Genomic DNA, 72,089 nt, shown 5'->3' with positions numbered 1-72,089 from the left:
ACTCAGCGTGCATCTCCAAGTGTATTTCTTTCCGTAAAAGGGTATATTACACAAAGTGTTAAATTACAATTGCTGAAAGCATAATCCTTTAAATTTGCACGCACTATTGTGCATCTCAGAGTGTATTTCTGTCCGTAAAAGGGTATATTACACTCAAGGTGTAAATACAAGTGCTGATAGGGTCACCCTCAATAACTTCACACGCTACCGTGCATCTCCAAGTGTATTTCTTTCCGTTAAAGGGTATATTACACTAAGTGTTAGAATGCAAGTGCTCAAAGCATAATCCTATATATTTTTTCACACGCTACTGTGCATCTCCAAGTGTAATTCTGTCCCTTTCATACAGGGCCTAAATACTAGGCCTACAATTGATATTCCCCTTAATCTGTGGTTACTGCTGTGCCTGTATTAGTGTAATACGGTACATAAATAGATAGCCAAATAGTGTTACGTGCCTGTAAAAAAAAGCCTGAATTTGAATTCAATACATTGGGCCAAATCATTTTTTTCTTATTGTGGTGAACGGTAACAATGAGGAAAACATCTAGTAAGAAACGCGGACATGGACATGGTCGTGGTGGTGTTAGTGGACCCTCTGGTGCTGGGAGAGGACGTGGCCGTTCTGCCACAACCACACGTCCTAGTGAACCAACTACCTCAGGTCCCAGTACTCGCCAGAATTTACAGCAATATTTGGTGGGGCCCAATGCCGTTCTAAGGATGGTAAGGCCTGAGCAGGTACAGGCATTAGTCAATTGGGTGGCCGACAGTGGATTCAGCACATTCACATTATCTCCCACCCAGTCTTCTGCAGAAAGCACACAGAAGGCGCCTGAAAACCAAGCTTAACAGTCTGTCACATCACCCCCATGCATATCAGGAAAACTGTCTGAGCCTCAAGTTATGCAGCAGTCTCTTATGCTGTTTGAAGACTCTGCTGGCAGGGTTTCCCAAGGGCATCCACCTAGCTCTTCCCCAGCGGTGGAAGAAATAGAATGCACTGACGCACAACCACTTATGTTTCCTGATGATGAGGACATGGGAATACCACCTCAGCACGTCTATGATGATGACGAAACACAGGTGCCAACTGCTGTGTCTTTCTGCAGTGTGCAGACTGAACAGGAGGTCAGGGAGGAAGACTGGGTGGAAGACGATGCAGGGGACGATGAGGTCATAGACTCCACATGGAATGAAGGTCGTGCCACTGACTTTCAGAGTTCAGAGGAAGAGGCAGTGGTGAGACCGAGCCAACAGTGTAGCAAAAGAGGGAGCAGGGGGCAAAAGCAGAACACCCGCCGCCAAGAGAGTTTGCCTGCTACTGGCCACCGCCACCTGGGACCGAGCACCCCAAAGGCAGCTTCAAGGAGTTCCCTGGCGTGGCAGTTCTTCAAACAATGTGCTGACGACAAGACCCGAGTGGTTTGCACGCTGTGCCATCAGAGCCTGAAGCGAGGCATTAACGTTCTGAACTTTAGCACAACCTGCATGACCAGGCATCTGCATGCAAAGCATGAACTGCAGTGGAGTAAACACCTTAAAAACAAGGAACTCACTCAGGCTCCCCCTGCTACCTCTTCTGCTGCTGCCTCGGCCTCTTCCTCCACCTCGGGAGGAACGTTGGCACCTGCCGCCCAGCAAACAGAGGATCCATCACCAACACTACCACCTCCATCACCAAGCATCTCCACCATGTCACACGGCAGCGTTCAGCTCTCCATCTCACAAACATTTCAGAGAAAGCGTAAATTCCCACCTAGCCACCCTCGATCCCAGGCCCTGAATGCCAGCATTTCTAAACTACTGGCCTATGAAATGCTGTCATTCAGGCTGGTGGACACAGATAGCTTCAAACAGCTCATGTCGCTTGCTGTCCCACAGTATGTTGTTCCCAGCCGCCACTACTTCTCCAAGAGAGACTTGCCTTCCCTGCACAACCAAGTATCCGATAAAATCAAGTATGCACTGCGCAACGCCATCTGTGACAAGGTCCACCTAACCACAGATACGTGGACCAGTAAGCACGGCCAGGGATGCTATATCTCCCTAACTGCACACTGGGTAAATGTAGTGGCGGCTGGGCCCCAGGCGGAGAGTTCTTTGGCGCACGTACTTCCGCCGCCAAGGATCGCAGGGCAACATTCTTTGCCTCCTGTAGCCTCCTCCTCCTACTCGGCTTCCTCCTCCTCTTCTTCCACCTGCTCATCCAGTCAGCCACACAATGTCACGGATGGTGTTACAGAAAACTAGAAGACACAAATGAAGATCCAACTGACTTGATCCAAAACTAAGGAACCAACGGGTAAGCCCTGTAACAACGCTAGCTCTCTCCCTTACTGATCAGCCTATGCAAAAATCTCAATGGTAGAAATTTGCATACCCTCGTTCCTCGACTGTATGACACCTGAACACCCTATAATAGTGAGGGGACACGACCACCGTCTCCCTACACTTAATACGGAGGGAGTCAGGGTCACCTCGGATCAAGCAAACAGGAAAACAAAGATAAATGAACAGACTTATCTGTAGAAGCATCAGTTGTAGCATCCAGCATGCACACACTCCAGGAAGTTGTATAAACCGCAAAGTGATGCAGTATGGGTGGGGATTTAAAGGGATGCAATCAGTGCAACTAGATGACAGCTGAGAGAGGGAAACAAGATGACAAAAGGAAAGCAAAACAAAAGAACCTCAAGCAGGAGGTTCTGAAGAACGTCTGTCAGAGCTTCTCAGATGTCTGGCGGTGACACACACATTCACCACCAACTTCAGCACAGCCCGGGGTAAACGTCAGCAGGCCATTCTGAAACTCATATGTTTGGGGGACAGGCCCCACACCGCGCAGGAGTTGTGGCGGGGTATCGAACAACAGACCGACGAGTGGTTGCTGCCGGTGAGCCTCAAGCCCGGCCTGGTGGTGTGCGATAATGGTCGAAATCTCGTTGCAGCTCTGGGACTAACCGGTTTGACGCACATCCCTTACCTGGCGCATGTGCTGAATTTGGTGGTGCAGAAGTTTATTCACAACTTGTCAGAGCTGCTGCATAAAGTGTGGGCCGTCTGTGCGCACTTCCGGCGTTCACATCCTGCCGCTGCTTGCCTGTCTGCGCTACAGCGTAACTTCGGCCTTCCCGCTTACCGCCTCATATGCGACGTGCCCACCAGGTGGAACTCCACCTTGCACATGCTGGACAGCCTGTGCGAGCAGCAGCAGGCCATAATGGAGTTTCAGCTGCAGCACGCACGGGTCAGTCGCACTGCGGAACAGCACCACTTCACCACCAATGACTGGGCCTCCATGCGAGACCTGTGTGCCCTGTTGTGCTGATTTGAGTACTCCACCAACATGGCCAGTGGCGATGATGCTGTTATCAGCGTTACAATACCACTTCTATGTCTCCTTGAGAAAACACTTAGGGCGATGATGGAAGAGGAGGTGGCCCAGGAGGAGGAGGAGGAGGAGGAAGAGGGGTCATTTTTAGCACTTTCAGGCCAGTCTCTTCGAAGTGACTCAGAGGGAGTTTTTTTGCAACAGCAGAGGCCAGGTACAAATGTGGCCAGCCAGGGCCCACTACTGGAGGATGAGGAGGACGAGGATGATGAGGAGGTGGAGGAGGATGAGCATGAAGCATGTTCACAGTGGGGTGGCACCCAACGCAGCTTGGGCCCATCACTGGTGCGTGGCTGGGGGAAACGGAGGACGATGACGATACGCCTCCCACAGAGGACAGCTTGTCCTTACCTCTGGGCAGCCTGGCACACATGAGCGACTATATGCTGCAGTGCCTGCGCAATGACAGCAGAGTTGCCCACATTTAACGTGTGCGGACTACTGGGTTGCCACCCTGCTGGATCCCCGGTACAAAGACAATGTGCCCACCTTACTTCCTGCACTGGAGCGTGATAGGAAGATGCGCGAGTACAAGCGCACGTTGGTAGACGCGCTACTGAGAGCATTCCCAAATGTCACAGGGGAACAAGTGGAAGCCCAAGGCGAAGGCAGAGGAGGAGAAAGAGGTCGTCAACGCAGCTGTGTAACGGCCAGTTCCTCTGAGGGCAGGGTTATCATGGCAGAGATGTAGAAAAGTTTTGTCACCACGCCACAGCTAACTGCACCACCACCTGATATGGACGTGTTAGCAGTAGGCAACATTTCACTAACATGGTGGAACAGTACATGTGCACACCCCTCCACGTACTGACTGATGGTTCGGCCCCATTCAACTTCTGGGTCTCCAAATTGTCCACGTGGCCAGAGCTAGCCTTTTATGCCTTGGAGGTGCTGGCCTGCCCGGCGGCCAGTGTTTGGCCAGTGTTTTGTCTGAACGTGTATTCAGCATGGCAGGGGGCGTCATTACAGACAAACGCAGCCGCCTGTCCACAGCCAATGTGGACAAGCTGACGTTCATAAAAATTAACCAGGCATGGATCCCACAGGACCTGTCCATGCCCTTGTGCAGATTAGACATTTATAACTACCTTCCCTTAACCATATATTCTTGTACTCCAGGGCACTTCTTCATTCAATCCTCTTTTTTTAATTTTACCATTATATTGCGGGGCAACCCAAAGTTGAATGAACCTTTCCTCCGTCTGGCTGCCAGGGGCCTAAATATCTGAAAGTGGCCTGTTCCAGTGGTGGGTGACATGAAGCCTGATTCTCTGCTATGGGACCTATCTCCTCTATCTGGGAGTCAGGGGCCTAAATAAGTAAAAGTGGCCTTCTCCATCGGTGTGTGACATGAGACCTATCTCCTCTGTATGGGACTAATCTCCTCTGTCTGGGTGTCAGGGGCCTAAATAAGTAAAAGTGGCCTTCTCCATCGGTGGGGGACATGAAGCCAGATTCTCTGGCTCCTCCTGCTTCCTCTTCTGCTGCAGTCTCGGCCTCTTCATCCACCTCTGAAGTGACAGTGCCACCTGCCACCCCGCAAACAGAGGATCTTCCAGCAACACCAACACCTGGGTCACCAAGCATCTCCACAATGTCCCACAGAAGCGTTCAGCTCTCCATCTCCCAAACGCTGGAGAGGAAGAGGAAGTACCTTCCTACCCACCCGCAATGACTAGCCCTGAATGCCAGCATTTCTAAATTACTGGCCTTTGAAATGCTGTCACTCCGTCTGGTGGAGACGGATAGTTTTAAAGTCCTTACGTCGTGCCCAGTCGCCACTACTTTTCCAGGTGAGCCATCCCTTCCCTGCACAACCAAGTAGAGGACAAAATCAGGTGTGCACTGCGCAACGCCATCTGTGGCAAGGTGCACCTCACTAAGGATACATGGACCAGTAAGCACGGTCAGGGACATTATATCTCCATAACAGCACACTGGGTAAATGCAGTGGTGGCTGGGCCTGAGGCGGATAGCAGTTTGGCGCATGTCCTTCCACCACCGAGGATTGCAGGGCGCTTCAGTTTGCCTCCTGTTGCTTCCTCCTCCTACTCTGCTTCCTCATCCTGTACCAGTACCTCATCCGGTCAGTGTAACACCGTCACCACCAACTTCAGCACAGCAGGGTAAATGACAGCAGGCAGTTTTAAAACTTATCTGTTTAGGGGACAAACCCCACACCGTGCAGGAGCTGTGGACGGGCCTTGAACAACAGACCGATGAGTGGTTGGTGCCAGTGAGCCTCAAGCCCCGCCTGGTGGTGTGCAATAATGGGCGAAATCTCATAGCAGCTCTGGGACTAGCCGGTTTGACGCACATGCCTTGTCTGGCGCATGTGCTGAATTTGGTGGTGCAGAGGCTCCTTAGAAATTACCCCGATATGTCAGAGCTGCTGCAAAAAGTGCGGGCCGTCTGTGCGCGCTTTCGGAGTTTTCACCCTGCTGCTGCTCGCCTGTCAGCACTACAGCATAACTTCGGCCTTACCGCTCATCGCCTCATATGCGACTTGCCCACAAGGTGGAACTCCACCTTGCACATGCTGGCCAGGCTGTTGCGAGCAGCAGCAGGCGATAGTGGAGTTTCAGCTGCAGCACGCACTGGTGAGTCGCTCGACGGAACAGCACCACTTCACCACCAATGACTGGGCCTCTATGCTAGACCTGTGTTCCTTGTTGCGCTGTTTCAAGTACTCCACCAACATGGCCACTGCCGATAACGCCGTTCTCAGAATAACTATCCCACTTCTATGCCTCCTTGAAAAAACGCTGCTGGCGATGATGGAAGAGGATGTGGCACAGGAGGAGGAGGAGGAGGAGGAAGAGGGATCATTTCGTAGGGTTTCCGGCCAGTCATTCACAAGTGGCACCCACAAACCCAAGGTACACAATTGTCCAGCCAGGGCATAGTTCCGGAGGATGACGAGGTGGAGGATGAGGAGGAGGAGATGGAGGAGGAGGAACCATTTTCACAGCAGGGTGGAACCCAGACCAGCTCATGGCCATCACTGGTGCATGGCTGGGGGGATACAGAGGACACAGACGATACACCTCCCACAGAGGACAGCTTTTTGTTGCCTCTGGGCAGCCTGGCACACATGAGCGATTACATGCTGCAGTGTCTCCGCAACGTCCGCCGAGTTGCCCACATTCTAACTTGTGCTGATTACTGGGTGGCCACGCTACTGGATCCCCGTAACAAGGACAACGTACTGTCCTTAATTCCATCACTGGAGCGTGATCGTAAGATGCGCAAGTACAAGCGCACGCTGGTAGACGCGCTGCTGGTGGCACTCACTTTTTGATTATACTACACAGGCGCTTGCACTAATACTTTCTGGTGCTGCTGTACCGCAGCGGCATTGCCACCGCTGCTAGTCAAAAATAATGTGTATAATCTCTCTTAAGGTACTGCGCGATACGCTTCCTGCATGCCTCCACTAACTGTCAGTGCTCAAGAACCCGCATTATACAGTGACTCAAATGCCCTCAGATTGGTAATTTACCTGATTCTGAGTGTTCGTCTGTTTGACTGTCTGTCCTGTGTTTTCTTTGTCTTCTTTATGTTGTCACATCCAGAGTGAAGGGAATACAGGAGGCTGGACCCTACTGATTAAGCTGATATTGAGCTTGCCCCGGCCGGTGGCACAGCTCAGTTTGAAAGGGCTGCTTACTCGCGCTCACACGGAGCGCTGTGTGACGTCACAGCAAGAGCTACGGGTGACTAGGAGGACCAGAATTACTCCAACATGTTTCGAATAGTACGCTATTCTTCGTCAGGGATGCTTGTTCAGGCTCCTAGTGTTACTTTTAAAGGTCCGTATCTCCTCCCTTGTTTAACCTCTTCATACCTTGTGCATTAAGTTATTGATTATTCAAAAGCAAATAGTTCAATTTCTGAGTTTAACCCTGAAGGTACCAATGTGTTTAGGTTGAAAATCCAGCGGCTCTCTGCTCTGGACATTTTTTTTTATAAAATCTCCTCCTCTTTTGTCTTTTTTAACCATCTCTATCCCACTGAATATGGTACCATTGCTGTTTCCCCCATGTTTGTCTTTATAGTTTCCTAGAGAGAGGATGACCTTCATATTTTCTTCCAATATTATAAATTTGCTCCCCTATCCTTTTACTTAGGGTTCTTTTTGTACGCCCTACGTATGTTTTTTTGCATGGACATATTATGGCATATATTACCCCCTGACTTCTGCAGGTAATGTGGTCATGTATATTATATGCAGCTGCGTCACCTGTCCATACATTTTTTATTTGCATATTTATGTGCTGTTTCCTGCTCATTTTCAGTTTTTTACAAATTAAAACCCAAAACTTTTGTTGGCTACCTCGTCCTCCTCCACCACTGCTTCCACCTACACTGCTATGTCCAATGCCTCCTCAAACTCCTACTCCATATGGAACTCCACCTCATAAAACACATTTTTTTATTTTATTTGTATGTAACATAGAAACATAGAATGTGTCGGCAGATAAGAACCATTTGGCCCATCTAGTCTGCCCAATATATCTGAATCCTATTAATAGTCCCTGGCCCTATCTTATATGAAGGATAGCCTTATGCCTATCCCATGCATGCTTAAACTTCTTCACTGTATTTGCAGCTACCACTTCTGCAGGAAGGCTATTCCATGCATCCACTACTCTCTCAGTAAAGTAATACTTCCTTATATTACTTTTAAACCTATGCCCCTCTAATTTAAAACTGTGTCCTCTTGTGGTAGTTTTTCTTCTTTTAAATATTCTCTCCTCCTTTACCGAGTTGATTCCCTTTATGTATTTAAAAGTTTCTATCATATCCCCTCTGTCTCTTCTTTCTTCCAAGCTATACATATTAAGGTCCTTTAACCTTTCCTGGTAAGTTTTATCCTGCAGGTAATGTATTTTATTTTATGTAATTTCACTACTTTGTCAGTGACATTTTCGGGTGAAATTCACCAATTTTTGGGTATGCAGTACCACTGCTATACCTATTAGACAGATTTTTAAAAAAGATTGTCAGTTACATTTTCCAGTGAAATTCACCAATTTTTGGGTGTGATATACCACTGATATACCTGGTAAAACGGTAAAAAAAAAAAAAAAAAAATTGCCACTTACATTATCTGGTGAAATTTTCTGCTATACCTAGTAGACAGGTTTTAAAAAAAAAAATTGTCAGTTACATTTCTTAGTTGAAATTCAACAATTTTTGGGTGTGATGTACCACTGCTATACATAGTAGACCGTTAAAAAAAAAAAAAATTGTAAGTTACATTTTCTGGTGAAATTCACAAATTTTTGTGTGTGATGTACCACTGCTATACCTAGTAGACAGGTTTAAAAAAAAAATTGTCAGTTACATTTCTTACTTAAAATTCACCAATTTTTGGGTGTGATGTACCACTGTTATACCTAGCAGACAGGTTTAAAAAAAAAAATTGTCAGTTACATTTTCTGGTGAAATTCACAAATTTTTGGGTGTGAAGTACCACTGCTATACCTAGTAGACCGGTAAAAAAAAAAAATTGTAAGTTACATTTTCTGGTGAAATTCACAAATTTTTGTGTGTGATGTACCACTGCTATACCTAGTAGACAGGTTTAAAAAAAAAATTGTCAGTTACATTTCTTACTTAAAATTCACCAATTTTTGGGTGTGATGTACCACTGTTATACCTAGCAGACAGGTTTAAAAAAAAAAATTGTCAGTTACATTTTCTGGTGAAATTCACAAATTTTTGGGTGTGAAGTACCACTGCTATACCTAGTAGACCGGTAAAAAAAAATAATTGTAAGTTACATTTTCTGGTGAAATTCACAAATTTTTGTGTGTGATGTACCACTGCTATACCTAGTAGACAGGTTTAAAAAAAAAAATTGTCAGTTACATTTCTTACTTAAAATTCACCAATTTTTGGGTGTGATGTACCACTGTTATACCTAGCAGACAGGTTTAAAAAAAAAATTGTCAGTTACATTTTCTGGTGAAATTCACAAATTTTTGGGTGTAATATACCCCTCCTCTACCTAGTTGACAGCTTAATAAATTTCAATAATTTTTCTTTAACATTTTCGGGTGACAATAAACAATTTTTTTCTGTCATAGTCCCCTGCTCTACCAAGTAGACATTCTTGGGTTGACATTATACAATTTTACATATGAATAAACCCCTGCTCTGCATAGGTGACATGGAATAAAATTTCAGAAATTCTTCTTTAACCACCTCCGGACCGCCTAAAGCAGATTCGCGTTCCGGAGGTGGCAGCCCTGCGCTCAGAGACGCATATACGCGTCATCTCGCGTGAGCCGGGATTTCCTGTGAACGCTCGCACACAGGCGCGCGCGCTCACAGGAACGGAAGGTAAGAGAGTTGATCTCCAGCCTGCCAGCGGCGATCGTTCGCTGGCAGGCTGGAGATGTGTTTTTTTTAACCCCTAACAGGTATATTAGTCGCTGTTTTGATAACAGCGTCTAATATACCTGCTACCTGGTCCTCTGGTGGTCCCCTTTGTTTGGATCGACCACCAGAGGACACAGGTAGCTCAGTAAAGTAGCACCAAGCACCACTACACTACACTCCACCCCCCCCATCACTTATTAACCCCTTATCACCCCTGATCACCCCATATAGACTCCCTGATCACCCCCCTGTCATTGATTACCCCCCTGTCATTGATCACACCCCTGTAAAGCTCCATTCAGATGTCCGCATGATTTTTACGGATCCACTGATAGATGGATCGGATCCGCAAAACGCATACGGACATCTGAATGGAGCCTTACAGGGGCGTGATCAATGACTGTGGTGATCACCCCATATAGACTCCCTGATCACCCCCCTGTCATTGATTACCCCCCTGTCATTGATCACCCCCCCTGTCATTGATCACCCCCCCTGTCATTGATCACCCCCCCTGTCAGGCTGCATTCAGATGTCCGTATGATTTTTACGGATCCACGGATACATGGATCGGATCCGCAAAACACATACGGACATCTGAATGGAGCCTTATAGGGGGGTGATCAATGACAGGGGGGTGATCACCCCATATAGACTCCCTGATCACCCCCCTGTCATTGATCACCCCCCTGTCATTGATCACCCCCCTGTAAGGCTCCATTCAGACATTTTTTTTGCCCAAGTTAGCGGAAATTATTATTTTTTTCTTACAAAGTCTCATATTCCACTAACTTGTGTCAAAAAATAAAATCTCACATGAACTCACCATACCCCTCACGGAATCCAAATGCGTAAAATTTTTTAGACATTTATATTCCAGACTTCTTCTCACGCTTTAGTGCCCCTAGAATGCCAGGGCAGTATAAATACCCCACATGTGACCCCATTTCGGAAAGAAGACACCCCAAGGTATTCCGTGAGGGGCATATTGAGTCCATGAAAGATTGAAATTTTTGTCCCAAGTTAGCGGAAAGGGAGACTTTGTGAGAAAAAAATAAATAAAATCAATTTCCGCTAACTTGTGCCAAAAAAAAAAAAAATTTCTATGAACTCGCCATGCCCCTCATTGAATACCTTGGGGTGTCTTCTTTCCAAAATGGGGTCACATGTGGGGTATTTATACTGCCCTGGCATTCTAGGGGCCCTAAAGCGTGAGAAGTCTGGGATCCAAATGTCTAAAAATGCCCTCATAAAAGGAATGTGGGCCCCTTTGCCCATCTAGGCTGCAAAAAAGTGCCACACATGTGGTATTTCCGTACTCAGGAGAAGTTGGGGAATGTGTTTTGGGGTGTCATTTTACATATACCCATGCTGGGTGAGAGAAATATCTTGGCAAAAGACAACTTTTCCAATTTTTTTTCTACAAAGTTGGCATTTGACCAAGATATTTATCTCACCCAGCATGGGTATATGTAAAATGACACCCCAAAACACATTCCCCAACTTCTCCTGAATACGGCGATACCAGATGTGTGACACTTTTTTTGCAGCCTAGGTGGGCAAAGGGGCCCACATTCCAAAGAGCACCTTTCGGATTTTTACAGGTCATTTACCTACTTACCACACATTAGGGCCCCTGGAAAATGCCAGGGCAGTATAACTACCCCACAAGTGACCCCATTTTGGAAAGAAGACACCCCAAGGTATTCCGTGAGGGGCATGGCAAGTTCCTAGAATTTTTTATTTTTTGTCACAAGTTAGTGGAAAATGATGATTTTTTTTTTTTCATACAACCTAGGCCCACCTAGGCTGCAAAAAAGTGTCACACATCTGGTATCTCCGTACTCAGGAGAAGTTGGGGAATGTGTTTTGGGGTGTCATTTTACATATACCCATGCTGGGTGAGAGAAATATCTTGGCAAAAGACAACTTTTCCCATTTTTTTATACAAAGTTGGCATTTGACCAAGATATTTATCTCACCCAGCATGGGTATATGTAAAAAGACACCCCAAAACACATTCCTCAACTTCTCCTGAATACGGAGATACCACATGTGTGACACTTTTTTGCAGCCTAGGTGGGCAAAGGGGCCCATATTCCAAAGAGCACCTTTCGGATTTCACTGGTCAGTTTTTACAGAATTTGATTTCAAACTCCTTACCACACATTTGGGCCCCTAGAATGCCAGGGCAGTATAACTACCCCACAAGTGACCCCATTTTGGAAAGGAGAGACCCCAAGGTATTCGCTGATGTGCATAGTGAGTTCATGGAAGTTTTTATTTTTTGTCACAAGTTAGTGGAATATGAGACTTTGTATGAAAAAAAAAATAATAATAAAATCATCATTTTCCACTAACTTGTGACAAAAAATAAAAAATTCTAGGAACTCGCCATGCCCCTCACGGAATACCTTGGGGTGTCTTCTTTCCAAAATGGGGTCACTTGTGGGGTAGTTATACTGCCCTGGCATTCTAGGGGCCCAAATGTGTTGTAAGGAGTTTGAAATCAAATTCTGTAAAAAATGACCAGTGAAATCCGAAAGGTGCTCTTTGTAATATGGGCCCCTTTGCCCACCTAGGCTGCAAAAAAGTGTCACACATCTGGTATCTCTGTATTCAGGAGAAGTTGAGGAATGTGTTTTGTGGTGTCTTTTTACATATACCCATGCTGGGTGAGATAAATATCTTGGTCAAATGCCAACTTTGTATAAAAAAATGGGAAAAGTTGTCTTTTGCCAAGATATTTCTCTCACCCAGCATGGGTATATGTAAAATGACACCCCAAAACACATTCCCCAACTTCTCCTGAGTACGGAGATACCAGATGTGTGACACTTTTTTGCAGCCTAGGTGGGCAAAGGGGCCCATATTACAAAGAGCACCTTTCGGATTTCACTGGTCAGTTTTTACAGAATTTGATTTCAAACTCCTTACCACACATTTGGGCCCCTATAATGCCAGGGCAGTATAACTACCCCACAAGTGACCCCATTTTGGAAAGAAGAGACCCCAAGGTATTTCGTGATAGGCATAGTGAGTTCATAGAACTTTTTATTTTTTGTCACAAGTTAGTGGAATATGAGACTTTGTAAGAAAAAAAATTAAAAAATTAAAAATCATCATTTTCCGCTAACTTGTGACAAAAAATAAAAAGTTCTATGAACTCACTATGCCCATCAGCGAATACCTTAGGGTGTCTACTTTCCGAAATGGGGTCATTTGTGGGGTGTTTGTACTGTCTGGGCATTGTAGAACCTCAGGAAACATGACATGTGCTCAGAAAGTCAGAGCTGCTGCAAAAAGCGGAAATTCACATTTTTGTACCATAGTTTGTAAACGCTATAACTTTTACCCAAACCATTTTTTTTTTTACCCAAACATTTTTTTTTTTATCAAAGACATGTAGAACAATAAATTTAGAGCAAAATTTATATATGGATCTCGTTTTTTTTTGCAAAATTTTACAACTGAAAGTGAAAAATGTCATTTTTTTGCAAAAAAATCGTTAAATTTAGATTAATAACAAAAAAAGTAAAAATGTCAGCAGCAATGAAATACCACAAAATGAAATCTCTATTAGTGAGAAGAAAAGGAGGTAAAATTCATTTGGGTGGTAAGTTGCATGACCGAGCAATAAACGGTGAAAGTAGTGTAGGTCAGAAGTGTAAAAAGTGGCCTGGTCTTTCAGGGTGTTTAAGCACTGGGGGCTGAGGTGGTTAATTGATGCTCGCCACCTCCTTTGATTCAATGCTTAAACTTTAACAAGTTGTACCACATTTGCGCTTCAATAATTTGTCCCACAATTCTGCTTTACTCTTTTGGCCAACTTGCGCTTTAATACTTTGTCCCACATTTCCGTTTTACTCTTTTGGCCCACATTTGGGCTTCTGTAACTTGTACCACATTTGCGCTTTAACAGCTTTTCCCACATTTCCGCTTTACTCTTTTGGCCCACATTTGGGCTTCTGTAATTTGTACCACATTTGCGCTTTAACACCTTTTCCCATATTTCCGCTTTATTCTTTTGTCCCACATTTGGGCTTCTGTAATTTGTCCCACATTTGCGCCTCAATAACTTTTCCCATAATTCCGCTTTACTCTTTTGGCCCACATTTGGGCTTCTGTAATTTGTCCCACATTTGCGATTTAACAGCTTTTCCCACATTTCCGCTCGATCCCAAAAATTTTTTAGAAATTTATCTCCCTTAAATTTGGTCTCTTTTTCTCACGCTCCCTCTCTGGCGTGGAACCCTGATTCGCCGATAACCGTGATCAACATGGTAGGCTCAGAAAAGAACATCGAAAGTTGATAGAAAATATATCGAAATGGATGGTGGATGTCACTAGGGCACCTCTACATAGGTGACAGGAACAAATTTAAAAAAATCGTCAATTACAATGTTAGGTGACATTTTTCAAATTTTGCCGGATAGAAACCCCGACTCTGCATAGTTGACAGGGAATACAATTTAATAAATTCTTCATTAATTAATGCGCGGCACATCCTTTCATTCAATGCTTAAACTTTAAAAAGTTGTCCCACTTTTACGCTTTAATAATTTGTCCAATAATTCCACTCTACAGTATAATTTTAAATTTGAAAAAATTAATCCTCCCTTGGATGTGGTCTCTCTTTCTCACGCTCCCTTTCCGGCGTGGAACCCTGATTCCCCAGGACCTGTGATCACCATGGTAGGTGCAGAAAAGAACATCGAAAGTTGATAGAGCAGATATTAAATTGGATCGTGAACATCACGGGAACGTGCAACATGGTGGGGCAGTAAGTGTGCACACGCCTACACGAACTACTGACTGACAGGGGTCAGCCCCTGCAACTTCTGGGTCTCCAAATTGGGCATATGGCCTGAGCTTGCCCTTTACCCCTTGGAGGTGCTGGCCTGCCCTACAGCCAGTGTATTGTCTGAACATGTGTTTAGCACGACTGCAGGGGGTTATCACAGGTTATATTTCCGAATGTTTGGGGTGTACCCTAATTTAAAAAAATAAAAATAAATTTAATACCAAAAAGCAGTGTAGGCTACCTCCTCCTCCTCCTCCACCGCCGCTTCCACCTACACCGCCACATCCACCGCCTCCTCAACCTCCTACTCCATATGGACTTCGTCCTCCTAGATCAAGATTTTTATTTTTATTTTTACATATTTTATGTTATTTAAAGTTATTTCCCTATCCACATTTGTTTGCATAGCGTTTGCCATGCTCTTAACCACATTCTGATGCTATTTGCAGCCCTCTAGTCCTTTCCATGACATTTTTACAGCCATTTTAGTGCTCAAAAGTTCGGGTCCCTATTGACTTCAATGGGGTTCGGGTTCGGGGTCAAGTTTGGGTCCCGAACTCGAACTTTTTTCCGAAGTTCGGCCGAACCCGTCGAACCCGAACATCCAGGTGTCCGCTCAACTCTACCAACAGGGTATATTTTGGTTGCAGATGAGTGAATCAATTCCAAACTAATCAGATTCATCACTAATTTGACAAAGATTCTTCTTCCAAATCAATCTAAAGTTTTGTCGATTCGCTTCAGACAGACTGCGGAAAATGCCACCCGCCATTACACGTTTAAAATTCAGTACACTAGTGAGAGAAACAGGGCAGGGAAGAGGAAGACAAGGGGTGGCATGACTATAGGTGGGGCCCTGTCCAGATAGATTGTCCTCAATGCTTAGTCAGCCTGAAAGCTAATCAGAAGCGAGATATTGGGTGGTCTATCAGGCCCTATGTTAGCTTTGAAGCGCAGATGTCATTCTGAGTTTAGCTGCTGGTGTGATAGAACATTTATGCTATGTCTGTGACAGACACAGCAATACAACACACAAGGCAGCAATTTTAGGGTCTTGCAGGGACAATGTAGGGCTTTTGAAGAAGATATTCAGGGCTTGCCTGTCATCCGAAAAAATGCAACGTAGACTGAATTTCTGTTCAGAAATTCTGGTTTTACCTTTAGGGACAGGATAGTGGCAGTAAGTGTACCGTTGGAGCTGTTCATAACTTTACATGTGTCATCTACTAGCTATATAAATGCACAAATATTTTAGTGTGCAATAGCAGTGTATATTTTGGTTGCAGGTAGGCAATTTCCAATTGCTCATTTTTCTGTTTCCCAAAAACCTGTTCCAATTTTTATACAGTTCCTATATGTGCATCGCAATAACTATATTTTAATGTGTCAATACAGCAGTGTAATAACATACATTTTTGTTAGGCGATGTCCAATTGTGCTGTAATTTTCTTTTAAACCCTTTGCAATTTTTCTACAATTTATAAGTATTTAAATAAGCATAGTTTACTGTGTTTACAACAAATATTTTGGTCATGGGCCAAGCCAATGGCACCTTTTCCCCCAAAAAACCTGTTGCAAAGTCAGGGAGCGTCAACAGTACAGTGCCCATGTCATCAGCATTATAAGTTACTGTTTCTTCCATTTAGGCTCCCTCTCCTCTTTGTCCCCCTCTCTGTCATCAGTCATCAATAATGGAATATGTGGCCATAAAACAACAATTTGCTTGTCTACAAGCTGAACTTCCACCTGGCCAAGTTGTTGCTGGTGCAGTTGCTTCTGTACTACTTAGTGGATTCCACTGCCTTTACAGGACTGATGGCTTGCGTTCAGCCTGCATTGAAGATACATAGACTTGAAATTGTCACTGTGTAGCAAGGTGCGGTCCATCATTGAAACCTGTTGCATAAATTATGGCAAGGGACAATACATGTCTGCCCTAGCCCACTGGGTCAATATTTTGCAAAGCAGCAGCACACCATCACAGCAACAAGGCAAGGGCCTATTAAAACCTTCAAATCTGAGTCGGTATGATTCCCACACCAGGCTCATATCTACCTCCTTTACATCATCCTCCATAGTCATTCTCCTTTCCCAAACAGGAATAGGGCAGAGCATGGCTTCCACCCCGTCTCCCTCCTTATATATGTGTAAGCATAAGAGTTGCCAAGAGAACTGATTAGCCTGGACGAGAGAAGCCAAATAGTGGACCAGTTGCTAATGTGCATTACATTTTCTGCAGAATGTCTTCCAGTTAACTACAACTGAGCAAGGTGGACAGTAACAATGGCAGAAACATTGTGGCTGCACGGCATTTTGGAAAATAACACATGCTCATGCATGGTGCACATGATCAATTTAGCGATGCAGCACTTTTTTTTAACATGTATTGTGGCTTGTAGAAGATGTTGGCTATGTCCAAGAGAGTATGTGCAAATTTCAGACATTTTTATGTGGCTATGAGTACCCTCATGTACTTCAGTATCAGACCTTATTCACACAGTCAGTGTTTGGTCAGTGATTTCCATCAGTGATTGTGAGCCAAATCCAGGAGTGGACCCTCCACAGAGATAGGGTATAATGGAAAGATTTGCATTTGTTCTGTGTTTCTGACCCGCCCCTGGTTTTGGTTCACTCTAATATTATTTACTATTACTATCATTATGATAAAGAGCTTAAAATTAAAAGACAAACATTTGAAAACAAAAAATAAAAGATAAGAAGATAGAAAAAAAAATTTGTTCTGGGAGACCTCAGCATGCCATGTACCAATTTTCAGGCCATTCGGAGCACTTTTGATTCCGGTAAAACAGTTTTTGAGCCAAATCTAAATTTTTGACCAATACGTTCAAATCAGATCCAAAACGAATATAAATAAATTTGCTCTTCTCTAGATTATTTAAATTCAGTCTGCTCTTTAGAACTATCCACTTTGTTTGTAAAAGAAGACTGCGTGCTTGATTTTATATACTTGTGGCAATGAGACTGAATAAATTACCTGAATTTACTGCCTAAGAATGGTTTTGTCCATATAGTCACAAGCAGCACAGTGTGCACCATCAGTGGAGTAGCTTTAGGGGGTGCAGAGGTAGCAGGCCCAGTAGCCTGAGGGAGCACCTTGTGGTGCATAAGAAGACACTGGTACTATAAAAAGTGCATGCTGGTCAAGTTACACCTGGAAGGAAGGGGGTAGGTCTAGAATTTAGCATGGCGGTGGAGCTGCCCTTTAAATTTCTCCTCAGCCAGCACGAAGGGTATGTGCTTCCCTGCTCCTGGCCACAAAGCACTGAGGGAAAGAGGGGCCCAAGCTGAACTCTTCCACTAGGGCCCATGAACCTTTAGCTACGCCCCTGGGCAGTATGGTGGCTCAGTGGTTCACACTGGTGCTTTGCAGTGCTGGGGTACCAGGTTTAAAGAAAACCTGTTATGTTGAAAATGGTGTCTGAGCTGAAAGCGGCACGTTATAGGAGGAGCTGAGCAGATTAATATTAAATTTTATGGGAAAAGATTCAATAAATCTTGAGCTTTGGAGTCAAGGTTACTGAATCTTTTCTCGTGAAAAACCACTGACCTAAACCTAGAAAAGTTGGCTACATGCCTGTGCACAAAGCTAAAGAATGAATGTAGACCAATTATTAATAAAAATTCACAAACTCTTTATTAATCAATTACTATGAAAACACAATAAAAAGTGCCACACAAAAAGATGGAACAGCAGGGACACCTCGTGGACAATAGATGTAACACTTTCCACCTCAATGAAAAAAAGTCATATAAGTAACATAAATTAGATAATGCACCACACCCCCATACAGCCTTATAAATAAATGAAAAAGCGTAACACCCCTAAAAATAATTAGGCTGAATAGCACATTACAAAATACCAGAAGCAAAGTGGATGCTGGCTACCAGTAGTGTCCCACTCCAGACACTGTTTGCTGTTCATTAGTGATAAGGGGCAAGGGCAATATTCGAATTCGCGATATTTCACGAATATTTTGTAGAATATTCATCATATATTTGTGGATTTGCGAATTCGAGATTATATTCTTGACTGCGAAAATCGGCAATGCATTATTCACGTAATGCGCGCGAAATATCGGCGTGGGGTAGGCAACAATTTATTGTAAAGATCTGTATATATTTGAGTTAAAGCCTATTATTGTATGTGGTTCTTTTGTGAAGATTTCACCTTTTTCAATGCATGGATGAGATCTGAGGTAAAAGAGCATCAAATCTGAACCACAAATGGCAATTAACGCATGCGGTGTTTGATAAAAATGTATTGCGGAAATGCACAAAAATTGGTGTGGAATATCTGCAAGTCAGCTAGCAGCCGTGTGCAGGCAGCTTTATTAGAGAAGTGCATGCAATCATCATTTCTTTAAATAGGTTATTGTTTATCCATTGTAATTGCAAAACAAAAAATATATTTAAAAAAAACTGTAATAAAAATGCTAAATCTAAAATGACATTTTATGTATCTCATAAAAAGACGCCTTAGAGCTGTCTTAATGCAGCCTTACTCTTTGTGTGGTTTACGAGCATGCATGCAGTAATAGCCATCAGAATCACTGATCTCCATTTCTGACTTTACAGACCGTGACAGCACCTTTAATTTAACAATTTCATACCCGGCCTCTTTAAATGATTTTTCCACGTCATCCTTAGATATGGGCAGATGGGAAAAACAGCTATTACCAATATGATAGTATGAACAGTTAAGAATACTCTGCACTATAATGTGACCACCGGGTTTAAGTAGCTCCTTAAGCTTTTTCAATACATTGATGTAAGCTTCCCGGTCTTGACAAGCATTTTCTAAGCAGAGACAACTAATCAGACAGTCAGCTTCTGGCATAGGTACGTCAAATGGCTTCTCCGCAAGAGCATCACACATTAACACTTTGGTTACTTTTCTCCTCAGCGTTTCTTCCTTTTTTTCCCAATTATCTCTATTGAGAAGAATAGACAGATACGTTTTTAGTCAATGCTTCACCACATTAAAAAGCATAATATTAAAAATGATCAGCAAAAAAAAGTCATCTATAAACTTTTTGCAAAATATACATCCTTCATGTATTGTAGGTAATCTCCAATCTCTATATCTGTGCTGTACTCTTTTCAGTTCTATATAATGCAGTATGGTGGCTTCTTGTGAAGCAAGCACTAGTTTTCTTTAATTAAAAGGACTGTCTATTTGTTAAAATTCTTTTTGTTTGAAGGGACCGCTGAAAGTTAACTCATCGCAGGGGGTCCCGTGCTGAAACTCCCAAACTGTAATCCGTGGGATAATCTGGAAGCAGGCTTCCCTTTAGCACAGTTATACGCAAATTGAGAATTACATGGCGTGCATTTAAATCACTGCCTGGTTCCTAAAGTAGACAATTCTTTTTTGTTAGCAGTGTCCCCCAAAATAAGATAATGAAAATGAATTTTATTACTAGGGTCCACACTGATTAGCCACAATCTGTGCAGAAACAAGTAACAAGTTTTCAAATCTCCTACAGTGAAAATTAAGCATTACATACATGCAATAAGGGATTACAATGCAGGCTTTGGCACCATAACAAAAAAGCTTTGTGCACATATCCCTGACTTGATGACAATTTTGTGGTTTTATTGATATTTTGACAAATGTGACAAAACTGCTTTATGGGACGATCCTAAAGAATTACAGTAGGACCTGTGCATGTTCATGTGAACTCTGCATGTCCTCAATCCATAGGTGAGAGCAGCAAGTAGGCAGAGGATTGTGATCTGCATACAGTACAGGTAAGTACATGGGGTCTGTTCCGGTGTATTAGTTTAGGGTTTCTGCCCTGGATCTGCAATTATGGGGTCTGCCCTGGGCCTGTATTTATATATAGTATCTGTTCTCGGGGCAGTATTTGTTCAGGGTCCTTGGTATGGGGAGTGTAATAATATATAAGGTCTGGGTCGGTATTTAGACAGTCTGGTTTGGGGGCTTGTATTTATTTAGAGGATCTTTTCTGAAGTTTATATTTTATATTTATCAGGTTACTGTAATAGTTTAAGAATTTGCAGTCTGTTTTTGTTTAGTGAGGTCTGTATTCTTGAGTCTGTATTTATTTTGGTCTTGGATCTCATTAGAGATGAGAGATTTCTTGAAATTAGTTTCATGCCCGATTTTTTAAAAAAAATATGATTTATTAAAAATCACTAGTCAGACCACACATGGAGTACTGTGTACAGTTCTGGGCTCCTGTGAACAAGGCAGACATAGCAGAGCTTTAGGGGTTTCAGAGGAGCTAAAGTAATAACTGGAATGGGTGGACTACAGTACCCTGAAAGATTATCAAAATTAGGGTTATTCACTTTAGAAAAAAGACGACTGAGGGGAGATCTAATTAATATGTATAAATATATCAGGGGTCAGTACAGAGATCTCTCCAATCATCTATTTATCCCCTTGACTGTGACTGTGACGATGGGACATCCTCTGCGCCTGGAGGAAAGAAGGTTTGTACACAAACATAAAAGAGTATTCTTTACGGTAAGAGCAGTGAGACTATGGAACTCTCTGCCTGAGGAGGTGGTGATGATGAGTTCACTAAAAGAGTTCAAGAGGGGCCTGGATGTATTTCTGGAGTGTAATAATATTGCAGGATATAGCTATTAGAGATGGGTTGTTGATCCAGAGAGTTATTCTGATTGCCTGAAGTGAGGAAAAATTGGCTTCTACCTCACAGTGTTTTTTTGCCTTCCTCTGGATCAATATATACAAACTGAAAAGAATGGAATGGTATTAAACAGGCAGGAAGTGCTCAAACCCACATGCAGTTGTGCATATATATACAGGGCAGCAAATCCTGCACTAGTGGCACAACTGCATGTGGGTTTGAGCACTTCCTGCCTGTTTAATACCATTCCATTCTTTTCAGTTTGTATATATAGAGATGCCTGGAGGTGTATAAACTCCAATTTAAATGTGCCTGCTTTCCATCCACAGGCTACATTTAGGTGCACCTGAGAGGCCTGGGCCATATCAGCCAGTCTTGAGTGGGACTCGCAGACTCCTCCCTCCTTCCATTGCTAGCATGGTTACATGCTGGAGGTAACTGGTGAGTTGTCTGTGAGTCGGACCTCATGCTCCTGTAATTTGCCCACTGGCCCCTGGTATTGCCCATACGGCACAGGTAGGTCAGTGTTAGGTCCCGAGCTACTTGAGAAACCTTGGCGCGGTGCTCGGGCTCAGACATGTCCTACACCGTAGGACATGTTGTCTAATCTCTCAATTTTAAAATCAGTTTGAGGGTTTAGTAAGACCGCACCTGTCTTTGCTATTATTATATTGTTATATTGCTCCTCTGGATCAACTTGCAGGATAACAGGCTGAACTTGATGGACAGATGTCTTTTTTCAACCTCATAAATTATGTTACTATGTTACTATTCCCGAATCGATTCTATACTAATCAAATTTGATCCAACTGGCCTGAAAATTGGTATATGATACTCTAAAGACTCCTAGGACTCTGATTTATTTTGACTTTTTTTTTATATTTTGTTGTTCTCTCTTTTTTTATCTTTAGTTTTTTTATGTGTATTTGCCAGATGGTGTTTAAACACACACTGTGTTAATTGACAAAGGAAATACTTGGCTTGTTCTCAACTAGCCTGGAAAGATATTCCCTTTTGTTTAGGAATGGCAGCAGTACAGTGTAAATGTGGAAAGGGTAGATTAATAGAGAAATGTGACGACAATAGTAGCAACAGCAGTAGTAGCATAGCATGGAACTCCTAGGACTCAGATTATTATTATTTTTTATTTTTTTTGTTCTCTCTTATCTTTTTTTTGCCAGATGGTGTTCAAACAGACACTGTGTTATGGGGGAAAAAAACTGGCTTGTTGGGATGAAGCGTCCAATAATTATGCCTGAAAAGGGGAGAATCCCTGCCCCTTTTTATACACATAGGTAAATGTAAGAAAGAAACAGTGGCTTGCTCTGCACAAGCATCCCAAAAATTATGCCTGCCAGTATTTTTACACACATGTGTTAATTGACTAAAGAAATACTGGGCTTGCTCTCAACAAGCCTGGAAGACAAGTGACTACAATAGTAGCGACAGCATTAGCAGCACAGCATGGAACAGACAAGGCAGACAAGTATATGTGTCTGCAGCTGTGTTGGTATAGTAGTAGTGGCAGCTTTGTAGTGGTAGTGAAAGTAGGGTAATGGAAGTGGCAGTAGGGAAATTAGCAGATTAACATGATAGTAGGCAGGCAGAAAGTCAGCAATGTCAGCAATAGCAGATCTATTTATAGGCTTCAACTGGAGGTGTGTTAAAATTTTCACAGATCCATGAGTGATGCATTTTATTAAATGTGATTTTTTTTTACCATGGAAGTAGAAAAAAATTGGACAGCTGGGCATAAGTATGAATATCGTACAACAAAATAACAATTTAGGGAAGGTGTTGAACTGTGCCACAATGTACACTATGCCAAAAGTCTGACTGATGGCATATGACAAAAACTGCGGCTGATGACATAGAGAATTCAATTTTAGAATAGGATAACATTTAGATTAAGATGCGGAACTGCACCACCTGGTCAAAAGTCCAACTGATGGAACATGGCAAAAACTGCAGCTGATGACAGAAAATAATTCAATTTCAGAAAAGGATTACATTTTGATGAAGGTGTGGAACTGTGCCACTACGGACACCTGGCCAAAAGAAGAGTCTGAGCAGAAGAAGCAGCTGATGATGATGACAAGGACACTGTACTGCTTGGGAATGCAGGCTAGCTGCCACAAAGAAGACCATAAGGCGGATTGACTAGTTCTCATCTGGAATGCTGGCCACTATTTTCCCACGGGCTGCAATAGAGCCCTGATACCTAGATTTGTCTTTGAATGCCCATAGCTTATTTTAATCCTGCAGATCAAAACATTTTACAACAGTAAATAACGCCATTATTATACCCCTGGTATTAAACACACAACTTGGTGACCAGTCCCTCACTCCCTTAAAGCTTTCCCCTGATTAAATTACCTAAAATCTACCCAATTACCATATAGCTCTCTATTCTTTCCCTATAGTACCACTATCACACTACAGTATATTAGTGGCTTTTGTCTGTGATAGTTTTTCTTCCTCCCCCATGATTTTCCCTGTCAATATTCACAGTAAAATGGTGCTGGGCGCTGTTTTTATGCAATTTTTCCTGAATGAATCCCAAAAAGGTTTGGATTCATTTTGCATTAAAATTTATGTAAAATTCGTAACAAATCTTATTAATTTAGAATTGATTAACTTATCGCCAGTCTGATTTTATTTGTGTTGCCAAGTTTTGGAATAGGCCAGAACTTATAGTCTACTTAAATATGCCAATTCTTACATGGTACTCAGTGCAGTCAATGAGCTGTGTAATGCACATATGTGTTGGCTCATCCAGAACGAAAGAAACTCTTGGTACCTGCTTTCAGCTATGGCTAACTGATGAAAGTCCACAAATAAGGGCCCCTCCTGTATTTACTAAGAATGCCCCAATAAGATATTTGAAATGGGTTTCTCACCTCTGACCTAAAAATATGTGGCTTCATCAAATAACTTTCAAATTCTATATTGTTTTAATATTTTATCATTTTAATTCCTATGATGTACCTGTTACCTTCCAGTTCACACACGTATTTGGCAAAATGAGACCAGTCTAAAGCAGCTGGGTCCTTTTTCAGCCATTTTTCCAATTGCTCTCGGTTTTGCTCAAGAAAATCAGAGGTTATAATGCTGTTGAACACTTCACAAGAAGAGAACAGATGATAAAATCCGGGTCCAGCTCCGAAGTCAATTAGTATGTCTCCTTTCACACCTCCTTAGGGATAAAACACAGTATAAGCTTCTGATGAGCAACTTGGAAACAAAGAAAAGACCAACACTTTAATTTCAGCTACACATAGATGAAAACACATTACAACAATTTCTCATTATCAGAACAGTTAGCCACAAGATTTGACAGGGAGAAATCTTTATCTTAAAGGCTATGGACTCCATTAAAGGCATTTTTTTTAATTATTTAATTGTACTCATTTTGAGCCCCTCTCTCTGTATAGCTTTGAGATTCTCTAGTACCAGGCTCTGTGTTTATACTATTTCCAGTACACCAGCTCAGCTAATGGCTCCTCATCTCTTATCTATTGACCTCATAAACACAATTCTTATCTTACTTATAAGAATAAGACTTGAACAAGTGTTTATGAGCTATAAGTGGCGACTCTAGAAACAAGATACTACAGTCAAAAATGGGGGGGCACAAATAATTTTTACCACTTAATCATACTACTAACAAAACAAAATACGTATATATAAATAAGATTACAAAATACGAGAGTATTACGGTATGCAGGGATACCTTATTATTGTACTAACCTAAGATTTTTTTTTGGTATGAGATGATGGTTTGATTGGTACTATTTTAGGGTGCCTATGACTTTTTGATTGTTTGGTATTACACTTTTTGTGATGTAAGGAGACAACAAAATGGCTTTTTTGGCACAGATTTTTTTTTTATGGTGTTCACCTAAGGGGTTAAGTCATATGATATTTTTATAAAGCAGGTTCCTATGGACGCGAAGATACCTAATATGTCAACTTTTTTTTTATTTATTTCACTTTAGCACAATAATAGCAGTTTTGAAGCAAAAAAAATCATATTTTAGTGTTGTCACGGCGGACAGGATACAAGATACACAGAATATCAACAAACAAGTGTCTAGGCAAGAAGCTGGGGATAAAGGTCACCTCCTGACAAATCCCTACCAGCTCTCCCTAGACTTCTATGCCCACGTTCAGACCCTGAAGGTGGAAATAAACGTGTCCCCTTGCCTAGGCTGAAGATTCCCTAAAATCCCTAAGATGGTGAAAGGGGGAAAGAGGCAGCCTGCTCCCTCAGGACCTGGAGGGGGCAGGCGTCTCTCTAACAGCCTAGACAGACAACCACAATAAAACAAAACCAACTTATCTTTTACTGAGCAGTAACAGCAAATCCTTCCTTCCTTTCTCTGAGCCAGACAGAAGCTATAACCCGCACAGGACACTGGGAGTGGGCGTAATTATACTCAAACGAACGACCCCACCCAGTGCACCTGAAGGGAGGCGGACACAGCTCAACTCCAAAACAAAAACAAAATGCTACACACGTGCTGCTAACCTGGCAGACCTCCGCATATTACCTGAGCAGGGCATGACAAGTGTCTCCATTGTGTGAGAGTGATAGCTTTTTTATTTTTTGACTGATTGTCTTAGATAGGATCAAATTTTTGGTGGGATGAGATAGCGGTTTAACCTGTTTAGGACATAGGGCGTACCGGTACGCCCTGATGTCCCGGTCCTTAAGGATACAGGATGTATGGGTACGTCCTATGTATTTCTGATCACCGCCGCTCGGCGGGCGGTGATCGGAACCCGGTGCCTGCTCAAATCATTGAGCAGGCACCTGGGGACAATGCGCCGGGGGGTCCTGTAACCCCCCCCCGTGTAGGCGATCGCAGCAAACCGCAGGTCAATTCAGACCTGCGGTTTGCTGCATCTCCGGGTAATTCGGCTCTCTGGGGACCCGATAACCCGGAACAGGATGGTGATTGGTGGTGTGATAATACACCACCAATCACCATCCTGCGATCCTGAGAGGTGATGGTGACATCACCTCTCAGGATCGCTCTCATTGGTTGGCTGCAGGGGCGGGCATTTCAAATTGCATCAGCGCTCCTCTCCCCCTACTTTTCAGTCCGGGAGCCGAGGAGAGAGGAGCGCTGCGTCGGATCTCCAGCCAGCACGCCCATCTGTAAAAAGCTCAGGATCATCAGCCAGCACCCCTATCTGTGCACCAGCACCCCCAGTACCACCAGGTATTTAGTGAAAGGCTAGGGACAGGTTAGATTAGGCAGGGATATTTAGGAAAAGTTAGTGGAAAAAAAGAAAAAAAAGAAACGTTTGTGATTGCATCACCCTAAATCAGGTGTCTGGGGTCCACAGCACAGCTGTGTAACCCTAAACCCCCAGGGGTGCTGCAGCATGCCCCACTCCCCCCCCACAACTTTTTTGGGGAGCAAGTTTTTTTTTTTTTCTGTGCGTACGCTGACTGTGGCCGGCACTCTTAGCGTCCGGCCACTGTTAGCGCATCGCACACCCCACAGCTGATCAACTCCGGACGGTTGATCAGGGATTTTGAATTTTTTTATTTTTTATTTTTCACATTTTTTGCCCTTTTTTTAGTTAGTCTTTTTTTGTCTGTTAGGTTTAGGCTAAGTTCGCGAACACCCGTGCCCCCACACACACGCACACTGAATAAAGATTTACACGCACACACACACACACGCACACACACACTTCCTTATGGTCCGCCGGATGTTCTCAGCCGAGGAGTCATACGCCCAGATTGCCTCTGACTCCGAGAGTCCCAGTGAGGACGAGGATGACCCCACTTTCCTTTTGTCATCCGCGTCCTCCTCATCATCTAGCGATGATGATGAGCCCCCAAGGCGGCGGAGACGCAGCCAGGCAGAGCAAGGGGATCGCCATGCTAGGGACCCTGTGGCCCACCCTAGTACGAGCAGCTCTGGGGCTCGTACTAGTTTTCCGGCCCACCAGTCAAGTCCACCGGAGCCCTCTGCCAGTGAACTTGTCTGGTATACCCCAGAGCGTTTTGAGCCCGTGATTCCTGATTTTTTAGGCCAACCAGGAATCCAGATTTCCACAGTGGGCTTCACTGAATACCACGACTTTAGTCTTTTTTGCAGTGACCATTTTTTAAATCTAATGGTGGAGCAAATAAACCTGTACGCCCAACAGTTTGTTGCTCAACACCCGGGCTCCTTTTTAGCTAGGCCCGGTGGCTGGACCCCGGTCAGTGCAGCCGAGATGAGGATGTTTTGGGGCCTCGTGCTGCACATGGGCCTAGTCAAGAAACCTAGTGTCAGGCATTACTGGAGTGGGGACGTCCTTTACCAGACCCTACTTTACAGTATGGCCATGACACGCTCCCTGTTTGAGGCCATCCGGAAATGCCTGCACTTTTCAGATATTGCAGCATGTTCCCCCCAAGGTGATCCTGCCTATGACCGTCTGTACAAAATCAGGCTGGTCATAGATCACTTTGGAGCCAAATTTGTAAAGGCCTATGTACCTGAAAGGAAGGTCGCGGTTGATGAGTCTCTCATTGCTTTCAAGGGGAGACTCCTTTTCCACCAGTATGTTCTCTCTAAGCGGGAAGGTATGGCGTGAAGCTGTACAAACTTTGTGAGAGTACCTCAGGGTACACTTACAAGTTTCATGTGTACGAGGGGCGAGATTCCCGTATTCAACCCCCAGAATGTCCCCCCACTCTGGGTGTTAGCAGGAAACTTGTGTGGGACCTTATGCACCCACTGCTAGATAAGGGTTACCACCTGTACGTGGATAAATTTTATACTAGTATCCCCTTGTTCCAGTCCCTCACCGCAAGATCCATGTCCGCTTGTGGGACCGTGCGGAAAAATCAACGCAAACTCCCTACCTACCCCCTCCAGGTACCTATCCCCAGGGGTGCGACCCGTGCCCTTACCAGTGGAAACCTGTTGCTGGTCAGATATAAGGACAAGAGGGATGTCCTTGTACTGTCCACAATTCATGGTAACGGCATGACCCCTGTCCCTGTGTGAGGTACCGCAGCAACGGTCCTCAAGCCCGATTGTATCGTCGACTACAATCGGTATATGGGAGGAGTTGATCTTTCTGATCAAGTCCTCAAGCCATATAACGCCATGCGCAAAACCCGGGCATGGTACAAAAAAGTTGTGGTAGACTTGGTACAGGTTGCCTTGTACAACTCTTTTGTGCTGTCCCATAGCGCTTGCAACACAGGGACATTCCTTCAGTTCTATGAGGCAGTCCTCAAGGCCCTGATCTTTTCTGACCGGGAAAGAGCAGGCCGGAGTACCTCGGGAACTGGAGGCACCCGGATCGTCCCTGGCCAACACTTTCCAGGTGTGGTCCCCCATACTGGAAAGAAGGGACGGACCCAAAAAAAATTCAGCGTGTGTCACAGGAGGGGAATACGGAAGGGCACCACTACTCAGTGTGACACGTGCCCCGATCATCCGGGCCTCTGCATCATTGGTTGCTTCAGGGAGTACCACACTTCCATGGAGTACTAAATTTATATCCCAATTTAGCCACTGACAATCGGATAAAAAACTGGTCCTCAGACTTGAGACACTAAAACCAAAAATTATTACATATTAGGTATCGCCGCGTCCGTAAGAATCTGCTCTATAAAAATACCCCATGACCTAACCCCTCAGATGAACACGGTCCAAAAAATAAAATAAAAATGGTGCAAAAAAACGTTTTTTTTTGTCACCTTACATCACAAAAATTGTAATAGCAAGCGATCAAAAAGTCATATGCCCCCCAAAATAAGATAATATAGTGTAAAACATAAATAAATTTAAAAAAAGTAGACATATTAGGTATCGCCGTGTCCGTAAGAATCTGCTCTATAAAAATACCCCCCCAACCCCTAAGATCAATACGGTAAAAAAAAAAAAAAAAACGGTGCAAAAAAAAGGTATTTTTTTGTCACCTTACATCACAAAAATTGTAATAGCAAGCGATCAAAAAGTTATATGCCCGCCAAAATAGTGCCAATAAAATCGTCCTCTCATCCTGCAAAAAAATGAGCCCCTACCTAAGATAATTGGCTAAAATTAAAAAGAAATTACTCTTAGACTATGGAGATACTAAAATGTTTTTTTTTGGTTTATAAAAAGATAATATAGTGTAAAACATAAATACATTTTTAAAAAAAGTAGACATATTAGGTATCGTCGCGTCCATAAGAATCTGCTCTATAAAAATACCCCCCCTAACCCCTCAGATGAACATGGTCAAAAAAATAAAATAAAAACGGTGCCAAAATAGCAATTTTCGGCCAAATTTTCCATTTTAATCGTTTTTTTTCTAGTAACAAAGCAAAGGTTAACAGCCAAACAAAACGTAATATTTATTACCCTGATTCTGCAGTTTACAGAAATACCACATATGTGGTCGTAAACTGCTGTATGACAAAACGGCAGGGCACAGAAGGAAAGGAACGCCGTATGGTTTCTGGAAGGCAGTTTGATGGCCTTATTTTTGGGCACCATGTCCCATTTGAAGCCCCCCTGATGCACCCCTAGAGTATAAACTCCATAAAAGCGACCCCATCTAAGAAACTACACCCCTCAAGGTATTCAAAACTGATTTTACAAACTTTATTAACCCTTAAGGTGTTCCTCAACAGTTTATGGCAAATGGAGATGAAATTTCTGAATTTCTATTTTTGGTAACCTTGCCTCACAAATGTAATATAGATAAACCAAAAATCATATGTACCCTAAAAATAGTCCCAACAAAACTGCCGCCTTATCCCGTAGTTTCCAAAATGGGGTCACTTTTATGGAGTTTCTACTCTAGGGGTGCATCAGGGGGGCTTCAAATGGGACATGGTGTAAATAAACCGGTCCAGCAAAATCTGCCTTCCAAAAACCACATGGCGCACCTTTCCCTCTACGCCCTACTGTGTGCCCGTACAGTAGTTTACGGCCACTTATGGGGTGTTTCTGCAAACTACAGAATCGGGGCAATAAATTTAGCATTTTGTTTGGCTGTTAACCCTTGCTTTGTTACTGGAAAAAATGGATTAAAATGGAAAATTTGCCCAAAAATTTAATTTCTTAAATTTCATCTCCTTTTGCCAATAACTCTTGTGCAACACCTAAAGGGTTAACAAAGTTTGCAAAATCAGTTTTGAATACCTTTAGGGGTGTAGTTTCTTAGATGGGGTCACTTTTATGGAGTTTCTACTCTAGGGTGCATCAGGGGGGCTTCAAATGGGACATGGTGTAAATAAACCAGTCCAGCAAAATCTGCCTTCCAAAAACCACACGGCGCACCTTTCCCTCTACGCCCTACTGTGTGCCCGTACAGTAGTTTACGGCTACATATGGGGTGTTTCTGAAAACTAAAGAATCGGGGGCAATAAATATAGCCGGGCCCGGGCCGGTTAGCTGAGATCACTGGCTGTGTGTAAAAGCCGGAATCTCAGCGCAGACATGGTGTATACTCGTCATAGAGCGCTAAGGGGAATCAGCGGGGGGCACGCAGGGGGGCAAGGAATAAGCTAGGGGGGCAATTGCCCCCCCCCCCTTACCCTCCTGTAGCGACACCTATGGTGTAAGCAGTTCAAAGAAAAGGTGAAAGTAAGATGCTCACTACTAGGTAGAGTTGTTAAGCCTTTATGAAAAAAAAACTGCTGAAAATTTTTAATAAAGACCAAGTGAAAAAATAATTTAAGGCCAAAATGAGTAAAATGCAAAAAATTGCCCCAAAGTTGTTCATAATATTTAAATGCTCAGATGATACAATTTTCTTTTTGGTAACTTGTACTAGATTATGTCAATGCAAATGACTATCAACAAAAAATAAATATTTAAAGAGGCCCTGTCACCTCTGCTGACATGTCAGTTTTACTAGCTATTTGTATTCACCACGTAATACCAATTTTGGAGCATTGGCGTTTAAGATGCGGGTCTTAATCCCTTGAGGACCGGGCTCATTTTCACCTTAAAGGGAACCTGTCACCAGTTTTATGGTGTCCTAACTAAGGGCAACATAAATAAGTGACTGATTCTCTTGGCAAAATGCTGGTTCACTTTCTTTAATTGACCCAGTCAATCTGCCAACATCTTGTATTGAAAAGCGCCAGCTCATACTGATGAGTCCTGAATATTCATGAGCTCCTGACTCTTCCCGCCTACCTGCTGCTGATTGACAGTTATTTTCCATATGAATCAGCAGCAGGTGGGCAGGGGACTGGCTTAAGCTCTGAATTAAAAAAATGCTGGACTCACTGACATCACGCTGGACTCAAATCAGCTCATTAGCATGCGGCATGTGGCATCTTTGTGTGTATATTATGAGGTAACCATCTGTCACACCAGTAAGTGAATACATCTAAGGCACTTTTTAGTAGTTAATAATTGTATTGAGTTAGTTAGATTATAATCAAATATCCACATGACAGGTTCCCTTTAAGGACCAGGCCATTTTTTGCTAATCTGACATGTGTCACTTTATGTTGTGATAACTTTAAAACGCTTTTACTTATCCAGGCCATTCTGAGATTGTTTTTTCGTCACGTATTGAACTTCATGACAGTGGTAAAATTGAGTCAAAAAATAAATTTTTATTTACCAAAAAATTCCTAATTTACCAAAAATAAAAATTTGCTAATTTCTAAATTTCTATTTCTCTACTTTTATAATAGATAGTAATACCTCCAAAAATAGTTATTACTTTACATTCCCCATATGTCTACTTCATGTTTGGATCATTTTGTGAATGCCATTTTATTTTTTGGGGACGTTAGAAGGCTTAGAAGTTTAGAAGCAAATCTTGAAATTTTTCAGAAAATTTCTAAAACCCACTTTTTCAGGACCAGTTCAGGTCTGAAGTCACTTTGTGAGGCTTACATAATAGAAACCACCCAAAAATGACCCCATTTTACAAACTACACCCCTCAAGGTATTCAAAACGGATTTTACAAACTTTGTTAACCCTTTAGGTGTTCCACAAGAATTAATGGAAAATAGAGATAACATTTCAAAATTTCACTTTTTTGGCAGATTTTCTATTTGAATCCATTTTTTCCAGTTACAAAGCAAGGGTTAACAGCCAAACAAAACTCAATATTTATGGCCCTGATTCTGTAGTTTACAGAAACACCCCATATGTGCTGTACGGGCACACGGCAGGGCACAGAAGGAAAGGAATGCCATACGGTTTTTGGAAGGCAGGTTTTGCTGGACTGGTTTTTTGACGCCATGTCCCATTTGAAGCCCCCCTGATGCACCACTAGAGTAGAAACTCCAAAAAAGTGGCCCCATTTTAGAAACTTGTTGGTACTAATTTAGGGTACATATGATTTTTGGTTGCTCTATATTACACTTTTTGTGAGGCAAGATAACAAGAAATAGCTGTTTTGGCACAGTTTTTATTTTTTGTTATTTACAACATTCATCTGACAGGTTAGATCATGTGATATTTTTATAGACCAGGTTGTCACGGATGCGGAAATACCTGATATGTATACTTTTTTTTATTTATGTAAGTTTTACATAATGATTTCTTTTTTGAAGCAAAAAAAATCATGTTTTTGTGTTTCCATAGTCTGAGAGCCATAATTTTTTCAGTTTTTGGGCGATTACCTTGGGTAGGGTATGATTTTTGCGGGATGAGATGACGGTTTAATTGGCACTATTTTGGGGTGCGTGTGACTTTTTTATTGCTTGCTATTACACTTTTTGTGGTGTAAGGTGACAAAAAATGGTTTATTTTGCACAGTCTTAATTAAAAAAAAATTACGGTGTTCATCTGAGCGGTTAGGTCATGTGATATTTTTATAGAGCCGGTCGATACGGACGCGGCAATACCTAATATGTATACTTTTTTTATTTATGCAAGTTTTACACAATAATATAATTTTTGAAACAAAAAAAAAAATCATGTTTTAGTGTCTCCATATTCTGAGAGCCATAGTTTTTTCAGTTTTTGGGAGATTATCTTAAGTAGGGTCTCATTTTTTGTGGGATGAGATGACGGTTTGATTGGCACTATTTTGGGGTGCTTATGACTTTTTGATTGCTTGCTATTACACTTTTTGTGATGTAAGGTGACAAAAAATGGTTTATTTAGCACAGTTTTTATTTTTTATTTTTTACGGTGTTCATCTGAGGGGTTAGGTCATGTGATATTTTTATAGAGCTGGTCGATACGAACGCGGCGATACCAAATATGTATACTTTTTTTATTTATGTAAGTTTTACATAATAACAGCTTTTTTAAAACCAAAAAAATGATGTTTTAGTGTCTCCATATTCTGAGCCATAGTTTCTTTATTTTTTGGGAAATTGTCTCAGGTAGGGTCTCATTTTTTGCGGGATGAGGTGACGGTTAGATTGGTACTATTTTGGTGGGCAAGCGCCTTTTTGATCGCTTGCTGTTGTACTTTTTGTGATGTAAGGTGACAAAAAAATTGTTTATTTAGCACAGTTTTTATTTTTTATTTTTTACGGTGTTCATCTGAGGGGTTAGGTCATGTGATATGTTTATAGAGCTGGTCGATATGGACGCGGCAATACCTAATATGTATACTTTTTTTATTTATGCAAGTTTTACACAATAATATAATTTTTGAAAAAAAAAAAAAATCATGTTTTAGTGTCTCCATATTCTGAGAGCCATAGTTTTTTCAGTTTTTGGGAGATTATCTTAAGTAGGGTCTCATTTTTTGTGGGATGAGATGACGGTTTGATTGGCACTATTTTGGGGTGCTTATGACTTTTTGATTGCTTGCTATTACACTTTTTGTGATGTAAGGTGACAAAAAATGGTTTATTTAGCACAGTTTTTATTTTTTATTTTTTACGGTGTTCATCTGAGGGGTTAGGTCATGTGATATTTTTATAGAGCTGGTCGATACGAACGCGGCGATACCAAATATGTATACTTTTTTTATTTATGTAAGTTTTACATAATAACAGCTTTTTTAAAACCAAAAAAATGATGTTTTAGTGTCTCCATATTCTGAGCCATAGTTTCTTTATTTTTTGGGAAATTGTCTCAGGTAGGGTCTCATTTTTTGCGGGATGAGGTGACGGTTAGATTGGTACTATTTTGGTGGGCAAGCGCCTTTTTGATCGCTTGCTGTTGTACTTTTTGTGATGTAAGGTGACAAAAAAATTGTTTATTTAGCACAGTTTTTATTTTTTATTTTTTACGGTGTTCATCTGAGGGGTTAGGTCATGTGATATGTTTATAGAGCTGGTCGATACGGACGCGGCGATACCTAATATGTATACTTTTTTTTCCCCCCTATTTTTTACCAATTTTTTTTTAACTTTATTTGGGGAAAATGAAGTTTTTGTTTATTTTTACTTGAAACCGCACGCCCGATCACCGCCGCAACCGCAGGTAAAAGCCGCAAACCAGAGGTCTGAATTGACCTGCGGTCTGCGCCGATCGCTGACACGGGGGGGTCACGGGACCCCCCTGCGCATTTAGCAAAGGTGCCTGCTCCATAATTTGAGCAGGCACCGGGTTCCGATCGCCGCCCGCCTGGGCGGCGGTGATCGGAGCAACACATGACGTACCGGTACGTCATGGGTCCTTAAGGACTCGGGAACCATGCCGTATCGGTACGTCTCAAGTCCTTAAGGGGTTAAGTATGCCTATTAAGTTTCTTCAGCAATAATACATATTTCCTTCTTCTGCACCTGATTATTAAAAAGTCTGCAAGGAGGTATCCCAATGAGGACTGAACGAGTATTTAATCATCCCCGAACTGTGATAGCTTATTCACACATCAGTGTTTGGTCAGTGATTTCAATCAGTGATTGTGAGCCAAATCCCGGATTATGAAAATTACATACGACCCACTAGCACGTATTGAGACTTTGCATATGAAATTTTTGATTGGTCAGGGAGACCACAATTGTCTCTAGGTTAATACGTGCTACTAAATGTATCAATAAATTGTATATAAAATTTAACGTTTATTTGATACTCTTAAAATTAAATGCCTAGAACTCACATATTAAAACTATCAGTGGTGCCAGCCCTGTTGCAATGTATCTTATATTGTATCATTTTATATATGCTTATTGACCACTGGGGGGCCCTCACTCTATTCCCTTTAGTAGTTCCTGCTATCACGGTTCAGCAGTGATCATAGTTGTTACATAGTGCACTGTTATTGCCACAGTGTACTTCTCTAAGCCTCAGGCTTCTTTCCAATGTGCTGATAGATAACAGCGTTCTGTTATTCCCACAGATACTGCTCTAAACAGCGGGCTCCTTCCCAGTGTGCTGATTGATAACTAGCATGTTCTGCTTATACTTGGCATGGCACTCGCTGCCTAAAACCACATTTAACACACTCTGCCCCCCGACATGTTTCACCAAGCTCTCTTGGCGTCTTCAGGGGAACGGGAACCCTGCACTGATCAGTGTTAGGATTCATTTTGAGACCAGTGGAGATGTCCTCCTAGTCTCGGGCAGCCACAATTACACAGATTACTGATGGGCGCAGGCTCAGCGCATGGACAGGATCAATCGTAGCAATGATGAATGACAGTCTGGGAGCAAAGTGTAGCGCTAGCGCTGCGGTAGTGATTACAGCTACAGCACTGGGTCGGGACACTGCTTCTGACCTGTTCTGCCAACCTGCTGTAATTTCAACAAACGGTTTGGCACCACCGAAGCTAACTGACTGGATCCCACCCCTGCATGTAACCCTTTAATGATGCAGCTTAGTTTGGGATTTAAAGGGGTTGTCTCACTTCAGCAAATGACATTTATCATGTAGAGAGAGTAAATACAAGGCGCTTACTAATGTATTGTGATTGTCCATATTGCTTCCCATATTTAACTTTCTCTACATGACAAATGCCACTTGCTGAAGTGACACAACCAGTTTATGGCTAGGTGATTTTTTATATATTTTTTTTATCTCCACCTTTCCAAAGCCATTCTTTTTTTTTCTTGATCAACATAGGCATATGAGGGCTAATTTTTATATAGGATAAGTTGAATTTTTTAACCATACCATTTTAAGATACGGTACATCAGGGAAATCTTATAACGTTTTTTTTTTATTAATGGGGGGTTGTTTTTTCAGCGTGTGGTAAAAATATTTTAACTTTATTAAGTATGATTATAAAGATACCACACTTACAATGCTTTTATGTTTTAAAAAAGCACTTAAAAAACAGATTGCTTTGTGTCGCCATATTCTGACACCCTATTTTATTTTTCTGCCATTTGAGCTGTGTGAGCTCCCATTTTTTTGCAGGGCAAGCTATAGATTTTAGTGGTACCATTTATGACTATCATGAAGTACAATGTGTCACGAGAAAACAATCTCTGAATGACTTGGATAAGTAAAGGCGTTCCAAAGTTGTTACCACATAAAGTGACATATGTCAGTTTTTCAAAATTAGGCCTGGTCAGGAAGGGGGCAAATGGCCCAGATGGGAAGTGGTTAATAGAGAATAACTGTCTATACTTATCAATGAATAGTTTTATAGTTTACCTGAACAAAATATTTCATGCAGATTCTGTAAGGCAAAGTCTGTCCATTCTGTAGCGATGCCTCCTTTCCCCGCAGAATAGTATGTCTGGTAGTAGACTACAGGATCAAATTCATTTATGTACATCTGTGCAGAGTATGAGGTCTCCATGTTATTGTCTTCTCTGAAGAAGATGATCTGCCTCACTTGGGTTCTGGTTGAAAATGTGATAAGGAATCCGATTCTTACGAATTTAAACACTGTGTCCATGGAGGATTGGCCAAGGCTTTTCTCATATTAAAATGTAAATCAATTACTAGCTTAGCAATCATATGCCTCTCAGCTAACGACTGATGTTCTCCACATATTGGCTTAGTGATCACATGCCTCTCACATTAAGCTTGTTTGACTTTTTAGGTCTTTGTCAGCAACTTATTTGCAGTATATGCTGCCCTAGCCACGGAAAATGAATAAATTAAATTTAGTCAATGAAGGTCAGATAATCAATGTTATTCACCTCATTTGGGTGGCTTTAATGTCATGGTTGATAATTTTTTTTTTCAATTGGATGTCTATCACTCAGTTATCACACTAAGGCTCCATTCACACGTCCGTGGTGTGTTGCGGACCCGCAAATAGAATAGACCCGCAAATAGAAATGCCTATTCTTGTCCGCAAGCTGCGGACAGAAATAGGACATGTTCTATCTTTTGCAGAGCTGCGGACCTGAAGATCGGGGCTGCGCTCCGCAAATGCTGACAGCACACTGTGTGTAGAAAAGTAATGGGTCCGCACCCGTTCCGCAAAATTGCGGAACGGATGCGGACCCATTTGCGGACGTGTGAATGGAGCCTTACCATGTAGGAGATGAGAGAATTTATGGTGTCACACGTCATATTCTAAAACACTAATACAAGACAAAACCCCACTCCTTGGATATTGGCTAAGAATTGGTTGCGTTGCTTTATTAACGGTTGCCAAATAAGTATACATTAACCACAATAAATCATTTTAAAAATTCTAATAATAAATAAAAATTTCACCATAAATAATAAATAGGGTTGAACGAACCCGAACAATAAAGTTCGGGTTCGTATCGAACTTTAGGATTTTTGGACCCCCTACCCGAACCGAAACATTTCAGTAAAAGTTCGGGTTCGGTGTTCGGCGCTTTCTTGGCGCTTTTTCAAAGGCTGCAGAGAAGCCAATCAACAAGCGGTTAACTGTCTGACCTTAGAAGCCATCACAGCCATGCCTACTAATGGCATGGCTGTGATTGGCCAGACCAGCATGTGACCCAGGCTCTATATAAGGCCTCTTTCACACTACCGCATGGCAATTTCAGGGTTTTGCAGTCCGTTTTTCACGGATCTGTTGTTCCGTTTTTTGTTTCCGTTGTGTTTCCGTTTAGGTTCCGTTTTTCCGTTCCATTTTTGGCATATACAGTATACAGTAATTGCATAGAACAAATTGGGCTGGGCATAACATTTTCAATAGATGGTTCCGCAAAAAACGGAACGGATACGGAAGACATACGTATGCATTTCCGTATGCATTCCGTTTTTTTTGAGGACCCATTGACTTTAATGGAGCCACGGAACGTGATTTGCGGCCAAATATAGGACATGTTCTATCTTTTCACGGAACGGAGATACGGAAACACGGAAACGGAATGCATACGGAGTACATTCAGTTTTTTTTGCGGACCCATTGAAATGAATGGTTCCGTATACGGACCGTATACGGAACGCAAAAAACGGCCTCAAAACGGGAAAAATAAACGGTAGTGTGAAAGAGGCCTAAGCTTGAATCACATAGCGCTGCACGTCACTCTGCTGTTACAAGTGTAGGGAGAGGATGCTGCTGGACTTGTGATTTCAGGGAGAGAATAGTAGAGAATCTAACTCAGCGATCTACATAGAAATAGTTGTGTGGGTGCAGGGCACAATCGTTTTACCCTGCCCTGAGCCCATTGACCAAAAAAAAAAAACTTTTATAATTCTGTTAGTTAGGTGGGCGGCGGCGGCAGGCCATTTTATGTAAGCTCAGTGCACCAGCACTGCATCTGAGCTTTTGGGACATTGCAAATCACAATTTTTTGGGCAATCTACAACATCTGGATTAGTCAGTGTGCAATTTAAGCTAGAAATACACCCATCATTTTCTGTGGTTTTAAAAACACACTTTTTTGACAAAAAAAACACTATTTTCAGGCCTTGACGCATCAGCACGTGTGAAATTACAGGCTTATATACTGCTGTCAAATTCAGTTGTTAAACAAACACTCGTTTGGGCAAAAAAGATTTAGTTGGCAGCCTTTGATGCAGATGTCATTGTAAGATACACCCTTAATACATTTGGGTTACATTCAGAGATTTTAAATACCGCCATTTGTTGCACCAATATTTAATTCAGGCCTACACTGGTTCAGGCCGTGTGAGATACACCCTCTACATACAGGGGTTTTATTCAGGCATTTGAAATACAGCCATTTTGGGCAAATAAATCTTTAATTCAGGTCTACACTGGTTCAGGCCGTGTGAGAAACACCCTCTACATACAAAGGTTTGATTCAGGCATTTGAAATACAGGCATTTGAAATATAGCAATTTTGGGCAAAGAAATATTTAATTCAGGCCTACACTGGTTCAGACAGTGTAAGATACACCCTCTACATACAGGGGTTTCATTCAGGCATTTGAAATACAGCCATTTGGTGCACCAATATTGAATTCAGGCCTACACTGGTTCAGGCCATGTGAGATACACCCTCTACATAAGGGGTTTGATTCAGGCATTTGAAATACAGCCATTTGAAAAACAGCCATTTTAGGCAAAGAAATATTTAATTCAGGCCTACACAGATTCAGTACGTGTGAGATACACCCTCTACAGACAGGGGTTTGATTCAGGCATTTGAAAGACAGCGATTTGAAATACAGCCATTTTGGGCAAAGAAATATTTAATTCAGGCCTACACTGTTTCAGACCGTGTGAGATAAACCCTCTACATATAGGGGTTTGATTCAGGCATTTGAAATACAGCCAATTTGTGCAAATAAATTTTTAATTCAGGCCTACACTGGTTCAGACAGTGTGAGATACACCCTCTACATACAGGGGTTTAATTCAGGCATTTGAAATACAGCCATTTTGCGAAAAGAAATCTTTAATTCAGGCCTACACTGGTTCAGAAAGTGTGAGATACACCCTCTACATTCAGGGGTTTGATTCAGGCATTTAAAATACAGCCATTTTGTGAAAAGAAATCTTTAATTCAGGCCTACACTGGTTCAGACAGTGTGAGATACACCCTCTACATGCAGGGGTTTGGTTCAGGCATTTGAAATACAGCCATTTTGGGAAAATAAATATTTAATTCAGGCCTACACTGGTTCAGACCGTGTGAGATACACCCTCTACATACAGGGGTTGATTCAGGCATTTGAAATACAGCCATTTGAAATACAGCCATTTTGGGCAAAGAAATATTAAATTCAGGCCTACACTGGTTCCGACCGTGTGATATACACCATCTACATGCAGGGGTTTGATTCAGGCATTTGAAATACAGCCATTTTGTGCAAATAAATCTTTAATTCAGGCCTACACTGGTTCAGGCCGTGTGAGATACACCCTCTACATACAGGGGTTTGATTCAGGCATTTGAAAAACAGCCATTTGGTGCACCAATATTGAATTCAGTCCTACACTAGTTCAGACAGTGTGAGATACACCCTCTACATACAGGGGTTGATTCAGGCATTTGAAATACAGCCATTTGAAATACAGCCATTTTGGGCAAAGAAATATTTAATTCAGGCCTACACTGGTTCCGACCGTGTGATATACACCATCTACATGCAGGGGTTTGATTCAGGCATTTGAAATACAGCCATTTTGTGCAAATAAATCTTTAATTCAGGCCTACACTGGTTCAGGCCGTGTGAGATACACCCTCTACATACAGGGGTTTGATTCAGGCATTTGAAAAACAGCCATTTGGTGCACCAATATTTAATTCAGGCCTACACTGGTTCAGAAAGTGTGAGATACACCCTCTACATACAGGGGTTTAATTCAGGCATTTGAAATACAGCCATTTTGCGAAAATAAATCTTTAATTCAGGCCTACACTGGTTCAGAAAGTGTGAGATACACCCTCTACATACAGGGGTTTGATTCAGGCATTTAAAATATAGCCATTTTGTGAAAATAAATCTTTAATTCAGGCCTACACTGGTTCAGACAGTGTGAGATACACCCTCTACATGCAGGGGTTTGATTCAGGCATTTGAAATACAGCCATTTTGGGAAAATAAATATTTAATTCAGGCCTACACTGGTTCAGACCGTGTGAGATACACCCTCTACATACAGGGGTTGATTCAAGCATTTGAAATACAGCCATTTTGGGCAAAGAAATATTTAATTCAGGCCTACACTGGTTCCGACCGTGTGATATACACCCTCTACATGCAGGGGTTTGATTCAGGCATTTGAAATACAGCCATTTTGTGCAAATAAATCTTTAATTCAGGCCTACACTGGTTCAGGCCGTGTGAGATACACCCTCTACATACAGGGGTTTGATTCAGGCATTTGAAAAACAGCCATTTGAATTACAGCCATTTTGGGCAAATAAATCTTTAATTTAGGCCTACACTGGTTTAGGCCATGTGAGATACACCCTCTACATACAGGGGTTTGATTCAGGCATTTGAAATACAGCCATTTGAAATACAGCCATTTTGGGCAAAAACATCTTTAATTGAGGCCTAGTCTGGTTCAGGCCGTGTGAAATACACCCTTTACATACTGTCGTTCTATTCTACTATTAATTAAACACCCATTTAGGGCAAGATCCTAAATTCGAGAAATATGAGGAGACCGTCAAATAAGGGACGTGAACCAGGTCGTGGTGCTGCTGGTGGAGCTCCTGTTGCAGGGAGAGGACGTGGTTGATCTGTGCCAGCTACACGCACAAGTGAAACCCCTTCCCCAGGTGCGAGTAGGCGACAGAACCTGCAGCGGTATTTGGTCAGGCCTAATGCGGCTCTACGAATGGTGAGCTCTGAACAAGTACAGGCGATAGTAGATTGGGTTGCTGACAGTGGATCCAGTTCCTTCACATTGTCTCCCACCCAGTCTCCTGCTGAAAGACCACAGTTGGCACCTGCAGCCGATGTCCATCAGTCTTTCACCTCACCCCCTTGCAAATCAGCCAAGCAGTCTGAGCCCCAAGTCATGCAGCAGTCTCTTCTGCTTTTTGATGACTTGTTAGCAGGGTTTCCCCGGGCCATCCACCTAGCCCTGCCCCAGAAGTGAAAGAGATTGAGTGCACCTATGCCCAACCACTTATCTTTTAAAAAGAGTACATGGGAGGACCATCGCAGCACGTCTCGGATGATGACGAAACACAGGTGCCAACTGCTGGGGCTTTCGAAAGTGTGCAGACCGACAAGTAAGGCAGGGGTGAAGACTGGGTGGAAGATGATGTGGAGGACGATGAGATCCTCGACCCCACATGGAATCAAGGTCATACGAGTGACCTATGTAGTTCGGAGGAAGAGGCGGTGGTCGCACAAAACCACCAGCACAGCAGAAGAGGGAGCAGGGTGCAAAAACGGAGCGGCCGTCATCTAGACAGTACGCCTGCTACTGCCCACCGCAGCAAGGGACCAAGCACACCAAAGCCAGCTCCAAGGAGTTCCCTGGCGTGGCAGTTCTTCAAACAATGTGCTGACGACAAGACACGAGTGGTTTGCACACGCTGTGCAATCAAAGCCTGAAGCGAGGCATAAACGTTCTCAACCTGAGCACAACCTGCATGACCAGGCATTTAAGTGCAAAGCACAAGCTGTAGTGGAGTAGACACCTCAAAAAACAAGAAAGGACTCTGGCTCCTCCTGCTTCCTCTTCTGATGCAGTCTCGGCCTCTTCATCCACCTCTGAAATGACAGTGCCACCTGCCACCCCGCAAACAGAGGATCTGCCAGCAACACCAACACCTGGGTCACCAAGCATCTCCAAAATGTCCCACGGAAGCGTTCAGCTCTCCATCTGCCAAATTCTGGAGAGGAAGAGGAAGTACCCCCCAACCCACCCGCGATCCCTAGCCCTTAATGCCAGCATTTCTAAATTACTGGCTTTTGAAATGCTGTCATTCCGTCTGGTGGAGACGAAGAGTTTTAAAGGCCTTTTGGCGGTGGCTGTCCCACAGTATGTCGTGCCCAGCCGCCACTACTTTTCAAGGCGAGCCATCCCTTCCCTGTACAACCAAGTAGGGGACAAAATCGGGTGTGCACTGCGCATTGCTATCTGTGGCAAGGTGCACCTCACTAAGGATACGTGGACCAGTAAGCACGGTCAGGGACGTTATATCTCCATAACAGCACACTGGGTAAATGCAGTGGTGGCTGGGCCTGAGGCGGATAGCAGTTTGGCGCATGTCCTTCCACCACCGAGGATTGCAGGGCACTTCAGTTTGCCTCCTGCTGCTTCCTCCTCCTACTCTGCTTCCTCATCCTCTACCAGCTCCTCATCCGGTCAGCGTAACACCTTCACCACCAACTTCAGCACAGCCAGGGGTAAACGACAACAGGCAGTTTTAAAACTTATCTGTTTGGGGGACAAACCCCACACCGCGCAGGAGCTGTGGACGGGCCTTGATCAACAGACCGATGAGTGGTTTGTTCCAGTCAGCCTCAACCCCGGCCTGGTGGTGTGCGATTATGGGTGAAATCTCGTAGCAGCTCTGGGACTAGCCGGTTTGACGCACATCCTTTGCCTGGCGCATGTGCTGAACTTGGTGGTACAGAGATTCCTTAAAAATTACCCCGATACGTCGTAGCTGCTGCATAAAGTGCGGGCCGTCTGTACACGCTTTCGGCGTTCTCACCCTGCTGCTGCTCGCCTGTCAGCGCTGCAGCTTAACTTAGCCTTCCCAATCACCGCCTCATATGCGACGTTTCCACAAGGTGGAACTCCACCTTGAACATGATGGCCAGACTGTGCAAGCAGCAGCAGACGATAGTGGAGTTTTAGCTGCAGCACGCACGGGTGAGTCGCTCGGCCGAACAGCACCACTTCACCACCAATAACTGGGCCTCCATGCAAGACCTGTGTTCCTTGTTGCGCTGTTTCGAGTACTCCACCAACATGGCCAGTGCCGATAACGCCGTTCTTAGCGTTACTGTACCACTTCTATGCCTCCTTGAAAAAACGCTCCTGGCGATGATGGAAGAGGATGTGGCACAGGAGGAGGAGGAAGAGGGATCATTTCGTAGGGTTTCCGGCCAGTCATTCCCAAGTGGCTCCGAGGGTGAGTTCCTGCACCCACAAACCCAAGGTACACAATTGTCCAGCCAGGGCACAGTTCTGGAGGATGACGAGTTGGAGGATGAGGAGGAGGAGATGGAGGAGGAGGAACCATGTTCACAGCAGGGTGGCACCCAAACCAGCTCATGGCCATCACTGGTGCATGGATGGGGGGATACAGAGGACACAGACGATACACCTCCCAGAGAGGACAGCTTTTCGTTGCTTCTGGGCAGCCTGGCACACATGAGCGATTATATGCTGCAGTTTCTCCACAACGACCGCCGAGTTGCCCACATTCTAACTTGTGCTGATTGCTGGGTGGCCACGCCGCTGGATCCCCGTTACAAGGACAACGTACCGTCCTTAATTCCGTCACTGGAGCGTGATCATAAGATGTGCGAGTACAAGCGCATGCTGGTAGACGCGCTGCTGGTGGCATTTCCACCTGACAGCGGGGGCACAGTGGAAGCACAAGGCGAAGACAGAGGAGGAGGAAGAGGTCGCCAACGCAGCTGGGGCACCGCCAGTACCTCAGAAGGCAGGGTTAGCATAGCCGAAATGTGAAAAAGCTTTGTCAGCACGCCACAACAACCAGCACCACCAGCTGATATGGAACGTCTTAGCAGGAGGCAGCATTTCACCAACATGGTGCAGCAGTATGTGTGCACATGCCTACACGTACTGAATGACGGGTCTGCCCCCTTCAACTTCTGGGTCTCCAAATTGGGCACATGGCCTGAGCTTGCCCTTTACGCCTTGGAGGTGCTGGCCTGCCCTGCAGCCAGTGTATTATCTGAACGTGTGTTTAGCAGCTCAGCCGCCTGTCCACAGCCAATGTGGACAAGCTCACGTTCATTAAAATGAACCAGGCATAGATCCCTTAGAACTTGTCCGTACCTTGTCCAGAATAGACATGTATACAGGCAATAACCAGCCATTGTTATACTACAGCGCAATTGCTCATGTTTGTATTTTGGATATTTCACACTCTTTTGGAGTGTACCCTAATTTTAAAAAATAAAATTAAAACCAAAAACCTGTGTTGGCTAACTGGTCCTCCTCCACCGCCGCTTCCACCTACACTGCTACGCCCACTGCCTCCTCAAACTCTTACTCCATATGGAACCTCATAAATCAAATTTAGTTTTTTTTTATTTGTACATATTTTATTTTATATAATTTCACTACTTTGTCATTTACATTTTCGGGTGAAATTCACAAATTTTTGGGTGTATAGTACCACTGCTATACCTAGTAGGCCGGTTTTAAAAAAAATTGTCATTAACATTTTCTGGTGAAATTAACAAATTTTTGGGTGTATAGTACCACTGCTATACCTAGTAGACAGGTTAAACAAAAAAAAATTGTCAGTTATATATTCTGGTGAAATTCAACAATTTTTGGGTGTGATGTTCCACTCCTATACATAGTAGACCGAAAAAAAAAATATTTGTCAGTTACATTTTCTGATGAAATTCACCAATTTTTGGGTATGATGTACCACTGCTATACCTAGTAGACAGGTTAAAAAAATAAATAAATAGTCAGTTACATTTTCCGGTGAAATTCACCAATTTTTGGGTGTGATGTACCACTGTTATACCTAGTAGACAGGTTTAAAAAAAAAAAATATCAGTTACATTTTTGGGTGAAATTCACCAATTTTTGGGTGTAATATACCTCTCCTCCACCTAGTTGACAGCTTAAAAAATTTCAATAATTTTTCTGTTTTCTCTTGGGTTGACATTATACAATTTTAGATGTGAATAAACACCTGCTATGCATAGGTGACAGGGAATAAAATGTAATATATTATTCAGTAATTAATGCGCTACATCCTTTCATTCAATGCTTAAACTTTGAAAAGTTGTCACACTTTTATGCTTTAATAATTTCTCCCATATTTCAACTCTATAATTTTAAATTTGAAAAAATGAATCCTCCGGGGGCGGAGCTAGCGCCAGACCGGAATGGACGTGTGCGCTTGAGCTCTGCTGTTCAGACCCGGCCTTTCATCTGCTAACGTTGGCTGCTCGGCATAAAACATGGGCAAAATCGGCCAGCAAAAAGCGGGTGACTCGTCCCTCTCCCACAAGCACTCGACGAATTGCGGACATATGGATAAGTTTATTAAAAAGGCGGCCGCAATTTGTGCAGCGCGGGAAGCCAAGATGGCGCCGGAGCCTTGTAAAGAAACTGAGGAGAGCGAGACAGAAGGCGGAAGGCAGCGATGTAGAAGACTACAGACATCGCAAACACCTCCCGATCTCCAGAAAATATCTGGACTCAGCACTGCAACGAGCAATGGAGCCGCTCGTGAGTGAACTTTCCTCATTAAGGCAAGACGTCAGGCATGTGGGCGGCAGGGTTGAAACCCTTGAGAATAATCAGGCCGTGATCCTAGATTTCCAGGAGGCCACAGCCATTAGCCTGCAAAAGTGTCAATCACGTCTCAATGAAGCATTCGATGCCCTGGAAGACCAGGAGAATCATGGGAGAAGAAACAACTTACGGTTCAGGGGGGTCCCTGTGGCGAAACCAACCTCGCCACTGGGTTTTGGAGAGGCCTGTTTATCAGCCTCTTGCCTCAGGATTATGGCCCATACTAACTTTAAAGGAGAAGACAGACACAGCTTAAATCTGTCTTTGGAATGGTATTTTGCTATATGAGGGTATCCAGATAGCTAATTTTATTGTATTTGTGTATTCTGAGTGCCATTCACCTAATGATATGCACTCAGACTTGAGCTATCTGGGGCTATGTTAAATGTCTGTGTTTGCTGTGTGGGTGTGACATTGGGTGTTTGGGTGGTGATTTCTGTCCTGTTGTCTTCACATGTGTATTGGCGATTTCCCTTTGTCCTGAGAGATAATTGAATTACTCCTCGGGTGTCTCCAGGGCAGAGAGGAGGAAACCATGATGCATTGTGGTGATGTCTTATGTCTGTGTATCCTGAGTGCTACGTATCTGTCCTGTGTCACAGTCTTCCTTCTGGTCCCCTAGGGGCGTGACCACCAGATGGGGACCTGCATAAATACGGGCGGGTAGCCCTCAATAAAGTGTTCCTGTTTTATACCGTCATGAAGTCTTGGCTCATGTTTGGGGGATGGAATAACTACACTCTTGGGGATTGCTATATCACAATACTCCCTGAGTATAAGCTCTTGTAAGAGCTTGCTCCTGGTTCCTGTCTCAGGATTTAGGAGAGGTTCACCCACTGGAGCCTGGAGCCTTGTCGTAGGTCTAGGGTGGGTAGGAGACGGCGAGACCTCCACCAAGCTTCGGCGGTTCGTGGGGTCTGCAGTGCTGACGGTGTCAAGTGGAGTGCTTGGAGTCCTCTGGAAGCACTAGGAGCACCTATCGACGGAGGTACCCAGTCGGGGTGCTAGGCATTCCGTTACATTGGTGGCAGCAGTGGGATGGCGTCCTAGTGCGAGGAGAAGCAGCTCAGAGACACTGGTAACGTGTGGAGTTACAAATTGAGGGCAACGCTAGCACTCGTGCAGCGCCCCTGGGAGCAGAGGTATCCAGTGACTTGGAGCAGACAAGTATGGAAGGCTCTGAAGATGACTGGCTGGCCGAGGTGAGGCAGCAAGTGGCCCAGTATGGAGATAATGTGTCCATGGATATATACCAGGCCATCTGGAACCAGGTCACAGCCAAGCGACACGCAAGGATGGAACGAGAATTCCGACTAGCGAAAGAGAGAGAAATTGCCCAGCGGAAGGAGTGTTACAGCAGCCGAGCAGAGGCTGCATCCGAGGAGGTTAGCCTTCTCCCCCTGAGGCGGCCAGAGGAACGCGAAGTAGGGGTCCTCATAGACTGGTCCTGTGAGGAACCACAACAGGCAGGTGGAGACGGGACCGAGGTCTCTCCACCGGGATGCTGGGCAGCTGGCCCAGACCCTCAACAGCAGCCGGAGTTGCCAGGTGTGGACGCAGGTGGTCCTTACTCGCAAATGTTGAGGGACCTCACAGACTGGTCCTGGGAGGACCCACAGATGGCAGGTGGAGATGGGACCGAGGTCTCTCTACTAGTCCTACAGGGATGCTGGACGGTCGGTCCAGATCCCCAGCCATCTCCGCAGGGATACCAGGAGGAGGAGGTAAGCGAGCCCTCCCCTTCCCAGCTACTTCCCAACCGAGTTCTGGGGGCAGGGGAGGAGCCGGCGATACCCACTGATCTCTCTCCCCAACCACAGGGGGACAGCACCCCTAACTCCGATGGTGCAGATGGGACCGCGGTCTCTGAACCAGGCCTACCGGGATGCTGGACGGCCGGTTCAGATCCCCCACCAACCCTGCAGGAATGCCAGGAGGAGGAGGTAAGCAATTCCTCCTCTCCACAGCCGATCTGCAACAAGGTCCTGGGGATAGGATTCCCTGACCACATCCCAGCGGAAGAGCTGGCATCTAGGCAGAGCGTGTCGGCCTCTGGCCTCCCCTATCCTCTTATCCAGAGCCTGACTCCCCACAGGCTACCCCAGCGGAAGCGCTGGCATCTGGGCAGAGCGCAGTCGGCCTCTGCCCTCCCCTATCCTCTTCTCCAGAGCCGGACTTCCCACAGGCTACACCAGCGGAAGAGCTGGCATCTGGGCAGAGCGCAGTCGGCCTCTGCCCACCAAGTACCTACAGCTCCAAGCTAGAGAGCAACAAGGAAGCAAGGAGTAGCAGATGCCCCCTCAACAGCTGGGGACATACAGAACAGAGCAAGGCCCCAAAATTCAACAGGTCCAGTATTGGTTTGTGGGTGGACTGCCAGACTAACTCAGATACCGACCGGCGTGAGGTCAGGTATCTGGTTAGTCTTCCCTGGGAGGGGGAGATGTGTGGCGAAACCAACCTCGCCACTGGGTTTTGGAGAGGCCTGTTTACCAGCCTCTTCCCTCAGGATTATGGCCCATACTAACTTTAAAGGAGAAGACAGACACAGCTTAAATCTGTCTTTGGAATGGTATTTTGTTATGTGAGGGCACCCAGATAGCTAATTTTATTGTATTTGTGTATTCTGAGTGCCATTCACCTAATGATATGCACTCAGACTTGAGCTATCTGGGGCTATGTTAAATGTCTGTGTTTGCTGTGGGGGTGTGACATTGGGTGTTTGGGTGGTGATTTCTGTCCTGTTGTCTTCACATGTGTATTGGCGATTTCCCTTTGTCCTGAGAGATAATTGAATTACTCCTCGGGTGTCTCCAGGGCAGAGAGGAGGAAACCAAGATGCATTGTGGGGATGTGTTATGTCTGTGTATCCTGAGTGCTACGTATCTGTCCTGTGTCACAGTCTTCCTTCTGGTCCCCTAGGGGCGTGTCCACCAGATGGGGACCTGCATAAATACGGGCGGGTAGCCCTCAATAAAGTGTTCCTGTTTTATACCGTCATGAAGTCTTGGCTCATGTTTGGGGGATGGAATAACTACACTCTTGGGGATTGCTATATCACAATACTCCCCTGAGTATAAGCTCTTGTAAGAGCTTGCTCCTGGTTCCTGTCTCTGGATTTAGGAGAGGTTCACCCACTGGAGCCTGGACCCTTGTCGTAGGTCCAGGGTGGGTAGGAGACGGCGAGACCTCCACCAAGCTTCGGCGGTTCGTGGGGTCTGCAGTGCTGATGGTGTCAAGTGGAGTGCTTGGAGTCCTCTGGAAGCACTAGGAGCACTTATCGACGGAGGTACCCGGTCGGGGTGCTAGGCGTTCCGTTACAGTCCCAGAAACCGACTCTTCCCAAGACTCCTCAGATATAGTCAAGGAGATTTGTGAAAGTGTACTTGGCCCTGAACGCTCCGCTTCAATAGTAATAGAGAGAGCTCACCGGGCCTTGCGGCCGAGACCGAAGGGCAATGAGCCCCCTAGAGATATTATTTGCCGTTTCCACTTCCAAGACAAAGAAGATATAATAATCAAGGCGCGCTTACCGAATGGAGTTAAATATAATAGGGGTCCGATTAGTATCTATCAGGATCTGGCTCCAATTACCCTTCAGAAAAGAAGGACCCTCAAGCCCCTCACAGATCGGCTTAGAAGTCAAAAAATCCTATATCAATGGCAATTCCCGTTTGGATTGTCCTTTTCTTATCAAGGCAAGAGGATCACCATCAAGTCTTACATGGACTTAGGCCCTGCATTTGATCTTCTGGACATTCCTCCCTTGGAAATTGAGGACTGGGACACGGTCCAGGATTTAACATCACTACCGGGACTCCCTAAAATTCTGCCCTTTGAACCGAAGAGCACCCCTAAGGCCCAGAGGCAAAGAGAAAAGAAGAAGAACCAACCTCTCACTCCAAGACGCATAGCTGCAGACGTCTTCTGAAGCAAAGAACCGCAGCTTCTCCTTACTCTGTGTCCAATATGATGAGTATAACGCTTTCACTCTTCCCCTTCTATACTTCCCCTCTTACTCCCCATATATATGTCTATAAGTATGCTCCCTGGCTCTTTCTCCTTTTCTAGGCTTCTGACAATATGCCTTACATAACGGGACTATTTTTAATCGAGTTATCTAACGATATATTACCCTACTATGGACCTCCTGCTATATTATCGATTTTTACTGAGTATTCTATTGAAATATTAAGTGCCAAAGGACAGCAAGCTAACTGGTCTGCTTAGATTATCCCGACTGCTATAGGGTTATCACCTAATGATAAGATGTCCGGTAGCCTACCATGACCCTCAACTTGCCCATTAGTGTGCTGATATGGTGTGCCCGGCGGCAGAGTGTGTCACGATCCTTCCCCTGTGTCTTGACGCATGCTATGGCTGGTGTTATAATGTCCTGCGATATTCTTAAAAATTGCCAGAATAGGCGGTATCTTTATTATTACAGGATATTATACCTGGCGACAGATCATTACAAGATATACCTTACATCGCATTAATATGTACCTTAAGGTCTATCTTGACCACTGGCACACTTGGTAATATACTGCATTGCATACTTTACATACCGTCCTGATGCCATATGTTCCCAGTATTCACTACTTAATATAGCGAGGTTCTTCAGTTGATAATAAGTATTAAGAGGTATCCCATATGTTTTTAACCCAAGCTATAGCTGGGGCTTTCTGATCACGAAATGTCTTTAGAGCCGTTGTGCTATAATATGTACTCAGCAGTCCCTAGTGGTATTCCCGGATACACATTGCCTCAGTGCTTTCCCTTTTCTGCGATGATCCAATGTGTTTCCGACACCATTATGCCACACTATGTTATTTAGAGCCTCCGGGCAAGTTTATGTACTCAGCGGCCTCTGGCTTATATATTCAGCGACCTTTAACTTATGTATTCAGCGGCCTCTGGCTTATGTACTCAGCGGCCTCTGGCTTATGTATTTAGCAACCTTTGACTTATGTATTCAGCAGCCTCTGGCTTTTCCCACACCATTGATATATCACTGTCTCCCGGGATTCCAACACAAAATCCATCAGTCCCATGAGTTCATCAGCTGGGAGGGTCTCTAGTGGATTTAGGTAGCCTTTGTTTACCTTTCAATTCTATTGCCCGTCTCTTACCCCCCCCCCCCCACCATCCCCATTTCACCCCAGATACCCCCGCTACCTATGTATAGGCTTCCCTCCCTTTCTCTAGATCCCATTAGATTAGATAGTATAATAAGGGAGTTTGAAACATAACATGCCCATTCCTATTTATCCTCCATATTACACAGATTTAGATTTAGCCTTGCGGCTTCTATGATATTTATAATAGAGTGCCGGGCCCATAATTGGCAAATGCCTTTCTCCCCCTCTCACCAGGTCCTTCGGGACCCATCTGTTTCGGTTATTCTAGTTTTTATTCTGTTCAATTTATGTTTGTTTTATTGTCTTTTATCCAGGTCATTATTTATTCATTGGTGTGTCTATCCGAGACGGGTCATGTCTTCACCAAGGCTAAGATCTTCATTATTATCATTCCGACCAGATGTTAAGTACCCTGATCTACTCACTATTGTAACAAACTTTCACGCTTACATGTTTCAGCATTTTGTCTCTCCTCTTCATCCCCATGATGGCTATTAGTATTGCCTCTTATAATGTTAAGGGATGCAATTCACCATCTAAGTGGAGCCAGATTTTTGGGATATTGAGGAGAGATAAAGCGAACATAGTTTTTCTACAGGAAACACATTTTAAGAACCAACATTTCCCTAATCTATCCTTTTCATTCTACCCTAATTGGTACCATTGCGGTTCCCCGTCATCAAACTCTAGAGGAGTTAGCATAGGCTTTCAGGGTAAAGTTCCCTTTATCCTGTATGATCAATTGTGTGACCCTGATGGCCATTTTATAATGATTAAACGCAAAATAGGTCAACACCTTTATACCTTTGTGAATATTTACGCCCCAAATAATCGCCAAATCCCATGGCTGAAATCAACCTTACTAAAATTGGAATCTTTTAGAGATGGCGTTACGGTTACGACTTAAATCTAGTCCTAAATCCCCTCATTGATTCCTCCTTCAAAAAATCTGCCCAGTCCCAAAAGGGCATACGCTCTCTATTGCGCACTATGGCTAAAGCCCACCTGATTGATGTTTGGCGTACTATGTATCCTGATTCTAGAAACTACACCTTTTACTCCTCACTGCACAGGTCATATCAACGCTTAGACTATCTTTTTGTTTCAAAGGAACATCTGCAGCTATGTTCCAGGGCTGATATAGGATCCATAATCCTATCCGATCATGCCCCCATATATCTTCATATGAATTCCCCCCCCCAACCATAGACCTACTAGCCATTGGAGGTTTAACGAACAACTCATTAGTTCACCAAATATCAAATCTAAACTTAAAAGCCTGTTAGGAGACTACTTTACTACTTTACAAACGATATGGGATGCCCATAAAGCGTACATAAGAGGCCATTGTATCAGCCTAGGGGCTCACCTGAAGAAAGAAAGACAAAGACAAATAGATTCCCTTCATGAAAAGATACGTTTCCTAGAAAGGGCTCATAAAAGGTCACTGTTAGAAACACATCTACAAGAACTTTCATCATGTAGGGCCTCCCTCAAGAACCTTTTAAATATGGCATCTGCCAAGCTTTACCTACACTCCCAATACAAAATATTTGCACACGGAAATAAAGCCTCTCGCTACATGATGTCCAGGCTCAAACACAGAAAACTAAATAATTACGTACATAAATTAAAAACCCCAGAAGGTGCATTAACCTTTGAATCTAATAAAATAGCTTCTCTATTTAGAGATTACTACGAATCCCTTTACAACCTCAAACCACCCCAATCTTTTTTGGGCGACACAGAATTAACATTGCCTTCTAAAGCGTACTTAGATAAATTAGCCTTACCATCGCTCTCGGAACAAGAAAGAACACACTTAGCTTCTCGATTCTCCTCAGAAGAACTTTTGGAGGCCATTAAAAATTCCCCTAGGGGGAAATGCCCAGGTCCTGATGGACTCCCTATCCCCTACTATTTGTCTTTTCACGAAATACTGATCCCACATCTTCTACCGATATATAATAACACTTTACAAGGTATGCCCCTATCAACTGATATGACCAGAGCTCACATTACTCTAATCCCCAAGGAAGGAAAGGACCATTCTTTATGTCCCAACTATAGACCCATTTCCCTCCTTAATATAGATTTAAAACTTTTAACCAAGATGCTTGCAAACAGATTAGCGAAACTTCTCCCTTCACTGATCCCCAGAGATCGAGTGGGGTTTGTAAAACAAAGAGAAGGAAAAGATAACACTGCCTGGATTCTTAATATCATCCATTTTGTTAAGAGGAAGAATATTCCCTTAGTCCTTCTCAGCACTGATGCTGAGAAGGCCTTCGATAGGGTCAACTGGTCTTTTATGTACTCAGCGTTGAAATCCCGTAACTTCCCATCTCCCTTTATACATGCAATTGAAGCCATGTATCACCATGCCTCAGCATCAGTCCGGGTAAATGACACCCTGTCTGACCCATTTAAGATACGCAACGGCACTCGCCAAGGGTGCCCCCTATCCCCCCTCTTATTAGTCCTTGCCCTCTTTTACAGACCATTAGGTTGGACGGGGACATCCAGGGAATTCCTCTTGGTGATCAACAACACAAAATCGCCGCTTTTGCGGATGACTTACTTTTAATAGTGAGTAACCCCGAGTCAGCTCTCCCTAAGATCTATGATCATCTGGAAACATACGGGACGCTTTCCAATTTTAAGGTGAATCACAACAAATCACTTATAATCTTCACTGGCCTTAAAAAGTCATTAAGGAATCAACTTGAATCAAGTTCTCCCTTTAATTGGTCGTCCCCTTTCCTAACTTTCCTAGGTGTTAAGATGAACACTGACCCAAACCAACTCTTTAACTTAAACTATATTCCTCTCCAAAATAAACTGGCTGAGGACTTAAATTCCCTGGATGTCCCTACACTCTCGTGGTTCGGGAGGAAAAATATTCTGCTATCTCTCATCATTCCTAAACTTACCTATCTCCAACAGACCTTACCAATCCCTGTCCCTTCTACGTTCTACACCAAACTTCATATGGAATAAGAAAAAAGCCAGAACGTCCTATAAAGCCTTGTCATATCCAAGAGAGAGAGGAGGTATCTCATTGCCAGATCCTGAATTATATGGCAAAGCTGTATTACTCACTAGAGTGGTAGACTGGTTGACCGCCCCTAAACAGAAATCTTGGGTCCCGATGGAGGAATCCTTACTTGGGATACCTTTTAGATCGGCACTATTGGGACGAATGTCTCCATTACCTCTCCATCCAAACATTACTCCAGTTATGAGAGCTACCCTACATGCTTGGAACGCATTGCAAACCTCGCCCCTATGCTCCCCACTCCCATCTCCTACCCTAAGAATCAAGGACATACTTCACTTAGCTCCCCAGGCCTTACAAAGCAGCCTATCCACAGAGATTCGTCAGTCTCAGATGAAATTGATAGATCTCTATGACAATGGCCAATTTATTTCTGTGAAAGCATTGAGTGATCTTTTGAAAGTACCTTGCTCTAGCTTTAACCACCTCAGCCCCCAGTGCTTAAACACCCTGAAAGACCAGGCCACTTTTTACACTTCTGACCTACACTACTTTCACCATTTATTGCTCGGTCATGCAACTTACCACCCAAATGAATTTTACCTCCTTTTCTTCTCACTAATAGAGCTTTCATTTGGTGGTATTTCATTGCTGCTGACATTTTTACTTTTTTTGTTATTAATCGAAATTTAACGATTTTTTTGCAAAAAAATGACATTTTTCACTTTCAGTTGTAAAATTTTGCAAAAAAAACGACATCCATATAGAAATTTTGCTCTAAATTTATAGTTCTACATGTCTTTGATAAAAAAAAAATGTTTGGGTAAAAAAAAAATGGTTTGGGTAAAAGTTATAGCGTTTACAAACTATGGTACAAAAATGTGAATTTCCGCTTTTTGAAGCAGCTCTGACTTTCTGAGCACCTGTCATGTTTCCTGAGGTTCTATAATGCCCAGACAGTACAAACACCCCACAAATGACCCCATTTCTGAAAGTACACACACTAAGGTATTCACTGATGGGCATAGTGAGTTCATATAACTTTTTATTTTTTGTCACAAGTTAGCGGAAAATTATGATTTTTTTTTTTTTTTTTTTTTTTTCTTACAAAGTCTCATATTCCACTAACTTGTGACAAAAAATAAAAAGTTCTATGAACTCACTATGCCCATCAGCGAATACCTTGGGGTCTCTTCTTTCCAAAATGGGGTCACTTGTGGGGAAGTTATACTGCCCTGGCATTCTAGGGGCCCAAATGTGTGGTAAGGAGTTTGAAATCAAATTCTGTAAAAAATGACCAGTGAAATCCGAAAGGTGCTCTTTGGAATATGGGCCCCTTTGCCCACCTAGGCTGCAAAAAAGTGTCACACATCTGGTATCTCCGTACTCAGGAGAAGGTGGGGAATGTGTTTTGGGGTGTCATTTTATATATACCCATGCTGGGTGAGAGAAATATCTTGGCAAAAGACAACTTTTCCCATTTTTTTATACAAAGTTGTCATTTGACCAAGATATTTATCTCACCCAGCATGGGTATATGTAAAAAGACACCCCAAAACACATTCCTCAACTTCTCCTGAGTACGGGGATACCAGATGTGTGACACTTTTTTGCAGCCTAGGTGGGCAAAGGGGCCCATATTCCAAAGAGCACCTTTCGGATTTCACTCCTCATTTTTTACAGAATTTGATTTCAAACTCCTTACCACACATTTGGGCCCCTAGAATACCAGGGCAGTATAACTACCCCACAAGTGACCCCATTTTGGAAAGAAGACACCCCAAGGTATTCCGTGAGGGGCATGGCGAGTTCCTAGAATTTTTTATTTTTTGTCACAAGTTAGTGGAAAATGATGATTTTTTTTTTTATTTTTTTTTTTCATACAAAGTCTCATATTCCACAAACTTGTGACAAAAAATAAAAACTTCCATGAACTCACTATGCCCATCAGCGAATACCTTGGGGTCTCTTCTTTCCAAAATGGGGTCACTTGTGGGGTAGTTATACTGCCCTGGCATTCTAGGGGCCCAAATGTGTGGTAAGTAGGTAAATGACCTGTGAAATCCGAAAGGTGCTCTTTGGAATGTGGGCCCCTTTGCCCACCTAGGCTGCAAAAAAGTGTCACACATCTGGTATCTCTGTATTCAGGAGAAGTTGAGGAATGTGTTTTGGGGTGTCTTTTTACATATACCCATGCTGGGTGAGATAAATATCTTGGTCAAATGCCAACTTTGTATAAAAAAATGGGAAACGTTGTCTTTTGCCAAGATATTTCTCTCACCCAGCATGGGTATATGTAAAATGACACCCCAAAACACATTCCCCAACTTCTCCCGATTACGGAGATACCAGATGTGTGACACTTTTTTGCAGCCTAGGTGGGCAAAGGGGCCCATATTCAAAAGAGCACCTTTCGGATTTCACAGGTCATTTTTTACAGAATTTGATTTCAAACTCCTTACCACACATTTGGGCCCCTAGAATGCCAGGGCAGTATAACTACCCCACAAGTGACCCCATTTTGGAAAGAAGAGACCCCAAGGTATTCGCTGATGGGCATAGTGAGTTCATGGAACTTTTTATTTTTTGTCACAAGTTAGTGGAATATGAGACTTTGTATGAAAAAAAAAAAAAAAAAAAATCATCATTTTCCACTAACTTGTGACAAAAAATAAAAAATTCTAGGAACTCGCCATGCCCCTCACGGAATACCTTGGGGTGTCTTCTTTCCAAAATGGGGTCACTTGTGGGGTAGTTATACTGCCCTGGCATTTTCCAGGGGCCCTAATGTGTGGTAAGTAGGTAAATGACCTGTGAAATCCTAAAGGTGCTCTTTGGAATATGGGCCCCTTTGCCCACCTAGGCTGCAAAAAAGTGTCACACATGTGGTATCGCCGTATTCAGGAGAAGTTGGGGAATGTGTTTTGGGGTGTCATTTTACATATACCCATGCTGGGTGAGAGAAATATCTTGGCAAAAGACAACTTTTCCCATTTTTTTATACAAAGTTGGCATTTGACCAAGATATTTCTCTCACCCAGCATGGGTATATGTAAAATGACACCCCAAAACACATTCCCCAACTTCTCCTGAGTACGGCGATACCAGATGTGTGACACTTTTTTGCAGCCTAGATGCGCAAAGGTGCCCAAATTCCTTTTAGGAGGGCATTTTTAGACATTTGGATACCAGACTTCTTCTCACGCTTTGGGGCCCCTAGAATGCCAGAGCAGTATAAATACCCCACATGTGACCCCATTTTGGAAAGAAGACACCCCAAGGTATTCAATGAGGGGCATGGCGAGTTCATAGAAATTTTTTTTTTTTGGCACAAGTTAGCGGAAATTGATATTTTTAATTTTTTTCTCACAAAGTCTCCCGTTCCGCTAACTTGGGACAAAAATTTCAATCTTTCATGGACTCAATATGCCCCTCACGGAATACCTGGGGGTGTCTTCTTTCCGAAATGGGGTCACATGTGGGGTATTTATACTGCCCTGGCATTCTAGGGGCCCTAAAGCGTGAGAAGAAGTCTGGAATATAAATGTCTAAAAAATTTTACGCATTTGGATTCCGTGAGGGGTATGGTGAGTTCATGTGAGATTTTATTTTTTGACACAAGTTAGTGGAATATGAGACTTTGTAAGAAAAAAAAAAAAAATTCTGCTAACTTGGGCCAAAAAAATATCTGAATGGAGCCTTACAGAGGGGTGATCAATGACAGGGGGGTGATCAATGACAGGGGGGTGATCAATGACAGGGGGGGTGATCAATGACAGGGGGGTTGATCAATGACAGGGGGGTGATCAGGGAGTCTATATGGGGTGATCACCACAGTCATTGATCACGCCCCTGTAAGGCTTCATTCAGACGTCCGGATGCGTTTTGCGGATCCGATCCATCTATCAGTGCATCCGTAAAAATCATGCGGACATCTGAATGGAGCTTTACAGGGGGGTAATCAATGACAGGGGGGTGATCAGGGAGTCTATATGGGGTGATCACCACAGTCATTGATCACTCCCCTGTAAGGCTTCATTCAGACGTCCGGATGCGTTTTGCGGATCCGATCCATCTATCAGTGGATCCGTAAAAATCATGCGGACATCTGAATGGAGCTTTACAGGGGGGTGATCAATGACAGGGGGGTGATCAGGGAGTCTATATGGGGTGATCACCACAGTCATTGATCATGCCCCTGTAAGGCTTCATTCAGACGTCCGGATGCGTTTTGCGGATCGGATCCATCTATCAGTGCATCCGTAAAAATCATGCGGACATCTGAATGGAGCTTTACAGGGGGGTGATCAATGACAGGGGGGTGATCAGGGAGTCTATATGGGGTGATCACCACAGTCATTGATCACGCCCCTGTAAGGCTTCATTCAGACGTCCGGATGCGTTTTGCGGATCGGATCCATCTATCAGTGCATCCGTAAAAATCATGCGGACATCTGAATGGAGCTTTACAGGGGGGTGATCAGGGAGTCTATATGGGGTGATCACCACAGTCATTGATCACGCCCCTGTAAGGCTTCATTCAGACGTCCGGATGCGTTTTGCGGATCGGATCCATCTATCAGTGCATCCGTAAAAATCATGCGGACATCTGAATGGAGCTTTACAGGGGGTTGATCAATGACAGGGGTGTAATCAATGACAGGGGGGGTGATCAGGGAGTCTATATGGGGTGATAACCACAGTCATTGATCACGCCCCTGTAAGGCTTCATTCAGACGTCCGGATGCGTTTTGCGGATCCGATCCATCTATCAGTGGATCCGTAAAAATCATGCGGACATCTGAATGGAGCTTTACAGGGGGGTAATCAATGACAGGGGGGTGATCAATGACAGGGGGGTGATCAGGGAGTCTATATGGGGTGATCAGGGGTGATCAGGGGCTAATAAGGGGTTAATAAGTGACGGGGGGGGGGTGTAGTGTAGTGTAGTGGTGCTTGGTGGGACTTTACTGAGCTACCTGTGTCCTCTGGTGGTCGATCCAAACAAAGGGGACCACCAGAGGACCAGGTAGCAGGTATATTAGACGCTGTTATCAAAACAGCGTCTAATATACCTGTTAGGGGTTAAAAAAAACACATCTCCAGCCTGCCAGCGAACGATCGCCGCTGGCAGGCTGGAGATCAACTCTCTTACCTTCCGTTCCTGTGAGCGCGCGCGCCTGTGTGCGCGCGTTCACAGGAAATCTCGCCCATCGCGAGATGACGCATATATGCGTGACTCTGCGCAGGGCTGCCACCTCCGGAACGCGATCCTGCGTTAGGCGGTCCGGAGGTGGTTAATGGACTTCACTTTTTACAGGCATACATGACTCAAAACGCCCAACTGCATAATTTGTTACGTCCTATAACATGGTTTGAGCACATTATCTTTCAAGATTTTACTCCTCACAAATTGATCTCACAATGGTATAATAAATTAAGAACTCCTCCTGCTACCTTAACGCCAGCCTTCATTAGATTATGGGAAAAAGACCTAGATAAATGTTTCTCCCCGGAAGAAACCCTCAATATATATAACTCTTCACATAAGGCCTCGAGATGTGTCAAGATTCAAGAGAATAACTATAAAATCATCACAAGATGGTACAAAACCTCTGACAAGACCTGTTTATACTCAGCTTTGGCGTCTGACGTATGTTGGAAATGCTCAAAACAGAAAGGTACTTTCCTCCACATGTGGTGGAAGTGCCCGATCTTATTAAACTGGTGGGTTAATATCTTTCAAACGTGTAATAAGATCTGTAGATCAAATATTACTCCAGCACCAGAAGTCGCCCTCCTGAATCTCTTTCCTCGGGACCCCCCCCCCACCTAATTTGACACTTTTTAAACATCTAGTAAATGCGGCCAAATTGTTAGTCCCAGTATTATGGCTGTCCATAGATGTTCCTACTATGGAACAATGGTTCCAGAAAATTGACCAGATTTACCGCCTAGAAGAGTTATCCTCATGGAAATGAGGTCCCACCACAAATTTCTGAAGATCTGGAGTCATTGGTCCTCTTTTAGAGGCTATTAAACAAACCATCCTGTAGAGATTGAGCTATCAAGGTCCATATTTTTACATGGTTGTTACACTTATGCACCTCTTATATTCCAGTATAACAGTAGAAGTCATCCTCCCTTCTAAGACCCGTCTCGGATGCGACTCTCGAACATAATTCTCGTATATAATCCTCAGATATGATCCTTTGATAAGATTTTTGGATCTGATTCTCAGATGTGATTTACGGTTACACTTTGAAAATAAGAGTGAAGACCTTTATATATACAGTACAGACCAAAAGTTTGGACACACCTTCTCATTCGAAGAGTTTTCTTTATTTTCATGACTATGAAGGCATCAAAACTATGAATTAACACATGTGGAATTATATACATAACAAACAAGTGTGAAACAACTGAAAATATGTCATATTCTAGGTTCTTCAAAGTAGCCACCTTTTGCTTTGATTACTGCTTTGCACACTCTTGGCATTCTCTTGATGAGCTTCAAGAGGTAGTCCCCTGAAATGGTCTTCCAACAGTCTTGCAGGAGTTCCCAGAGATGCTTAGCACTTGTTGGCCCTTTTGCCTTCACTCTGCGGTCCAGCTCACCCCAAACCATCTCGAATGGGTTCAGGTCTGGTGACTGTGGAGGCCAGGTCATCTGGCGCAGCACCCCATCACTCTCCTTCATGGTCAAATAGCCCTTACTTTCAAAGTTTTCCCAATTTTTCGGCTGACTGACTGACCTTCATTTCTTAAAGTAATGATGGCCACTCGTTTTTCTTTACTTAGCTGCTATTTTCTTGCCATAATACAAATTCTAACAGTCTATTCAGTAGGACTATCAGCTGTGTATCCACCTGACTTCTCCTCAACGCAACTGATGGTCCCAACCCCATTTAAAAGGCAAGAAATCCCACTTATTAAACCTGACAGGGCACACCTGTGAAGTGAAAACCATTTCAGGGGACTACCTTTTGAAGCTCATCAAGATAATGCCAAGAGTGTGCAAAGCAGTAATCAAAGCAAAATGTGGCTACTTTGAAGAACCTAGAATATGACATATTTTCAGTTGTTTCACAATTGTTTGTTATGTATATAATTCCACATGTGTTAATTCATAGTTTTGATGCCTTCAGTGTAAATCTACAATTTTCATAGTCATGAAAATAAAGAAAACTCTTTGAATGAGAAGGTGTGTCCAAACTTTTGGTCTGTACTGTATATATATATATATTATTTTTTTTTCTCCAATTGCTGTTTTCACACTGATCTGCCTCATGGATAACATTATGCTATATATGATGTACTTGACTGACCTGTATTATGTTTTGATACATGTAGGAGTAGTGGAGACTTGTCATTCCTCCACTATTCATTTCTTGTACTATTTTGATTTGCTCAATAAAATTTGTTGAAAAAAAAATAAAAAATAATCAAAAATAAAAATAAAAAATCCTCCCTTGGATGTGGTCTTCTTTCTCACGCTCCCTCTCTGGCCTGGAACCCTGATTCCCCACCACCCGTGATCACCATGGTAGGCGCATAAAAGAACATCGAAAGTTGATAGAGCAGATATCAAATTGGATCGTGAACATCACGGGGACGTGCGACATGGTGGGGCAGTAAGTGTGCACACGCCTACCCGAACTGACTGACAGGGGTCAGCCCCTGCAACTTCTGGGTCTCCAAATTGGGCACATGGCCTGAGCTTGCCCTTTACCCCTTGGAGTTGCTGGCCTGCCCTGCAGCCAGTGTATTGTCTGAACGTGTTTAGCATGACTGGAGGGTGTTATCACAGGTTATATTTCCCAATGTTTTCGGGTGTACCCTAATTTTAAAAATAACATTTAAAACCAAAAAGCAGTGTAGGCTACCTCCTCCTCCTCCACCGCCGCTTCCACCTACACCGCCACATCCACCGCCTCCTCAACCTCCTACTCCATATGGACCTTGTCCTCCTAGATCAAGATTATATTTTTTTATTTTTACCTATTTTATGTTATTTAAAGTAATTTCCCTATACACATTTATTTGCAGAACACTTGCCATGCTCTTAACCACATTTTGATGCCATTTGCAGTCCTCTAGCCCTTTCCATGACATTTTTACAGCCATTTTAGTGCTCAAAAGTTCGGGTCCCCATTGACTTCAATGGGGTTCGGGTTTGGGGTCAAGTTCGGGTTCTCAAACTTTTTTCTCAAGTTCGGCCGAACCCATCGAACCCGAACATCCAGGTGTCCGCTCAACTCTACACTGCGTGCAGAATTATTAGGCAAATGAGTATTTTGACCACATCATCCTCTTTATGCATGTTGTCTTACTCCAAGCTGTATAGGCTCGAAAGCCTACTACCAATTAAGCATATTAGGTGATGTGCATCTCTGTAATGAGAAGGGGTGTGGTCTAATGACATCAACACCCTATATTAGGTGTGCATAATTATTAGGCAACTTCCTTTCCTTTGGCAAAATGGGTCAAAAGAAGGACTTGACAGGCTCAGAAAAGTCAAAAATAGTGAGATATCTTGCAGAGGGATGCATCACTCTTAAAATTGCAAAGCTTCTGAAGCGTGATCATCGAACAATCAAGCGTTTCATTCAAAATACTCAACAGGGTCGCAAGAAGCGTGTGGAAAAACCAAGGCGCAAAATAACTGCCCATGAACTGAGAAAAGTCAAGCGTGCAGCTGCCAAGATGCCACTTGCCAACAGTTTGGCCATATTTCAGAGCTGCAACATCACTGGAGTGCCCAAAAGCACAAGGTGTGCAATACTCAGACATGGCCAAGGTAAGAAAGGCTGAAAGACGACCACCACTGAACAAGACACACAAGCTGAAACGTCAAGACTGGGCCAAGAAATATCTCAAGACTGATTTTTCTAAGGTTTTATGGGCTGATGAAATGAGAGTGAGTCTTGATGGGCCAGATGGATGGGCCCGTGGCTGGATTGGTAAAGGGCAGAGAGCTCCAGTCCGACTCAGACGCCAGCAAGGTGGAGATGGAGTACTGGTTTGGGCTGGTATCATCAAAGATGAGCTTGTGGGGCCTTTTCGGGTTGAGGATGGAGTCAAGCTCAACTCCCAGTCCTACTGCCAGTTTCTGGAAGACACCTTCTTCAAGCAGTGGTACAGGAAGAAGTCTGCATCCTTCAAGAAAAACATGATTTTCATGCAGGACAATGCTCCATCACACGCGTCCAAGTACTCCACAGCGTGGCTGGCAAGAAAGGGTATAAAAGAAGAAAATCTAATGACATGGCCTCCTTGTTCACCTGATCTGAACCCCATTGAGAACCTGTGGTCCATCATCAAATGTGAGATTTACAAGGAGGGAAAACAGTACACCTCTCTGAACAGTGTCTGGGAGGCTGTGGTTGCTGCTGCACGCAATGTTGATGGTGAACAGATCAAAACACTGACAGAATCCATGGATGGCAGGCTTTTGAGTGTCCTTGCAAAGAAAGTTGGCTATATTGGTCATTGATTTGTTTTTGTTTTGTTTTTGAATGTCAGAAATGTATATTTGTGAATGCTGAGATGTTATATTGGTTTCACTGGTAAAAATAAATAATTGAAATGGGTATATATTTGTTTTTTGTTAAGTTGCCTAATAATTATGCACAGTAATAGTCACCTGCACAGACAGATATCCCCCTAAAATAGCTAAAACTAAAAACAAACTAAAAACTACTTCCAAAAATATTCAGCTTTGATATTAATGAGTTTTTTGGGTTCATTGAGAACATGGTTGTTGTTCAATAATAAAATTAATCCTCAAAAATACAACTTGCCTAATAATTCTGCACTCCCTGTAATAATAAACCATCCATGCTAGACACCAAAATCCACCCAACATTTGCTTGGGAGACATATCCTCACTATAGATGGCCTTGCGGTTCGTCCAGTGGTTGTTTCACGGCTAACTTTGCTCGTTCACGATTCGTTGAACAGGCGAACCGCCGGCGCCATATTCTTTTGCATTGTGCAGAACTTTGACCCATGACACATCCATCAGGTGGGACAGGACAGCCAATTGAGAAATTTCAGCACATGGACATACCCCCTACCGTATAAATAAACCTGATCTGGCCGCCATTTTACATTCAGTCTTTTGCCAGTGTAGGGAGAGGTTGCTGTGTGGAGCAGGGACAGACTGTTAGGGACACAAAACATTAGCTAATAGGGCCACATAAGTCCTTTTATGGACTGGTATAGGTGTGCTATCGATAGGTGTGACATAAAGAGGGGTGTGATATACTTATAATATACTTTCTAACATAGAAAGTATATTATAGTGCATTTGTATTGTGCAGCAGTTGTGTGCGGTTCTGCTGCGATACTGCAGCTATACAGAGGGACAAATGCTATTGGAACAACTAATTGCAACTGGTGTGATATACCTGTTGCCCCTCAAAAAAGGGGTTTGATATACCTAGCAAATAATCATTAAGGTGTTCTATATACCTGCTTCCACAAATACTGCTCTTCTATAGGGACTTTGTCAAAGGGTCATTTTGAAAATGATAGGCAGAGGAAGAATCAGGTCATTCCGCAGGGGTAGTAGGGGTCGAGCAGGTGTACCAGGCCGGAGCCTAAGTGGGAAGTGCCTTCCGCTTCTGCACCCTCCTCATCCTCTGTATCTACACCCTCCTCAGTCTCTGCTTTGTGCACCCCCAAAGACATTACCACCACCATAGCCCCTCCACTCGAGTCAGAGGAATTATTTTCCCTTCCATTGCCAGACCTTACCGATGCGCAGCCATTCTTGGCATCGGATGAGGAAGAGGAGGTAGCAGCGGTCTGACGATAGTACCCAGATCAGCCCAAGGACTGAGGTCTCCGCTGTTGCTGCCTACTCCGAAATCTCTAATATCAGTGGCGGTGAAGGTGACGATGATGACATGTCGATGGATATCACGTGAGTGCCTACAAGAGAGGAAGAGGAGGGGAGTTCAGAGTGAGATGCAGAGCAGCAGATAGGGGGTAGAAGTAGGAGAAGCAGGCAGAACTTGCAGTACACAGGAGGCAAAAAGCAGACTGCAAATGTATCTGCAGCGAGCCATCCACCATGCACGGTCACATCTGGCGCTCCCAGGACGTCGGCACATGGCTAAGCAGTGTGGGCTTTTTTAACGTGTCTGCTGCTGACAATAGTGTTGCCATCTGCAGCCTGTGCTGTCAACGCCTAAGTCGCGGTAAGCCAAAGACACACCTGGGGACGCCTGCCTTAAGAAGGCACCTGGCCTCCCATCACCAAGCCCAATGGGAGCAACACCGTCACAACCCACGAAGCCACACTCCCACCGCTCCACGTCCTGCCTCTTCTCCTTCTCCTCTCTCCTCCTATTTGTCCTCTACTCCACCTTCCACCGTGCCATTGTCGTGTTCATCTGGCAAAAGGCAGGCTTCCGTGGCCAAAATGTTCGAATGTAAAAAGTTGATGACGCCGGATAACCCTCTTGCCCAACGGCTGACTGCCGGCTTGTCGGGATTGCTAGCCCGCCAACTACTGCCATATAAGCTGGAGGACTCGGAGGCCTTTCGAAAATTTGTGGCCATTGGCACACTGCAATGGAAGGTCCCCGGAAGGAAATATTTCTCTCAGAAGGGCATCCCAGAGCTATATGGCCATGTTCAGCGGCAAGTGAATGTATCTCTGGCACACAGTGTCGGTGCCAAGATACAAACCGAATTCTAAAAAAGTTGGGACACTAAACAAATTGTGAATAAAAACTGAATGCAATGATGTGGAGATGGCAAATGTCAATATTTTATTTGTAATAGAACGTAGATGACAGATCAAACGTTTAATCCGAGTAAATGTATCATTTTAAAGGAAAAATACGTTGATTCCAATTTTCACGGTGTCAACAAATCCCCAAAAAGTTGGGACAAGTAGCAATAAGAGGCTGGAAAAAGTAAATTTGAGCATAACGAAGAGCTGGAAGACCAATTAACACTAATTAGGTCAATTGGCAACATGATTGGGTATAAAAAGAGCTTCTCAGAGTGGCAGTGTCTCTCAGAAGCCAAGATGGGTAGAGGATCACCAATTCCCACAATGTTGCGCAGAAAGATAGTGGAGCAATATCAGAAAGGTGTTACCCAGCGAAAAATTGCAAAGACTTTGCATCTATCATCATCAACTGTGCATAACATCATCCGAAGATTCAGAGAATTTGGAACAATCTCTGTGCGTAAGGGTCAAGGCCATAAAACCATACTGGATGTGATCTCCGGGCCCTTAACCACCTCCGGACCGCCTAACGCAGATTCGCGTTCCGGAGGTGGCAGCCCTGCGCACAGTCACGCATATACGCGTCATCTCGCATGAGCCGAGATTTCCTGTGAACGTGCGCACACAGGAACGGAAGGTAAGAGAGTGGATCTCCAGCCTGCCAGCGGCGATCGTTCGCTGGCAGGCTGGAGATGTGATTTTTTTAACCCCTAACAGGTATATTAGACGCTGTTTTGATAACAGCGTCTAATATACCTGCTACCTGGTCCTCTGGTGGTCCCCTTTGTTTGGATCGACCACCAGAGGAAACAGGTAGCTCAGTAATATGTTGCACCAAGCACCACTACACTACACCCCCCCCCCCCTGTCACTTATTAACCCCTTATTCACCCTTGATCACCCTTGATCACCCCTGATCACCCCATATAGACTCCCTGATCACCCCCCTGTCATTGATCACCCCCCTGTCATTGATCACCCCCCTGTAAGGCTCTATTCAGATGTCCGTATGATTTTTACGGATCCACTGATAGATGGATCGGATCCGCAAAACGCATACGGACATCTGAATGGAGCCTTACAGGGGGGTGATCAATGACGGGGGTGATCACCCCATATAGACTCCCTGATCACCCCCCTGTCATTGATCACCCCCCTGTAAGACTGCATTCAGATGTCCGTATGATTTTTACTAGAGGTGGGACGAATCCAATTTTTTTCGAATCCGAATCCGAATCCGAAAAGGTTCTCGAATATATCGAATCTTTCAAATCTCGAATCCTACGAATCCTGTACATAATTGTGTGAACGCACGGTGTAAGAAACAAAGTCAGACCGCGTCAGTTTGTCTGAACCTCCACCTCCCAGTCACGGTCGCACCCTATATGACCGCGATGACCCCTGCTCCTATCACTACAGAACATACAGGGTAATACAGCCACATACCTCTTACATCCAGTGACGTCTCTTGTAGATGTTCTCTTTCCTCATCTTCTCCTTTCAGACCTTCAGACCAGACCACCAGTTTTCAGCCATTTTTCGTCTCTGCAGCTTGACAAAAAAAAAAAATCTTAGTTTACTACTTTTCCATAATCCTCCCATCTTCTGGACAAATCATCCTAACACCCCCAATACTGTTCCGCTGTGCTCCCCAATACTATACTGCAGAAACAGATAATACCCCTGATAATACTAGTACCACACAGAGCCCCCCATATAAAATACCCCTTCTTTGTGGCCTCAGTAGATGCCCCCATAGTGCCCCCCAATAATGTGCCAATAAGAAGTGGCCCCACAGTGCCACCCAATAATGTGCCAGTAAGTGTCCCCATAGATGTGCCCCCCTAATCATGTGCCAGTATCAAGTGCGGAGTGCCTCTCTCCCCCCCCCCCATGTGCCGGTATCATAGTGCCATCTCCCCCCCAATGTGCCCGTATCATAGTGCCACCCCCCCCCATAATGTGCCCGTATCATAGTGCCACCTCCGCCCATAATGCGCCCGTATCATAGTGCCATCTCCCCCCATAATGTGCCCGTATCATAGTGCCATCTCCCCCCATAATGTGCCCGTATCATAGTGCCATCTCCCCCATAATGTGCCCGTATCATAGTGCCATCTCCCCCCATAATGTGCCCGTATCATAGTGCCATCTCCCCCATAATGTGCCCGTATCATAGTGCCTCCCCCCAATGTGCCAGTAGTATCATAGTGCCTCTCACCTCTCCCCCTGGCATTCACAGATCCCCCCACCCCATAACAGTGCCATCCACAGACCCCCCACCCCATAACAGTGCCATCCACAGACCCCCCCATCCTATAACAGTGCCATCCACAGACCCCCCCCACCCCATAACAGTGCCATCCACAGACCCTCACCATCCTGTAACAGTGCCATCCACAGACCCCCCCACCCCATAACAGTGCCATCCACAGACCCCCCCACCCCATAACAGTGCCATCCATAGACCCCCCACTCCATAACAGTGCCATCCACAGACCCCCCCACCCTATAACAGTGCCATCCACAGACCCCCCCACCCTATAACAGTGCCATCCACAGCCCCCCCACAACAGTGCCATCCACAGACCCCCCCCACCCTATAACAGTGCCATCCACAGACCCCCCACCCTATAACAGTGCCATCCACAGCCCCCCCCCACAGTGCCATCCACAGCCCCCCCCACCCCACAACAGTGCCATCCACAGCCCCCCCCACCCTATAACAGTGCCATCCACAGACACACACCCCCACCCCTTAACAGTGCCATCCACAGACCCCCCCCCATTGCCGCTCCAGTAGTTATAAAATGTGTAATTGTGATTAATAATCATGCTGCCCCCTCTGTCTGTAGTATTACATGATTCAATAAATCTTACTTACAGGGCTACTGCTATCGTAACAGGCCGGCCGGGCAGACGAGCGGCAGCGTCACTGACTGACGTCACCTGCCTGAGCCGCCTGCTTCATTCATAAAGCAGGCGGCTCAGGCAGGTGACGTCAGTCAGTGACGCTGCCGCTCGTCTGCCCGGCCGGCCTGTTACGATAGCAGTAGCCCTGTAAGTAAGATTTATTGAATCATGTAATACTACAGACAGAGGGGGCAGCATGATTATTAATCACAATTACACATTTTATAACTACTGGAGCGGAGGGGCCGGAGCACAGTAAACGCACCGGCCCCCAGCTCCGCCTCCCAGTCCCTCCCACCGGATTCGTCGGATTCGTTTCAGGCAAATTACGTCGGGATTCGAGTCCACGAATCCCACGAATCCAGCAAGATTCAAGGGATTCGTGGATTCGACGAATCCCCCGTCCCATCTCTAATTTTTACGGATCCACTGATACATGGATCGGATCCGCAAAACACGTACGGACATCTGAATGGAGCCTTACAGGGGAGTGATCAATGACTGAGATGATCACCACATATAGACTCCCTGATCACCCCCCTGTCATTGATCACCCCCCTGTCATTGATCACCCCCCTGTCATTGATCACCCCCCTGTAAGGCTGCATTCAGATGTCCGTATGATTTTTACGGATCCACTAATACATGGATCGGATCCGCAAAACACATACGGACATCTGAATGGAGCCTTACAGGGGGGTGATCACCCCATATAGACTCCCTGATCACCCCCCTGTCATTGATCACCCCCCTGTAAGGCTCCATTCAGACATTTTTTTGGCCCAAGTTAGCGGAAATTTTTTTTTTTTCTTACAAAGTCTCATATTCCACTAACTTGTGTCAAAAAATAAAATCTCACATGAAGTCACCCTACCCCTCACGGAATCCAAATGCGTAAACATTTTTAGACATTTATATTCCAGACTTCTCACGCTTTAGGGCCCCTAGAATGCCAGGGCAGTATAAATACCCCACATGTGACCCCATTTCGGAAAGAAGACACCCCAAGGTATTCCGTGAGGGGCATATTGAGTCCATGAAAGATTGAAATTTTTGTCCCAAGTTAGCGGAAAGGGAGACTTTGTGAGAAAAAAAAATATCAATTTCCGCTAACTTGTGCCAAAAAAAAATAAATTCGATGAACTCGCCATGCCCCTCATTGAATACCTTGGGGTGTCTTCTTTCCAAAATGGGGTCACATGTGGGGTATTTATACTGCCCTGGCATTCTAGGGGCCCTAAAGCGTGAGAAGAAGTCTGGGATCCAAATGTCTAAAAATGCCCTCATAAAAGGAATGTGGGCCCCTTTGCGCATCTACGCTGCAAAAAAGTGTCATATCTGGTATCGCCGTACTCAGGAGAAGTTGGGCAATGTGTTTTGGGGTGTCATTTTACATATACCCATGCTGGGTGAGATAAATATCTTGGTCAAATGCCAACTTTGTATAAAAAATGGGAAAAGTTGTCTTTTGCCGAGATATTTCTCTCACCCAGCATGAGTATATGTAAAAAGACACTCCAAAACACATTGCTCAACTTCTCCTGAATACGGCGGTACCGCATGTGTGACACTTTTTTGCAGCCTAGGTGGGCAAAGGGGCCCACATTCCAAAGAGCACCTTTCGGATTTCACAGGTCATTTACCTACTTACCACACATTAGGGCCCCTAGAATGCCAGGGCAGTATAACTACCCCACAAGTGACCCCATTTTGGAAAGAAGACACCCCAAGATATTCGCTGATGGGCATAGTGAGTTCATGGAAGTTTTTATTTTTTGTCACAAGTTAGTGGGATATGAGACTTTGTAAGAAAAAAAATAAAAATATCATCATTTTCCGCTAACTTGTGACAAAAAATAAAACATTCTAGGAACTCGCCATGCCCCTCACGGAATACCTTGGGGTGTCTTCTTTCCAAAATGGGGTCACTTGTGGGGTAGTTATACTGCACTGGCATTCTAGGGGCCAAAATGTGTGGTAAGAAGTTTGAAATCAAAATGTGTAAAAAATGACCGGTGAAATCCGAAAGGTGCTGTCACTACCAGAGCTTTGGGACGTTCTCACAGCTCTGTTTCTCCACCCCTGTGATGATGTCACTACTAGAGCTGGGAGGAGTTCTCACTACTCTGTTTACTTTTGGTTTCTTTCACCACAGCTGTTCTTCATGTGTTTGATTTCCCTCTCTTTATATCACCCCTCCTCCTATGATAGGATGTGGATTATAGTTCTCACTTCAGTTGTAGCTCTTGCTTTAGTTTCTTCACTTGTGGCTATCAGTTCACTGGACCTGTGTTCTGCTGCAGCTAGCACTCCGGATATTGCCAGCCTGTCCTTGGATCCGTCTTCTCTGCGGCTGCAACACCTCCAGCTAAGTGTGCAGACATTGTTGTGTTCCTGTTTATTTCTGACTGGATCTGAGGTGGCCACGGTTCCCTCCATATACTGAGTAGGGCACTGGTGGCCGTGCCCCTTCCACTATTGTAGGGGGTTACAGTGGTCATTAGTCTTAGGCACGTGGGCATGCCTCGTTCCGCCATTGGGATCCGGGCATGTGCTTTAGCAGAATAGGGAGAGCGTTGAGGGTTGGACAGGGGTCACCCTTTATCCTCCCTAGTTCTGGGTCCAGTCAGTAGCTCTGTACTGTGTATTACTATTGTTGCTCACAAACAGCCGTGACATTATAATCCACCAAAACCGTCCTTTTTTGACATGGATCCGCTTTCTGACCTGTTTGACCGCATGCAGGGTCTTTCTTTGGAAGTAGCGGATCTCCGTCAATCTATGACCCAGCTTCAAGCATTGGGCCCTGCTCTGGCTCATGGAGTCTGTTGCGAGCCAAAGGTCTCACTTCCGGAGACTTTCTCCGGGGGCAGTGAGAATTTTGTTC

General features: G+C 44.0%; 1 protein-coding gene across 1 annotated transcript; it reads right to left on the bottom strand.

Annotated features, from left to right (window-relative positions):
• Positions 1-18,968: 18,968 nt before the first annotated feature.
• On the bottom strand, positions 18,969-36,905 carry LOC120996779 (nicotinamide N-methyltransferase-like). Its single transcript, XM_040426789.1, has 3 exons — positions 36,720-36,905; positions 24,218-24,422; positions 18,969-19,540 (listed from the first exon to the last, which is right to left on the bottom strand). The coding sequence occupies exons 1-3, from the start codon at positions 36,865-36,867 to the stop codon at positions 19,108-19,110; spliced, it is 786 nt and encodes a 261-aa protein (XP_040282723.1). The 5' UTR covers positions 36,868-36,905; the 3' UTR covers positions 18,969-19,107.
• Between the last annotated feature and the right edge of the window lie 35,184 nt (positions 36,906-72,089).

This window comes from Bufo bufo, chromosome 1 (assembly GCF_905171765.1).
Source record: "Bufo bufo chromosome 1, aBufBuf1.1, whole genome shotgun sequence".
NCBI lineage: Eukaryota > Metazoa > Chordata > Amphibia > Anura > Bufonidae > Bufo > Bufo bufo.
The sequence above is the reverse complement of the archived record's forward strand: the minus strand, read 5'-3'. Positions and strand labels throughout refer to the sequence as shown.

What these genes read in the sequence shown, in the direction of transcription:
- LOC120996779 (XM_040426789.1), bottom strand. Translation starts at nt 36,867, where the DNA reads ATGGAGACCTCATACTCTGCACAGATGTACATAAATGAATTTGATCCT. An exon ending in GCATGAAATATTTTGTTCAG is followed by an intron (nt 24,423 to 36,719) that starts GTAAACTATAAA and finishes ATCCCTAAGGAG; the next exon opens with GTGTGAAAGGAGACATACTA. An exon ending in TGTGAACTGGAAGGTAACAG is followed by an intron (nt 19,541 to 24,217) that starts GTACATCATAGG and finishes TCTTCTCAATAG; the next exon opens with AGATAATTGGGAAAAAAAGG.